This window comes from Adiantum capillus-veneris, chromosome 26, assembly GCF_014529385.1.
Source record: "Adiantum capillus-veneris isolate H3 chromosome 26, ASM1452938v2, whole genome shotgun sequence".
Classification (NCBI taxonomy): domain Eukaryota; kingdom Viridiplantae; phylum Streptophyta; class Polypodiopsida; order Polypodiales; family Pteridaceae; genus Adiantum; species Adiantum capillus-veneris.
In genome coordinates this window covers 24,480,019-24,552,107 of record NC_140956.1, presented here as the reverse complement: position 1 = coordinate 24,552,107, position 72,089 = coordinate 24,480,019, and the positions used below count along the sequence as shown (strand labels likewise).

The 72,089-nt window shown below is 43.5% G+C and overlaps 1 protein-coding gene and 1 pseudogene across 1 annotated transcript; one reads left to right on the top strand and one right to left on the bottom strand.

Moving 5' to 3' along the window:
• Window positions 1–22,067: 22,067 nt before the first annotated feature.
• LOC147423137 (photosystem I subunit O pseudogene) lies at window positions 22,068–23,264 on the bottom strand (annotated as a pseudogene).
• A 212-nt stretch (window positions 23,265–23,476) lies between these two features.
• Window positions 23,477–52,213, top strand: LOC147423136 (putative serine/threonine-protein kinase PBL11). Its single transcript, XM_086501003.1, has 6 exons — window positions 23,477–24,041; window positions 24,505–24,749; window positions 50,548–50,683; window positions 50,977–51,119; window positions 51,213–51,339; window positions 51,440–52,213. The coding sequence occupies exons 1-6, from the start codon at window positions 23,972–23,974 to the stop codon at window positions 51,757–51,759; spliced, it is 1,041 nt and encodes a 346-aa protein (XP_086357129.1). The 5' UTR covers window positions 23,477–23,971; the 3' UTR covers window positions 51,760–52,213.
• Window positions 52,214–72,089: the final 19,876 nt, after the last annotated feature.

The window sequence follows — 72,089 nt, the reverse complement described above, 5'->3', positions numbered from 1 at the left end:
ATCACACATCTCCTTCTGCTCTAACTATGCTTGTGCAGACATTCTCGGTGGCTCCCTTCCCAAAAATCCATCGCGCAACACATGATTCTCTGGAAGATACGCTTGATGACCTTCGTAGATTTGCTTCTTCAATGAGGGCGCCCTACGTGCATTCAGTCTAGGTCCACATGTGACACATGCTCTGTATCCGCTTGTTTGAAGCCCTGCATGTATACACATGATAATAGATCAGCTTGAGAAAAACCAAGATTTACAGTGTCTGAGTGAGGAGTGTAAATAGATCACCTGAGCATTTTGTTAGTCTGGGATAGTCATGCATGGTCCACATTAGAATACCTCTGATCAAAGCATTCCGTCGACCTGTGTGTCGGTTCATATCCACCACTTCTATGCCAATCCACAATTGTTGTAGCTCTTCCAATAGTGGACGAAGATACACATCCATATTCTTCACTTTGTATCGCCCCGGCACAATCAAGCTTAGCCATAGGTGCCCCTTCTTCGTAGTCAACCACAGGGGAATGTTGTAGTTGACGATGACAACGGGCCATGCACGATAAGATGTTGATCTTTGACCAAATGGATTTACGCCATCCATAGCCAGGCCTAAGCACAAATTTCGAGCTTCCCTGGCAAAATCCGACCATGTTCCATCTATATGTTTCCAGGCTGCGCAATCTGCAGGAATCCGTAGCACACCATCCGAAGATTTATTCTCCTCATGCCATGATGCTAGGGCGGCCATGGACTTACATTCAAAGAAATGCTTGATGCGAGGAAGCAGAGGAAAATGTCGCAAAACCTTTTGCGGAATTTTTGTTCCGTGGAGATCTACTCGATATCTCTCGATATCACATTTCAGACACTTCTCCATGTCTATGTATTCCCCTCTAAAAAGAATGCAGTCATTAGGACAACCGTGGATCGAATTGTAATCCATCCCCAAGTTTCGCAAAATCTTTCTTGCTTCCTCTCGGGAATCTGGCATCACATTATCAGCTGGTAGTATGTGCTCTTTGAGCAATCTACACAACATAAAAATATAGTACAATTGTGTAAAAATCTATTAGAGCATTATACATTTAGAGTTTTATTAAAGTAAACTAATTGTAATAGATCACCTGAAAAGTATTGTGACACTAGTGTCACTCCATCCAAACTTTGCTTGCATGTTGAGAAGAACCAGGAGCGCTTTCAATCTAGACACACGTGCTCCATTATACAATGGCGTATCGGCTTCACTTTTCATATCATCATAGATAAGCCTTTCTGAATCCATGATCGTCTCGATCATTTCATCAATCTCGGGCTCAAACATTGCCTCGTTGGGAATGTGGTCTGCATGATCATCCCCCGAGCTTTCAGAGGCTACATCTTGTGGCCTCATGTATGCTGCTTGACCAAAGCGCCTACGAACACGTCTATTGGGTTGCAAGATTGCTACCTGTTGGCCAGTGTCAGAGTCCAACGAGTTATAATTGGCAACAACTCGATCTATAATAGATGGATTGAACTCGCCAAATTCGTGAACGTGCTGCAAAGAAACGCGTCTTGTCAGTCGCACAGCATGCTTGCATTGATTACAAGGACATAAGATCCTCGTTGACGGCCCCATAATGAGGGCAAAAATCTTATAACTTGGACAACAAATCTAATCTTCTATTGGCATTCTTCGTCTTTTATCTCTCTCTCTCTCTCTCTCTCTCTCTCTCTCTCTCTCTCTTTGTTCACACTGTAAACTACCTCACATTCTCTAGTCGTGTCCAATCCCCGCACACCTCGGTCTAGAGGTGCACGGAGATCAGAACCACCGGGTTATAATTTGTCTTTATTGGTCAATGCCTATATTTGTGGGTACAAGAAATCTACACACCCACGGCTACATGATAGTGCATGTAGTGGACAAAACCCCTTTGCCTCTTCTCTAGCTGTAGCATTTCACAGCATCTTAACATCTTTTCATAGTAGATCTTTTCATCATTCGTTTAACTCTAATTTTTTTACCGTAATCTCGAAGTTAGACTCTAATATAAAAACTCAATCCAAAATCTTATCTTAAATCTAACCTAATTGAACATGTGGTGATTCGCTCCATTGAAGGGTAAAAGACATACCAATGGGGCTACTAGCTGTGTAGATGTGAAAAGGAGAGCATGTATTTTGAACGATTTCATCTTCCCCCACACACAATTTAGAGAGAGAGAGAGAGAGAGAAAAGAGATTGTGTGCATTGTGTACACCATTTCAAAGGGCATCAGCCTTCAAGTGTCATTTCCCCTCTCTCTCTCTCTCTCTCTCTCTCTCTCTCTCTCTCTCTCTCTCTCTCTCTCTCTCTCTATGTCCAATCTATATATATGTATGCAATAACAAAAAAGCCACATTTTTCTCCCCTTCAAACCTTCTCCACAAAAAGTGGCCTTTCTCTAAAGAATCTTCCTATAAAAAGTCTTGCAAGAGTGTCTTTTGTCCATTAATTAAAAAGCGTTCTTTTGTGTCCTTGCAAAGCTAGAAAGCCCCCCCTCCTCTTAAAAACTAAAAAATAAACAGAACAGTGTTGCTCCTTTTTGCCTATAATTATCCTCCTTAAAGCATTTCATAGGCCCACTCCTGGAAGATAAGACATTTATGTAGGCAAGAACCTACGTTGAAAATAAGTCTTGTGCTGACCTCTTGTGATTCTCTAGAGGTAGAGTGAGATTTCCCTTATGGGATTTCCAAAGCTACCCATCAAAGCTAGTATTAAACTCTTGCATTGAAGTATTTATATATGTGAGGCCCATTCACATCTACACAACTGTTGTATGTGGCCCATCACTTGCTTCCCCTCAGGGGTCATAATGGTCTCATCGGACATACGATTGATGAGGTAGGCGTATCACTTTGGCATGTCCTTCCCGTGAACTATAGCAACCCTGTCCGATGAATGCTCATCATCCAGGCCTCTAGGTGACCCCGACGCAGTGTTCGAGTCACTCCTAAGCATCTCCGACACAGTGACCGAGACACCGGCTACTCTCAAACGCGTAGGCAATATAATCCTTCGGTGTACTCAAAATAAACATAAATCTAATCTAATCTAACTTAAATAAACCTAAATCTAATCTAACATAAATCTAAATTTAACCTTATCTTAAACGATAAAAAGAGGAAAATGGTATAACCTTTCTATCACCCAAGTGTGGTAGATTGGTTATGCCATTTCCCTCTTCAATAACAGGTAAATAACGTAAATAAACCTAAATCTAATCTAATATAACGTAAATAAACCTAAATCTAATCTAATATAACATAAATCTAAATCTAACGTAAATAAACATAAATCTAATGAAACATAAATCTAACTAAAAATAAACCTAAATTTAATCTAATTTAACTTAAATAAACCTAAATCTAATTTAACGTAAGTTTACATCTAACCTAATCTTTAACGTCTTTTGGGATAGTTTCCTACGACGTTAAAACTCTCTTCTTCTTGTGTGTGTGTGTGTGTGTGTGTGTGTGTGTGTGTGTGTGTGTGTGTGCCAATAAAAAGAGAAAAATGATATAACCTTTCTATCACCCAAGTGTGGTAGATTGGTTATGCCATTTCCCTCTTGAATAACAGTTTTTGAGTTCAACTCCTCGTCGGCTAGATCTTTAGGTCTCTTTAATTAGTTTCCTACGACGTTAAATTAAACTCTCTTCTTCTCAGGTGTGTGTGTGTGTGGGTGTGTGTGCACGCCAATAAAAAAAGGAGAAAAATGGTATAACTTTTTTATCACCGAAGTGTGATAGATTGGTTATGCCATTTCCCACATGAATAACAGGTCTTGAGTTCAACTCCTGTCGACTAGATCTTTAAGGTCTCTTGGGATAGTTTCCTACGATGTTAAGACTCTCTTCTTCTTCTTCTTCTTCTTCTTCTTCTTCTTCTTCTCTCTCTCTCTCTCTCTTTCTCTTTTCCTCTCTCAATGTGTGTGTGCATTCTTTGTTTATGCATGTGTGTGTACGCTTTTGGTTTATGCATGCTCTCTCTCTCTTTTCCTCTCTCAATGTGTGTGTGCATTCTTTGTTTATGCATGTGTGTGTGCGTTTTTTGTTTATGCTTGTGCTCTCTCTCTCTCTCTCTCTCTCTCTCTCTCTCTCTCTCTCTCTCTCTCAAACACAATGTGTGTGTGTGTGTGTGTGTGTGTGTGAGAGAGAGAGAGAGAGGGAGAGAGAAAGAGGGGAAGGGAACATGAGAGTGAGAGAGGGAAGGAGCATACCTGGCTCTCCTTCCTCTCCTCGTGTGTGTGTGTGTGTGTGTGTGTGTGTGTGTGTGTGTGTGTGTGTGTGTGGAGAAGAAAGAGAGAGAGAGGGAGAGCGCGCATTACCTTGTTTGCTTGAGCGTGCGCTGAAAGCTCAGATCCGAGATCTGAGTTTTCGGACGCTCTCGGTTATTTCTTTTAGCCCTGACGGCATCGCTATAGGCGTCGCTATGAGCGTCGCTAAGCTATAAATAACTTAGCGACGCTCATAGCTACGCCTATAGCGACGTCGTGGTTTTTCACATTTGAGCGTCGCACTACGAGCATCGCTACTATTAAGTACCTGTTGTAGTGGAATAGGGAGAAAATCATCTATTCAGAAATGCGTTGTGCTAACGTATGCTCTTAGCAGATCCTTTAGCAAAAGAAATATTTGTAAGTTTCCCATCCAATACGAGATGAATAGCGGCAGTAAGAGTGAGGTGTTGTTCCCCAACCACTTACAGACAGTCTTCCCTGACTGTCGATAAACTAGGACTCAATCATTGAGTATCCAGCCATATATTTTATATGGAGTGAAGACAACCAACTAGGTTGAAAGCTGGTGGATTGGAGTAAGCTCCTAGAGTTTAAACCATCCAACCAGAGACACCCATTCTTAGCCAGTGCCTTGTATGGCAGGGTGTAAACTCATAATAAATCTGCAGGAGAGATTGCACATACAGTGCAAAAAGGTGCAGAGAGAATAAAAGTCCATGAATTGGCATGCCGCTCTAAATAAATCAGTGTTAAACACTAGGGCCCATAACACCTAGTGTGCATGCATTTAACACAAATTTATCCAAACCGCAATTCCATGACGAGACTTTCCAGGATACGTAAGTGAAATCCTTTCAACAAGAGTTGGACCATAACAGAATGTGAAAGATCAGTCACACCTAGGTACCAACCATGAGACATTCTTAGTAACTTAGCATACTTGGCTATATGTAGAAACGACCCTCCGTTAAGGTGGTTTCATAGCACTTGTCATTGCAACAAATCTGTACTGAGTATCCGACAATTTCTGGCCACTGAAATTGTTCCTGATACGGTGTGCTCTAAATGGTGTAATAAACGGATGCGACCAGCACGTAGGGACTTCGTCATGACACATCATTAATAATTAGGCGCCACTGTCAGTCCCAGAGACTCATATTCACCACATGTGGAATATGTCTCAAATAAGGATGGCCGAAAAAGCGACATCCATCAAGTACAAGATGTACTTGTGTGTGGAGGAACTGCAAAACACTCCGCGACAAGAGTGAGAGGGACCCTCATTATCTTGCTCCACACTGGCTAAATCGAACTCCTTGAGTTCCTAGACCATGTTGTATCCCATGTGACAACATGTGCCAAATTGGACCCTACCAGTAGGTTCGTAACAGCATAAGACAGAAAGATAGATTGGACACTTGGCCCAAAATACTTTGTGCCAACATGCCCTTGGCATGGCTCTGTAACATTCAAGCGTACTTAGACATCTTGAAAAACCAAGCAAAGCATACTGAAAATGGAATAACAGCAAATCAATAGATGCGTACCTGGAGATTTGAACGTAATGTACACTTACCTGTATTCAAATGGAGAGGAGCACGTCCCCTACCTGAAAAACAAACAGCATTGCACTAGGAACCCTTGGTGTTGCCTTTGCAATCCAAGCCCTTGGATTAGAATGTACGTAGTCAAACCCCTTGGTAAGACTCTTTGTAAAAACTGCTCAACTAGCAGATAACGGTAACCAACATAGTCAACCGTGTACAGAATGATTGGAATCAACTTGAAAAGTGTGTCCGTCTGCTACTGCATTTGGTAGATTGCGGAATTCTTTCCTTGAAAGTGTAACTGGGAGAGATCAACTGTGATCCTCAATGCAGATCAAATTGTGATCCTTAATACCTATGGGGTGATGTAACAATCACCCGCCGGGTCTTACCCCAAAACAGTGTGTCCATAGACACGTCGTAGTGCTATAGAGAGAGCAGGAAATCCACACAAGTGAATTGCCGAGCTCTTATGGACAGCTATGATGTCGCAACTGATTGCTGCATCGATAATTCCTTGTAAAGCTCAGTTGCTGTGAGTTGAAGAGTATAAAAAACTCAACTTGAGTGTCGCACTGAAAACATGTAGTGGAAAACATGACACCCTAGACATCCATAGTGACAAGACTCTTGCTTGTCTAGTAATGTCGATGTGTACTTCCCTGGGTAGATCTGGTTGATCTTGAAAAGAATTATCCAAAGAATGCCAATAGTTAGGTCTTACCCTTGGCCGAACAATGGCTCTTAGCCAGTGTGGCTCATAGCCATATGCAAATTAGTGTTCAACGGACGAACCGATGAAGACTAATTTGAGTAGCATCTTAGCCATGTTTTAGTTGAGAGTTAGAGCATCTTGGCTCAGGCTGACTTACGGGCAAAACATGTATCAAAAGATTCTGAAAAGGTTTTCATTATTCTTGAGAGAAATCAGAAAAAGAAAGAGAAGAAGAGCATGTTGGGCCAAGGAACTTTCCTTGAATTTCTAGAGTGTGTGGCCAGAATGTGTGCTCTTAGGCATCTTATGCCTGATTTGCAGCTTATCCTATGAACATGCAACCATTTGCCTGTACAACGCTCTCATCGAGAGGGGACAGAAAACATAAGCCACAGCTTGACCCTCTTACCATGTACGGGGTCATGACTTTAGAAAAATGACTTAAAATGGCACTTTGCCTGTGAAATATGTCGTAGATTTAGGTTCCACTTAGTGGTAGTGTGCGTTGATAGCAACCATAAATTTAAACTATCCAGAACTTAGTATGTCTGTGAGACAGAGTGACTGGTGTGATAGCGGAAGTGTAATCTTTGAAGCGGTGGAATTTATGCCACCTAGTTAGCATGCCATGCATACAGATTGTGAAGCCCTTGGCGAGAGTGAGGGCCTCAAACGTGAGAGCCAAAACCATTAGTGCCTTGCACAGTTTAAACTAGTAGGGATTTTGTGAGGTGGTATTCCCTATTTTGCCAGTTTGTCAATCTTGTGTGCCACTGTTCGTGATTCCAAGTCATTGGGCAATACCTTGGCACAAGGGAGAAGCCTTGCTTCATGAAAAATTGTCAAAGAACTTTGCTTTGTACACAAGCATTAGTTTCAAATGTAAATGTATAAACATGGAAAAAATAAACAATATTGAACATGGTCTAACCTGGTCATTCTGCTGTAACCAGTTGTCTTGAGATGTGGGAAGAAAAACTCGCTCAAATGTAGATCTTCATCTCTGTTGCGCGAGAGAAAGTTGACCTGAAATATACTGTAGGCATAGGGAGAACTTCCCCAAGTGCGTGTGCTCATAGCATACCCCAAACGGGAAACAGCTTAATGTAAGAGTCGTAAATTGAAGCCTTGCTTCCTTAAAAAACAGGTGCAGTAAAAGGCCATGCATGTCTGTTTAAAGATTGCAATTTTTCCATGCTTCATTCCAATCTTTAAACAAATCCACGTTTTGGTACTTACAGTAATTTTCACAGGCCATGCTTGTAATGTGCATGCCTAAAGTGTATGCATATTGTATGCACGTCTATTGCATATCGTAGATATCAAACAGATGCTGCATAACCAAAAAAATCAATTGCATACCTTATCCAGTACACTTACTGACGAAGCTTGCTGCCGGAAGAATCAAATGAGTCACCAGCAAGAAGAAAACCAAGAAGTGATTTGTCGGATATTAATGTTTGGTTCAGTAGACACGGTCACTGTGGATTCAACTTCACCATTTCCAATTGCCTACTGCTTAGAATTGAAAGAATAATCGACCTTGCCAATCATCGATGCCTTATAAGGCACAGGCCATGCCTGAGTTAGGTCTATTACTAGACAATCGTGCCTCGTAAAAACTTGTGTAGAGGTTATGTCCATCGGAGCCATGCTCCTTAGTCCAAATCATGGTGATGACTACCAATATTGGATGTAATATGTTGACCTTGGTCATATTAGACCCGTAGATAATTTCTCCGGACACCATGGCCGAGATCAACATAAGAACATAGTCTTGCAATACAATTATATACATAAAACAATGAAAATTTCAAGAACTTGAAATTGCAAACCTGATAATCCGTTTGTGTTTGTGTCCGAGGTCAAGCACTTTCTTCACCATCGACTGATGATCTTTTGCATATATGCACCGTGAATGCGAGTTGCATGTGGCTTGGTCAAGCTCGCATGGCTTAAATGAGCCCGAATACTACCCATCGGCCAAAACCCTTAGCTAGGTAGGGCAAAATAGAGAAAAATAATATATATATATATATATATATATATATTGTTTTGCTGCAGCGGCTATGGCCGACTGCGATGGTGACAAAGCAAGAGGAGACCACCGCTACGATGCCTTCATATCCTTCTGTCCCTTGGGAACCCTTGCATGTGCATTGCGGCCTTTTCATCCGTGGGAATACGGGCTTACAATAAAGTAGGGGGGCCCAAAATAGGGTGCCCTACTCCAAAAAATAGTGGCATGCATCGGCAGCGATGGTGGGCCGACTACGCCGACAGCCTCAAGGCGATGGCGAGCGTTACAGACCTTTTCAGCCCCTGTCGACGTGACGACTTATCATCCGTGGGCCAGGGCGAACCCAACAAGCCCATAGCGGCGCAATTTCCTGCAGGTCGACTTCGACCCCTTCCTGCGTGTAAGGGCTCATGCCCGCGTTGCTTGGCATGTCGAGGCTCCTACTCCATTGCCAGCAATCGCTCCCACAGGCCTGTGCAAGCAATCGCTCCCACAGCTCCGTGCCGACGTCGACTTCGTCCTCTTCAGCTTCGTATCCTCAAGGGGTCATGTCCATGGTTTCCACGAGTTCCAAGACTGCTGAGAGAGAGAGAGAGAGAGAGAGAGAGAGAGAGAGAGAGAGAGAGAGAGAGAGAGAGAGAGAGAGAGAGAGAGAGAAACCATGCCTACGCAATCGATCGAACTCCTTCCCCCTTCCTCCATGGCTTCTCTCCCCTGAGCTCTGATACCAATGTAAGACCTAGGGAACTGAGACATAGGATCCTCCTCCCTACCGCCCTTTATATAGGCCTAGCTCCTGGCTCTTGCCCTAAGCGGATCCCCAGTCCACACTGGTCCAGTCCAGGCCCTTGGCCTAGGTCCCTGACCCCCTAGGTTGGGCCTTGCCCCGTAGGACCCTTGTCTTGACACATACCTTCTTCGTACCCTTCGTTTTCAATGTGCCACAAATTTTTTTCATTGCAATACATGTAAACAAATTTATCTGCACGATCCACAAGAAGTCGATTGCGAGTAGAGCTGTGAATATGTTTGACGTGCTCCAATTTCTTTCTGAAATTGAATTTGAAGAGCATTGGCTTAAAACCTCGCTTAAAACCTTCATCGCAAGATTACGCAACAAAGCATAGTGTTCTCCACCATTCGTCATCCACCATTTCCATGCAGACTTCTCTTTTGCCATTCCTTGAACAAGAAAGTTTGAAAATAGACCTTCTTTCAATTGAAAGGAGGACATTTCTTTTATGCATCTTACATGATCATCAACATTGGCATAGAAAGTGTTTACCACTATGTAAAAATCATGAACCACTTCAACATTGGACATTAAGTCCATATTCTAATATTTGATATCTAGCATGTAAGCAACACTGTGTGTAATGGTGTATGCGCTCCAATCCATTTAGCATGAAAGTACTTCAAGAGGACTTTCCTTTGTCGATGAGAAAATGGAACACGCTAATGATTTTCCACCATCAACTACTCTAATTTTTTAGGACACTCCAAACTCCTTTGGACAATCCATCATTGTATCCATACCTTTTTGAGATTGGACGGCCTTTGGTCAAGATTGTGTATGGCATACATAACAGGCATCATTACATGATATGCATCCATCACACTACTCCACCAAGTTTTTTTCGTAAGCGTTGCGCTTAAAACTTTGATTTTCTCTTTCACATTTTTGTTTTGCTCGCTCTCCCAGTCATGAAATGCCATACATGTAAATGTAGTTATGACTGCATCTTTGTTTCAAAGAAGAGACTCAAAAGTGTAGAAGTGAATGCAAAATCTAGTATGTGCCAGTAGTTTTAACATAACTAACATGCGAGGTCAAAAAATATCTAATACCCTCTGTCTTTTGAGCATAAATCTCATAAGTTGGCGAGCAATATCGACAATAGAGACAAACCACTTGGTATGTCACTTTTATACCAATCTTTTGATACAAGATTCAAACCATGTGTATTGCACCTGGAAGGAAAAACATGTGGGTACCATCGCCGCTTCAAGATTGTGCCGGCATTCTTACAATTCTTTGCATTGTCCATCACAATTTGGACTACATGTTTAGCACCCACTTCCTCTATCACAGAGGCAATTACATCAGCAATATAAACCCCAGATTGAATTGAACCATGTGAATCCACTGCATGAACAAATGTTTCGCCTCTAGGTGAAACGATCATTAAATTAATTAGTGGTTTTCTTTGTACATTGGACCAGCCGTCGCTTACTATGGTACATCTAGAAAGCTCTATATTGCTAAGAATCGCCCTTTGCACACGTGCGTTTACTTGAACATAGCATTTCTCCAATAGATCATTTCGCATAGTATGGTATGTGGGTGGTGAAAACCCTGATTCAAATCACCAATTTTCTTCCATGCTCTCTTCCAATGCTCATTGTCCACCATCATCATAACACTTTCTGAAAAGTAAATCGCTTCAACAAGAGCGAGATGTGCATCATCGAGTAGAAGCTTTCTAGCAATGAAGTTTGATGCATAAACAACTTTCGTCAAAATGATGCTTCGATGAAGATGCACTAGATAGATTGCTTTTTGGTTGCACATTAGGATTCAAAGTGCAAGCCGATGATGCTTTCGGAGTTTGTTGGTTGGAACCAATATGTATTGGCATTCCGAATATATTAGCAGTAGACGTGTAATGTTTCTTTGATTCTTTCTTTTGAATTTCTTCCCTCGAGCGTTTGACCACTGCTGTTGTATTGGGGTGGCTACATGTGCAACCCCATTCCTGGGTCTACCTATAAAATGTTCTCTTTAGTCAAGGTGTCCCACTAGATTTTGTTGTATGACATAGCTTACACTCCCAATTTATGAATCGATCATCAATGTTAATTGTATATTGTCACTCTATCCTAAGTGCCTTTTTCTTCTTGCTAGTTTGATTTTGAGTTCTATCACTAGATCCAACGTTTCCTTCCATCTCAAATAACCTATTCAAGAAAGCATGGAACAATGAATACATAACTAAAATAACTACAAAAATACTCACGTATTACAACAATGTACATCTCTACACAAACATACAACGATTTTGATGATAGAATGTAGCAACACAACACCCCGTTCCAAAATTCAAGTATTGTGTTTATTATTCAACTATTTTACAAACTTACTTTGCATGCATAGTCAAATAAATAGATCTATTTAAATTTTAATCGATAGTTTTGATCTTCTCTAAAATATCCACAAATATTAGTCTTTGTAGATGGACAGATATCAATTTTTAATAAACCTCAAGCATCATAGCATGATAAATGCAAATAATCTCTAGACAATATAAATGTTTGTTTTCAAATAAAGATACAAGAAATTGATGCATTCATACAATGCACATTGCACACCCAATGAAGGATGTCTTTCGTACCCATGAATTAAGGATACTTCACACCAATCAAAAACTAAGGATCTATGTCTACCCAATACTCTAGTTTAAGACAATAGACCCTTGCTTAATGTAGAACATATCAAATATCAAGAACCAATACTCATCCCTAAGGAGGACTCGTGGCTCCATCAAATTGTTTATAAAGCAACATGTAAATTACGTGTGTTGCTCAAATACAAACAAGCTCAAGAGCCTCTAACTTTGTTCCTCAATCTCCACGGGTATTAGCTATGAACCACACTCAACCCACAATTCAAAGAGTTGAAGACTAGTGGCTCAATAGCCTTAGGAGAGCCTATGAGGAAAGAAGATCGTCCCTCAAATAAGGACCTTCTTCCCAAAAGGACCCTCTTAGCCAATCGAGAGTTCTAAACACTCCAAATTTTTCTCAAAAAGCTAAAAATGTGCTTAATCATCCACTCTACATAGTGATGACATAGCTCCCGGGCTTTGAGTTTGCTCAGCGGGCCCGTTGGGTATCAATATTACCCGGTGTGTTGAAGGTGCTACACCTTTTGACCGAGGCCGGACGTCAGCTGCCCGTCCACATGTGTACATACCCCTTATTCTTCATATACATGAGAATAAGAAGCTCCTCACTACTAGCGCCTGAGGCTGCTCCATCCACACACAGTCTCGTGCTCTTCCCCTTCCCCGCACGCACTACACCGCGTGAACATGTGTACTCACAAGTGGTATTAGAGCTTTGGTTTGGCAGCGGCGGCGGCGGCGGTCTCTCAGTGGTGATAGAACTCAGTCAAAGCACGACGCTTCACAGCACCGGATCGGACTGACTCGGGATGGATCCGACACGGATCGGGCGAGATCGATGAGATCTCAGCTTCTCGGCGCGGGCAGCCCCTCTCGGGCGTGTGAAAGCTCTTCAGACAGTGGAGATTTGTGAGCTCAAGAGCTTGGAGCTCTGCAGGGTTAGAGCAGGGGAGCATAAGAAGAAGCTTGGAATGCTTGTGTACACACACACACATCGTGTGTAAGCAGGGCAGCATGAACAGAGCCATAAGCAAGGTCAATCGAGGGCTTGCAGGGAACAGAGCAAGTCCAAGCATTGACAGAATCAAAAGCTTTGGAAAAGTAGTGAGCAAGGCCTTTGAGAAAAGCTTTTGGAAGCTCCAGGCTATGTAAGCAAATCTCGAGCAGCCAAATCGGTCGAACAGGGCTTGACAACTTGAGCAGAGGGGGAATTTTGACAGTGGATAGAGCTAGTCTCGGGCAGCAAGGTTGGGCCAATGGAAATTTGAGGGCAGCACTGCTCAATAGTGCTTCATGGCATTTGGGGAGCAGCAGTAGAGGAAAAGCTTGGAACCGCAGGTCGACATTGCAAGGAAGTCAGGCTTGGCGCATTCGGTTGCAGCTGAGAATCGAGTGCAAGAGATAGAATTGGGGGAGAATTTTGAGCCCGTGAGCAGCCACAACAGGAGTGAGGGTTGCCGGCAATAGCGCTGGTAGAATAACAGAGCAGGGCCTTGAGTTGCAAATCTGAGCAGATAGACAGCACTGCAGGAGGAGTTTTGCAAGCTTGTGTGTGTACACACACTCACACACACTCCCCCTCCCCCAGCTCGTCAGAACCCGTCAAGTTTTTGTCAAAACTTGACAGTGTGCAGGGAACTTGAATTTGTTTTTCGTTTTAAAATTGAGGTTGCCTTAACACAATTTGGTTGTGTGCAAGGGTGGGTGCACACCCTGTACTCGCCCCCCCTCCCCCTTGCCTCAACAACCTCGACAGCCCAGATTATCGGCCCCGTCTTGACTCCTCAATCCCGCTTGAGAGACGGATGCGAGTGAGAGTGAGAGCGAGCGAGTGAGAAGGATTTTGGTTCTTCGACGACCACGACTGTGGAGAGTAAGCCAGGACATCGCCCGACATCGGCCCGTTTCTCGGTGCTCTCCTTGGCATCGGAGACACCCGCCCAGCGGCGGCAGGAGGCGACCTCAGCATCAAATTTTGACACTGATTCGACGATTTTCTGGCATTACTCCTCTAGGGTGTGTAGCCAGACAACACTGTCTAGTTCAGGTTCCTAACCCACAGCAACTCTCTCTCTCTATCGCTCTCAACTCAGCGCAATAGGAGACATTAATGCTAAGTCTTCTATCACAAAAATGTTTTATATCACGTTTCCACCCTCTCTCTCTATTAAGTCTCCTATAGCAAACATTTTCTATCATAAAGATTGTCTTTTATAGTGAAAATTGCATCGGGAATTGAGCGTGCTGGGTAGGGATACTGAGCGCACAAGGCAGGGCTGTTGAACGGACAGGGGCAGCATTGACGGCTCGGCTTCGGCGACACGCTCTATGACTCAACATAGATAGCTCAACCTCGGCTCTCGATATTAGCTCAACGCATTAGTTTTATCACGGACCAAGCAGCTATTCGACTAGCGCGCTTTCGCCCGGTGGGCGGAAGCTGACATAGAGCGTTCTCTCAGCACAGCATTGGCACTTTCGGCCGATGACGGAAGACGGCTCCGACAGCCATCCCCGGCTTTCCAACTTCGACAATTTTCTCCAGTTTCCGACTTTGACAGCACATACCGACACATTCGAGAGCGGATTTTCCCTCGAGCGCACTTAGCTCTTGGACGGTGTTTTTCGATTGATGAGGTAGTAGTTGCTGGTTTTCCAACAGTTTTGCTCCACAGTTTGCAGTGCACCTTGTGTGGAGCACTAGAGAGCAGTTTTTGCATGGTCTTCTGCAGTTTCATGCTATGTATGCTTATGTGGATACAACTTGAGCTAGATGTAGCAGATTTACAGGTTTGCAGTGATTTTTGGACAAGTATACGTCCATAGAGCCACTCAACCAGTAGTGAGCCAGTTTGCTAGGCTTTTGGCATTACATGTAGACCATTTGTGGATTTTGCTACTGAGACACTGAGTGCGATTTGGTGAGACTTTTTTGAGTTTCTACTCAGTTTCCATGGGAAACTCTGCCGAATTTTTCCCAGGATTTCTCGCCATGGTTTATGCGTATCCCCAGTTTGCTCTCTGATGGGTTAGTGGTCGAGCTAGACTCCCATTTTGATAGCGATCGAGTCTTTGCTAGTCACACAGGTTTCACAGGTTTTTGCAGGCAGTTTCTCTTGTGGGATGCGTTTTGAGCTAGTTTGCTCTCTATTTGTGTATATGGTTATGCGCTTTACACTTGGTTAAGCAGCTTATCCCAGTTTATGCTTGCAGAGTTTGTAGATTGTGGAATTGGTTTATGCATATCTGAGCGTCAGTTTTGATGCGTTTGATCATGCTTTTAATCATTGTGTAGTGGTCGAGTTACCTCCCACTTTGTTGCCAGTTTTTTGGCATGGTTTATGGTTGAGATTGTACTTGAGGTTTTGCTCAGTTTACATGGGAGATTTTGCCAGATTTCGTGCCATAGTTTGGTTCTTAGCCATTCACTTATGGTTGCAGATATGTGTGACAATGTAGAGTCCTCTATGGTGACTTTTGAGAGATAGCGGTCTCGTTCTTGCCGATACTTGTGTTGTTGGCATTGCGGTCATTTTTGGCACATTAGACGCCGTTGTTTCAGGCATATGAGACAGCAACAGAGATATATGTGTGGTGCACATGAGGTTTTGACACATACTAGAGCAATGGCTTCATATGCCAGTGACAATGATGTCACATTTGCCTTTAATGTTCCTTCTTATTACATGTCTTTGAGCAATTCCACTTCTCCATGTTGGTTGCTAGATGAGGATGCAATTTTCCATGTCACACCGCATCGTGACTGGTTTAGCAGCTTCTCTAGTGGGAGTTTTGGTTGTCTACACTTGGCCGATGGTTCGACGTTTGACATAGAGGGTGTAATAGACATTTATTTGTCATTGCCCAGCGGTGTGCCATACACGCTACGACATGTGCGCTACATTCCTCAGCTGAGATAGAGCTTGATCTCAGTGAGACATTTGACAGCTTTTGGTTGATAGGTATTGCTTGAAGAGTAGTCTTTCTAGATGCATTCCAATTCATTAGTGATTGCCAGAGAGGCCCGTAGCGGCCTGGTATATCCTATGCACGTGTATAAGGTTCGAGATGGCGTAGTCTTGATTTTGTTGCTGGCATGCTTTGAGCGAGAGACAAGACGTGTCGCTTTCGCAGGTGAGCTCCACCATGGTCATGAGACAGAGCATTTAGTTGTGCAGGACATGCCAGTAGACTCTGTAGAGACAGAGATAGGGTGGCAGTGCTCTAGTGAGACACAGCAGGTGTTGTCAGACTTTGTGTAGACAGAGCTAGAGGAGGTATGTTCCGTAGAGACACAGACAGAGTTGACATATATGGAGGTTTTTAATATGCTCATGGTAGAGGCTGATGAATGCAGTAGAAAGCATTAGTGAGAGAGTACATTGAAACTATACCAACACGCTTTTTTGGTATAGTTCCTTCAAAGCGTGCAAGGAAAAGCAGACCTGCTTTGCAAAGCATCAAAAAAGAATTTGGAAAATTAGAATTCTCATCAAGTTTTTAGCAACGAGGGAAAGCAAGGACAAGAAGTGTGTGTCATGCAAACGTACCATACAATAGTATGGTGGAGAGTCGGCACTGTGTCTCTCTAGAAATAATAAGAAACAGAAGCCGTGCCCTACCCCCTAGATTGTATGTGCCGTCCAAGCAGACGCATAGACATGGAGATTGGGTATTGGATGACAAAACTTTTTGAAAGCATCATGCGGTACTCTTTGGCAGTATCTTGTTTCTGATGACCTTATCGATGATTGTAGATATACGTAGTTTGTATCGCCTGCTGAAGCTGAAAACGTGTAGCGAAAAGTAGACCTGCTCTGCAAAGCATCAAAAAAGCATTTGGAAAATTAGAGTTCTCATCATGTTTTTAGCAAACAAGGGAAATTGAGAGAATAAAGTGCGCGTCATGCAAATGTGCCATATAGTAGTACGGTGGAGAGTCGACACTGTGTCTCCCCAGAAATAATAAGAAACAGAAGTCGTGCCCTGCCTCGCAGATTGTATGTGCCATCCAAGCAGACACATAGACATGGAGATTGGGAACTGGATGACAAACCTTTCTGAAAGCGTCTTGTCATACTCTTTGGCACTATCTGGTTGCTAATGACCTTATCCACTGGCTGTAGATATACGTAGTTTGTATTGCCTACTGAAGCTGGAAGGTGATAAATATCATTAATCTAAACCAATTAAACATCTCATCATTGTTGTATCCTGCTGTCGTATCATAGTTGCTAATTAATGTTGCATACACTAAGGTAGTTAGAGACAGAGAGATAGAAAGAGAACAAGGATAAGAGAATTTTAACGTCCTATGAAAGCAAGGTTATACCCCCGTTGTTGTGTTGATCAATGATGCACGTTTGTTGTTGTTCTAGAAACCACGTTGTCATGCATTTTTTTGATGAGCATAAAGTCACTAAGTCATGCCAAAAAGCTTGTCCACTAGCCTCGTGTATATATGTGTAGATAGCCTTGTAAGTCTTGGAAGTGACCATGTAAAAATTCATGTACAAAGGTTAGATTTTGCCAGGCTTGGGTGCTGATGTTTTGAGTTGTTCAAGTCTCCACAAGATGGTTTTTAATAAGTATTTTCAGCCATGCTTTATAGCTCGTGAATCGGACTTGTACATCTCGAATCGTGAGCATCCGAAGTGAGCGGTCTCAACTTAGAAGGTGATTGCGGGTGCATGCGACAAGGGCAACTGGGCCAACTTCACGATTGGAATTAGCAATGCTGAGGTTTAAGAATTCTAAAAATAGCCGAGGACTCGGGCTCCAAGCCGTGTGTTACGGTGTGTCATTCGGTGACGGAGCAGCAAGTTATGCTTGGGGGAAATTGTCTGAAAAGTTCTCATGCTTTGGGAAAAATCTGGAAATTTTTGGGCATGAGGGAGTTGGGAAGCTTGAGGAGGAAGTGCCATGTGGCGGGGGGATTATCCCACATGGGAAGGGAAAAGTGGAAGGTGGGGGTATATAGCCTAAAGAGGGAGCCCATTATGGGTGTATCACTTGGTGAGAGGCTCTCAAGGCTTGCCATGGAGGGGCTCGTGGGCTCATGGGGAGAGACGTAGCGCATTTTTTGAATACACACTCAGTTGGACAGGCACTTGGCTCCACCTTTTGGTCCCCGGCCAATTTGCCCCCACCCCATTCCTTGGTCAAAGGGTCACAGACACCTCATTTTTTGCCCAAAAAAGGCCTAAAATGAACCAACTAAAAGATGCCTTGATAGAGAGCCTTGTCGGCTAAGAAGAGAGAGAAAATTCTTGGGGATAAAAGATAAGAAAGCCCCCATTTTAATAGCTGTAACACCTGCACAACTTCAAGAGAGCTCATTTTTCAACAAGAACGAGTATACCCCTATGTTCGAGCGGCCATAACTCTTTCATCTTTCATTTGTTTTTTGTCTATGGATACTCTATGGACATCTTCATGAGACGAGCTTCGTCATGATGTCCTCTATTTATCCTAACTTTGAGTTTGTTCCATGCTTGAAGGGTTCTTCAATAAATCTCTACATGTGTTTATCACAAGTATTTTCGGCGGTGCAATAGTTCTTCCTTCCGACGGTGTGACTCATGCAAGGCTATAGAGGCACTCATTTTCCTTCTCGTTTGCACGCTAACTATGTCAACAAGGAGCTTTTCTGTTGAACGTCAATAGAGAGTTTTTTAACAATGGTACTGAAAAGCAAAGTTCGTTTTAGCAGAGCGACTCTTAAGTGGAAAGCTTCCACTTATAGGTAGGGGACAAAATGTCGTAGGTTCATGACTTGTAGAGTTTTCTAACAATGGTACTGAAAAGCAGAGTTCATTGTAGCAAAGTAGCAAAGCGACTCTGAAGCAAAAAGCTTCCACTTGTAGGTAGGGGACAAAAGGGTAGGTTCATGACTTGTAGATTTTTTAAACAATGGTACTGAAAAGCAGAGTTCATTGTAGCAGAGCGACTCTGAAGCAAAAAGCTTCCACTTGTAGGTAGGGGACAACAGGGCAGGTTCGTTACTTGTAGGTCTATAGGTCCGTATTGGCAATGATAAGCTCCAAGTGAATTTTATAGGCTTTGACAAACACCAGCGATGATAAGCGAACACGGTAGTGCGGAGTTGAAAACGCAAGTGATGAAAAATGCCAAGTGATCATGGTCCCCTTCATCTAGTTCTGCTACATGTCAAAGATCATTATCAAGAAGCTTCAATATCTCATTAATTGGCATAGCATTGGCACAAAAGTCTACCCGTTTTCATCAAAACCACCAATAGCTTGGGTGAAGCTGGACCAAGCGAGCTATATTTTGCTTCATTAATTCAACTCTACTTGTCGATGCTGAATGATAATGCTGCAAGTATACTGGCCATTGCAGATGTGTGTGACTATTTGATTGCAAGAGCCTCGCAAGTAATCGCCGCAACCTGATCATAGGTGCTAGCTTTTGGCAAAGCCTCAACTATAAATTGTATGCAAAAAGCTAGAGAGTTGGAAGAGCATGCAACGAAATTGAAAATCGAGCAAACATTGGCATATGAAAGGCTTCTGAGATGCTTATTGACCGTAGGATGAGGTTCAATATCCGACGTAAGATATGTGGGCAGCGGGCAACCCTCAGGACTAAGTAACACCCATATTAAGAGGGGGAGGTAATGGGATCAAAGGCGGAGAAGTTCACGCGCGAAAGCAAAGGAGATCGCAGCCGCAACAATCAACTCAAAAACTAAACCTGGACAGCCTGGAAAATGCATATCACCTCACATTATAAGGCCATAAAAACGACTAGGCATACATGATGCGCGCGTGGGTGAGGTGGTTAGCCCATGCGACCCTCAACTTGGACTGCAAGGCCACCGGTTCAAAACCCAGCAGCGCGCCTCGTTTTTCCTGTTGGCCGAGTTTACTGTGCCTCGTTTTTTGTGCGACCGTGTTTAGTGCGCCTCGAGATCCTGCCCCTCAACCCGGACCGTCGATCCCATTACTCCACCCCAAATTTAATATGGGACTTAGTTCCAAGGGTGGGCAACCAGGAGGAGCGTGAGGCTTTATTGGACAAAGTTGGCTTAGGCTATGGTCACGCGAGGCTTAGTTCTCCGTAGATCAACCGACAGGCCCTTACGCATGGCAGCTTTTCAAAGCTTCTCACCGGCTTAGTACGCCAACTATCTATACTCTCTATTAAGCAGAAAGGAATTCCGGCTTGCCATGTGGTGCAAGGGCACAAGGTTGTGCATGTGATGAAATTCCATGGTTTTTCTAGTGAAGCGTAATCAGAATCAGCGGTTCCTGGAGCACTCACAGAAATGATGACTGGTCGATGCCCATTTTCTTGCCAACGCCCAAGAGGCCAACGGGACCCATCTTTCATGGCTCCTCTCAGGATAGTTTAGGCTGCGTCCAGTCTCTCTCTCTCTCTCTCAAGCAGCATTCCAATGTTACCCATCTTTCTCTCATTAAAGACTGCAAAGTAGCTGCTTTCTAGGGTCTCTCTCTCTCTCTCTCTCTCTCTCTCTCTCTCTCTCTCTCTCTCTCTCTCTCTCTCTCTCTCTCTCTCTCTCTCTCTCTCTCTCTCTCTCTCTCTCTCTCAAGCAGCGTTCCATTGTTATTTCTACTAATCACGTTGTGAAGGACCCCAACCCTTTAGTAGAAAAATCGGCTTGGGGTGGGGAGATGCCATCTTCGGTCTCTCTCTCTCCTGCATCTACCTTCAGGGTATATTTATCTTCTTGAGCATTTCACCGCACCAGCTTGGCCTCTGCGGATATGGCATCCATGGTGCTCACAGCAAGCATAAACACTGGCAGCAACACTGCCTTCTTCTTGGTAGAATGCGTTTGAGTTGGTCCGCCATAACCTCCACTATCGAGAAGACACAAAAAGTCTCCTCTCCACACTTCAGCCTTACGTACCCTTTTCTTGAACACATCATGCAATTATATTGATGTGGACAAGCCTTGCACACAGTGTGCAGAATTTGTGTGTGTGTGTGTGTGTGTGTGTGTGAGAGAGAGAGAGAGAGAGAGAGAGAGAGAGAGAGAGAGAGAGAGAGAGAATAAGTGTAAAGGAAAAGTACCAAAATACCCCTGGTTGTGAGATTATATTTCTCCAAAGATTAAAAAATTTGTAGCTTTTCATAAAAAGACTAATTGTCTATCAATACAAGATGCTAAATCTAGAATTTGATTTGGTTATGTAAGCTTTGGAGATGAATTGCTTCATTTTTTTTTTTTTTGCGAGGGAATTTGTGACAAATTACATGCTAAGCACTCGGAAACAAATCTCGATTGTCAAAAAGAAATAAAGATTAGAAAATCTTGAACAATCCAACCAAAATAGATACGGGAGAGGAGAGTGAAGGGGTTGGAGGATGTGGAATTAAGTAGAAAGGGAGACGACGGGATAAAGAGAGGACATATTTGATCTACAATCTTATCTTATATTCTTATGTATCTCTGTTCTATATTAAAAGGCAAGGGTGGATGTCCATGTGGCTGCAAATGCATGCAACCACACAACATCCACCCTCTTAGCTTATTGCTCTCCATATACAAGCCCTTGGTCCCCGTCATCTTGCGCACCCCCTCGCAGTCAAAGGCCTCCACGTACACAACACCCTCCACGATAGCAAGCATGCCCGCATGCCAAGATGACTGCTTATGCTTCTAGAGGCAGCCCGTTGGTGGCTACCTGCAATTCAATAGGAAGAGATAATTGAGTTGGACCTTTAAGTTGCGGGCTCATAGCAGAAATCAAGTTGTATCTCTAAGCATGCGCACTAAGTGATCATTGATTTGCGGGAGGGAGGTACATAGACCCCACTCTCTACGGTAGTGCTGCTACAAGCCTCCAATGCGCTACTTAGTTCTCCTACTCCTTGGTCTCCTACGACCACTGGCCTTGTGATAAACATCAACAATCTTCTTTAACCTTGCATGTTATGTGAGGTTCTCAACAAGTGAGCATTTAATACTGGGAATGCCTTGCTCAACAAAAAGTTAGGAAGGTAGCCAAGCTTTCAGGTGTAAGTTGCGTAGAGAGAGAGAGAGAGAGAGAGAGAGAGAGAGAGAGAGAGAGAGAGAGAGAGAGAGAGAGAGAGAGAGAGAGAGAGAGAGAGGCAAGACCCCTACGTTCAGAAGTAGCCGTCCTTGCAGCCCTTGAATCCAAGAAGCAGAACAATGAAGAGGCCAATGTGCCAGGTGGCCATCCACAATTAGAAGGGGGATGTGAGAGCAGGGCATGTAAGCAAGTGCGCAAGATCGGGGCCAATGCTATTGAAGAAGAGACCAACTAGGCTCTGGCCATTGATTGTTGGGATGTTGGAGGGTACGAGCCACCCGATCAACCCAAAGCCGATAACTAACAAATGTGTGTGGAGCCAGTCGTGGACGAAGCAAGTAATGTGGGCCTTGCTTCGCATGTTGCTCAAACTCAAGGAGGAGAGTGGGAAAAAACGATCCGCACAGAAATAGGGTTGTGAGGCTGACTAAGGAGGCGGCGGCAACACAGGGACCCAAGGAGTGCAGGTAAGCCTGGGAAGCCCAGCCGCCACGGTGACTTCATCCCTGCAACAATTACCATCTTTCCACTCTTCTTCTTTTTGAGAACTCTGCTCTTTGGTCTGCAGGTTTGCCAAATGTGGTGTATTTGTTTTCATGAGCTTCCTATTTGGGATGTGGTCTCTTGGAATACATTCACCATTGTAAGGTATGCAAACAAGAACAAGGCCACGAAATAGTGGGTTGTTATGTCTTCAACAATTGTATGGTGAGGATTCTTTCCAAGTTGTTGAAGAGCTTCCGAAATGGGTAGGCAAGGAAGCTAATCTATGTTTTTTTCATTGGATGCAAAACGGGGGGCCTCTCTAAATGTGATACCATGCATCTAGAAGGCATGTGGCACTAGGTTTGTTTTGAAATATGATCACCCATGCTCACATCTAGAAGGCATGTGGAAATAGCCAAGGGATTTGACGTAAGTGAATGTATGTTTAGTGAGGTCTCTCTCCAAATATGATGACATGTGCTTACATCTTGAGTCGACACAAGTGTTAAATTTGGGAAACTTTTTCTAGATGAACTACCTATTCAAGATGTGGTCTTCTGGGATGCATTGATCATTGCAAGTACACAAACAAAGCAAGCCCAGAAAGTAGCGGATAAAGGAAAAAATATGTCAACAACTTGCTGGTCATATGTATGCCAAGTGTGGTGTACATATGTTTGTATTCGATAAATATTCAATTTGTTCGCTACCCATCATTCATCAGCATGGCAATCACCCACACCCGCCCTGTATTGAGGATGTCCAATTGTGTCTGAGCTGGCATCCATCGCCAAGTTGCTCAATTGACAGTAGGCAACATTGTACAGTGGTAGAGCATGAATTGGAGATGTATAGAAATAGACATATACACACAATATACATGTACCTGTGGTAAGAGCGAGCGAGACCCGCCGGTAGGCGGGTCGCGCGAGCTAGTGCCTATTTAGGCATAGTCACAAAATTGTGTACTCCCGGTCAATTCTCTCTCTCACCTGCGCCTTGCCCTTTCTCTCTCTAGCTGCTGTGCCGGCGGTGGACGCTCTGCGCTGCTGTCAGTAGCTGTCGAAGCTTAGTGAGAACTAAGCCTCGCGTGACCATGCTCTTAGGCCAACAATGTTCAACCGCCCCTATCGAGTGGCAGGGCCCCATTGCCCTCATGTCTGGACTCTGGACAACAGACTTGTGCGCGTTTTTGTGGCTTCTCAGAAGCAGACCATAAAGATAGTCAAGGGTTCAACCTGGCTTAAAGACGTTGAGATTCTTACACATTGTCTATGGCAATTTCTGTGTCCTACACCGTTCGCCATAGCTACACAGCTTCTTCTCTTCGCCCGCAACTCCGCACTTTGCTCAATTGGTTGTTTCGTAGTTGCCTGTCGTGGTTGCCTGTAATGCAGCATAGCCAGCCGTAATTCAAAGTTTGGATCCCATCATTTGTATAGCTAGTTCTTTAAACATTCTGGCAGACTATTCCCGCAGCTGCTTCTTTGAATGGGGACTTGTCTTGGCACCCAAGCAAATGTGGGGAGCTCTGCCCATGGTGGCGGCAATCGGAGCGCAGGCAAGTGATGAAAGCAATTGCTGATTGTTTGTATTTATGTGTGGACATGCATGTGTAAGTGTGTACGCATGATGTGCTTGTTGTATGTCTTGACATGCAAGTGCGTGAGACATAGATTTTCTTGCTTTCCTAGAGTCTATTGGGTTTAGAGTATGTATACATGATGTGTAGGAGATGCATGTGTGTGTGAAACTGCGTGTATGGTTTACACACATAGGTGCAAAAGAAAATCTTATGCTATAGGTGTAGTCTTTCTCCCATCATGCATTGTTACTATAGGCTAATGAATGCAATCAAAGTGTTGTCCGATGAATTGTTTTGACATCAAGCTTCTTTGCTCAGCAGTGGGCAAAACAACTCTAGCAGTAGAAATGCTAGGACCTAGACCATCATACACAGATGTTGTATCCCCAAACCTTCATTATGGTGTATGGCCGAGCTTTTCTATATTTCTATTTTGCAGTATCGTCACCCAAGCAGAGCAGAAGTCTTTCTGGACAGACAACGCGTACATTTTCCTTCACCGATTTGAAATCATGCACCTCAAATTTTTCCCCCAGTAATTTTGTTGGTGAGGGAGGCTTAAATTCTGTATTCAAGGGTTACATTGATGAAAAAACGTTTCGGCCCACTCGACATGGCCAGGGGATGATGATCGCAGTCAAAAAGCTCAATCTGGATGGTTTTCAAGGGCATAAAGAGTGGCTGGTGAGCTTTTTCAAATTCTTTTGCGTGGATTTAAGAATATCAGGAATGGTGAATGGCAAGCTCTTGCTTTGCTCATCTAGATGGGCAATAGGGGTTCTATGTGGGTTGCATGCGGGGTTATGGTACCCATGAGAATCCCGTCCGCCGAGGCAAAAAATCTTAATGATTGGAATTATTTGCGCCATTGTCGCCCAGAGACAAGCCGTGCAGTTGACGTGATGCCTTGCCAATGTGGTCTCTTGTTGATGTCACAGTGCAACCTGTCACACAAATCTGACACACTCCACTTACACTTCGTCTATCTTCGCCTCATGAGCACACACTCAGTGCCAAGTTCAGGTGAGGCAAAGTGGATGACATCATCTTACTTAGCAAAGGTACTTTCATTGTTATATTCTCATTAAAGGACCTTGCCTCTAAGGTCGTTAGCTGCACTTCTCTTGGCTTCAATGGCAGATTGGTTTTTCTGCATCTGTGGTACGAGGATTTGACACTAACTACATTTGAGAATAGATGTTAAGTCCCGAAGTATTGTGTAAAAATAGCTTTTCCAGAGTTACCTGCACAATTTTGGCTGCCAGACATGTTGAGGCAGATGGGTTCTATCTTTGGCATACCATTCATGTGTTCAGTACAGCTCTAGACATCCGTGCCATCTATAAGGGGGGCTACCATCCTTTCCATAGTGTTTCTGTAACGGGAGGGCAACACGGGCCATGTTTAGTACTTCAAATAACAGCGAGTTGAAAGAGATACACGACACACGAGAAGGGAGTAGCGGAGTTCTAGCATTGGTTTCAAACCTTGATGTCCCATTCGGTATTTCTTTATATTGGTTGAACTTAGTACAACAGAGATAATGAGCTTTGTTCTGCTCTTCTCTTGCTCGTGCAAGGTAACCAGAGACCCTTCCATTTAAAGGCCCAAGGCCTTGAAAAGCAGTTCACAATGAAAAGCTTTAAGTCAAAAAGCATCTGGTCTTCAACAGCTATCAGCGCGTAAAATGCGGAAATCCGTATTGATGCCATGTCAGCAGCCTGCAACGCAAAACGCGGACGATCGGACAGCTTGTCAATGCAGATTACAAGAAGTTCGTATAGCTGGCGCCATGTCAACAATTCCCTACGCAGGGTTATTTATGTGTGTATGTGTGGATTCTGCTTTGTTTTATTAGTCCTAGGCACTTGGGCCTTATCGAACGGGGTCTGAGAGAGGAGAGACAACAAATTTTCTACGGAAAGAAGTTTGTTGAATTGTAAATAACACACAAAGACACTCTTGCGTGATGAGAGAGTTTATACCACAAAGCCAGAGACCTCAAGAGGTGATTTCTGACTAATCTCTAGGCGGACTCTCAACAAGAGAGGGATTGATCACATCATGCATACTACCTGGGTCAAACAGTATGACAAAACGCTACCCCGTCATATGACCATAACATATAACCATAACATTTAATGAGAGAATCATCAATGGGAGGGTCATGAGAAACTTGGGGTATACTCGTATTATTACTAATTGCATTGAGAGAGGAAGTGGGTTCTGTGGATTATTTGATTCATTCGATTCAAGCTTAGGACATGTTCTTTTTATGTGACCCTTAATGTGACAATGAAAACAACGACCTTCCTTAGAATAAGTGCTTTGCTCTTCCGACGTGATGTATCCTCCTAAAATTCCTTGTGCTACCTTTTCATCTGGAGTAAGCTTAGGTTTAGCAATTGTGTTAGCCTTACCCTTAGTTTCATTGGAAGAATTTTTTTCTGAGAGATTGTTGGAAGATTGGTTAGAAGAGTTATCATTCTTACCATTCTTACCGTTCTTACCGTTCTGAGAAGTCTGCGAGGTACTTGTGGAAGTCTTGTTCCCCTTAGGCTTTCCCTTGTTGTGCTTCATCTCCTGTGCGAGAGCAATTGCTACCGTCTTGTTGAGATTGATTGGGTCGAAGACTTCTACATCAAACTTGATATAGTTGTTTAATCCAAAAAGGAATGCCTCTTTGCGTTCATCATCCGACTTGCGTAATTGGGTACCTAGCTGCAAAACACGATTAGAAAAAGACATAACTGGCATACCATTTTGCTTGAGAGCGCACCAATCGTCCTTCGATCGTGCGAGGTACTGAGGTGGCATAAACCGCGCCTTGAGCTTGTCTTGGAAATCCGCCCACTTGAAGGAAAGGGGTGTGAATTTATCGGCTTCCTCTAGGTGCGCTGCTAAGTGTGCCTCTTGCCATGCGTGGTACCAATTGATGGCATCACCGGCAAGGTACATAGCTGCCGTCAAAACCTTGCTATTTCCTGTTTTCTTAGTTGTCGCAAAATAAGTATTAAATTGATGCAACCAAGAATGAATAACCGTAGCATCCATCTTAACATCATACTTACTGAAAGTCAACTTCTCTGTGACTGGGTTGTTGGAGTCTGCATCGTGGCTTGCGCCACTTGAGGAACTCCCACGATCTTTGGTTGGTTCGGACTTCGAGGCAAGTACTTGTCGAACCAATTCTTGAGTGCGGAGATCTCTTTGAGCCTCACGCTCGACCTCCAAGGCCGCTCGCCTTGCTTCAGCTTCTTCCTGTCTTTGTGCTTTTCTTTCTTCTCGTTCATCGCGCTCGCGTTCCAAGGCAATGCGAGTCGCTTCTTGTTATGGCAATTCTTTCGTTGCGTGCTTCGCGCTCGCTGTCCTTGGATTTCTGTCGTTCTGCTTTTCTTTCTAGTTGTGCCAACGCAACTTGATTCGTTTCTTGTTGTTGTGCCATCGTCTCCATCATCGACTTGACTATCACCTCCATAAAATTTGGTACAACTCATGGCGTAGATGGGGAAGGGGGAGGGTCGGGAAAGCCTCCTGGTGTGGAAAGCTCTTTGTCGCCACTCCCATGCTCATCACCTGTATGCGAAGTATCCATTCCGCTTCGGGTGAGGACCATGCACTATGATCTTTGGTTCTTAAGTTTACGAGGAACTTGGGTGCTTGTGGGTCTTGGGTTCTTGGGTTCTTGGGTTCTTGAGGATCTTGAGGTTCTTGAGGTTCTTGAGGTTTTTGAGGTTTTCTTTCGCTTGCACACCGTGTTTGAGAAGGATCTTCTCTTCATCCGAGTTCTTCTCTTTTCCGCGGGCGCACCCCTTGGCGGCCTTGCGCTCACACCAAGGTTGCTTTTTCCAACCCACGGCAGGTTTAGTGCCAGACATGGTGGGTGACAGGCCCAGCACAGATGCCAGTGAGTTATGCAGGGCATGGGGTAAAGTTAGGGATCAGACGGCACTCATCTTCTTTGATCCAGGTGCCAAAGTCAACTTTATCTCACCAGAGTTAGCTATGAAGCTCGGCATCAGAGCTGAAGAGATGGGGTACACCGCAGAGGCAGGGTTGGCATGTCCTGGCCACTCAGAGTGTGTTACTCCCATCATTGGAAAACTACGTCTGCATATTCAGTCGTATGTGGACACTGAAGAGTTTTACATCATGCCGTTGGAAGGTTGTGACGCCTTGTTGGGGATCCTGTGGATGTTCCGAATGCATGGAGTCTTGGATGCCTACAACAAAAAGATCACTGTACAGCATAGGGGCAAAACTCACATCTTGGATGTAAAGCTTAAAGGAGAGTCAGTCCCTATTGTATTTGCTTCTGCAATAAAGAATCATCTTTTTGTGTACTTTATTTTTGCACGTGATGTCTCAGATAGGGATCAGTCAAATTTATTTGTGTTAGATAAAGGAAGGTCAGCATTTTTGCAAAAGTTTAGTGACTGTTTTTCTGATTCATTACCGTCGCAATTGCCGCCAGAGAGACCTGAGGACCATCGGATAGATTTGGTGCCAGGGTGTAGGCTACCAAATAGACCTCCCTACAGGGTTAGTGCGGCGCAGCAGAAAGAGATTATGGGCCAAATTGAGGAGTTATTAGAGAAGGGGCTTATCCAGCCTAGTTCTTCACCTTTTTGCTCCCTAGTGCTCCTAGTGCAGAAGAAGGATGGCTCATGGCGCATGTGTATTGATTACCGTGCGTTGAATAAGAATACCATCAAGAATAGGTTTCCTATTCCTCGCATTGATGATATTCTCGATCGTTTAGAGGGTGCTGCAATTTTCAGCAGGATAGACCTTAAGAGTGGGTACCATCAGATTCGTATAAGGCCAGAGGATGTGCACAAGACTGCGTTTAGAACGACATTTGGTCTTTATGAGTTTCTAGTGATGCCGTTTGGGCTAACAAATGCTCCTGCCACGTTCAACAGAATGATGGACCGGATTTTCCGCTCGCATCAACAGTTTGTTGGAACATTCTTCGATGACATGATTGTGTATTCGAAGAATGAAGAGGAGCATAGGCGTCACTTGACCATTGTGTTCGAAGAGCTGCGCAGTCACAGGTTACTTGTCAATCCTAAGAAAAGTGAATTCTTCCTCGAAGAGATCCACTTTCTGGGCCACATAGTCTCAAAGGATGGTGTTAGAATGGATCCCGCAAAGGTCGAAGCTATCAAGACATGGCCAGACTTGAAAACTGTGCATGATGTCAGAAGCTTCTTGGGATTGTGTTCCTACTATAGAAGGTTTATCAGAAATTTTGCAGAGATAGCATCGCCTCTTCACGCATTGCAAAAGAAAGAGGTCACTTTCAGATGGACCCAAAAAGAGATTTCAGCTTTTAGTCTCTTAAAGGAAAAGTTGACTTCTGATCCAGTTATTGTTTTGCCAGATCTCAGGAAGTCATTTGTGGTCCAGTGTGACGCGTGTGGCAGTAGCATCGGAGCAGTGCTAATGCAAGATGGACGGGTAGTAGCTTATGAAAGCCGAATTTTGCAAGGGCCAGAGAGGACTATGCAAGTCTATGAGAAAGAGCTCTTGGCCGTGATTCATGCGCTTTCTAGCTGGAAGCACTACCTCTTAGGTGTTGATTTTGTTGTCCAAACAGATCATCAGACCTTGCGATACTTCTTGACACAGTCAAAGTTATCCGAAAAGCATATGCGATGGGCAAACATTCTTTCCATGTTCCACTTCCAGATTATGCATGTGGAAGGCAAGAAGAATGTTGTGGCTGATGCGTTATCAAGAAAGCCACAAATTTCAGCTGTGTCAATTCCTTATCATCATGAGTTAGATGACATGAAGGAAGGAAAAGTTGACTTCTGATCCAGTTATTGTTTTGCCAGATCTCAGGAAGTCATTTGTGGTCCAGTGTGACGCGTGTGGCAGTAGCATCGGAGCAGTGCTAATGCAAGATGGACGGGTAGTAGCTTATGAAAGCCGAATTTTGCAAGGGCCAGAGAGGACTATGCAAGTCTATGAGAAAGAGCTCTTGGCCGTGATTCATGCGCTTTCTAGCTGGAAGCACTACCTCTTAGGTGTTGATTTTGTTGTCCAAACAGATCATCAGACCTTGCGATACTTCTTGACACAGTCAAAGTTATCCGAAAAGCATATGCGATGGGCAAACATTCTTTCCATGTTCCACTTCCAGATTATGCATGTGGAAGGCAAGAAGAATGTTGTGGCTGATGCGTTATCAAGAAAGCCACAAATTTCAGCTGTGTCAATTCCTTATCATCATGAGTTAGATGACATGAAGGAAGGAAAAGTTGACTTCTGATCCAGTTATTGTTTTGCCAGATCTCAGGAAGTCATTTGTGGTCCAGTGTGACGCGTGTGGCAGTAGCATCGGAGCAGTGCTAATGCAAGATGGACGGGTAGTAGCTTATGAAAGCCGAATTTTGCAAGGGCCAGAGAGGACTATGCAAGTCTATGAGAAAGAGCTCTTGGCCGTGATTCATGCGCTTTCTAGCTGGAAGCACTACCTCTTAGGTGTTGATTTTGTTGTCCAAACAGATCATCAGACCTTGCGATACTTCTTGACACAGTCAAAGTTATCCGAAAAGCATATGCGATGGGCAAACATTCTTTCCATGTTCCACTTCCAGATTATGCATGTGGAAGGCAAGAAGAATGTTGTGGCTGATGCGTTATCAAGAAAGCCACAAATTTCAGCTGTGTCAATTCCTTATCATCATGAGTTAGATGACATGAAGGAAGGAAAAGTTGACTTCTGATCCAGTTATTGTTTTGCCAGATCTCAGGAAGTCATTTGTGGTCCAGTGTGACGCGTGTGGCAGTAGCATCGGAGCAGTGCTAATGCAAGATGGACGGGTAGTAGCTTATGAAAGCCGAATTTTGCAAGGGCCAGAGAGGACTATGCAAGTCTATGAGAAAGAGCTCTTGGCCGTGATTCATGCGCTTTCTAGCTGGAAGCACTACCTCTTAGGTGTTGATTTTGTTGTCCAAACAGATCATCAGACCTTGCGATACTTCTTGACACAGTCAAAGTTATCCGAAAAGCATATGCGATGGGCAAACATTCTTTCCATGTTCCACTTCCAGATTATGCATGTGGAAGGCAAGAAGAATGTTGTGGCTGATGCGTTATCAAGAAAGCCACAAATTTCAGCTGTGTCAATTCCTTATCATCATGAGTTAGATGACATGAAGGAACAGTATACTGCTGATGAAGATTTTGCAAGGATCTTTGAACAGTTACAAGAGGGGCAACATCACGAGCACTACCTCCTCAGAGATGGTTTTATGATGATGCATGGCAGACTTTGTGTCACTAGGCCACTGCGACATAAGGTCATGGAAGAGAGTCATGTCCCACCGTATGCAGGGCATCGTGGCATTGATGCAACAGTTAAAGCGGTAGAGACGTTCTTCTATTGGCCTACCTTGAGGAGAGATGTGGGTGCCTTTGTGCGAGCATGCATAGTTTGCCAAAAGGTCAAGTTTGACAGGCAAAAGGCACCAGGGTTGTTACAACCACTCCCGATTCCGGATAAGCCATGGGAAAGCATTGCTATGGACTTTATCTTTGATCTTCCAAGAACGCCAACAGGGAATGATGGTATATGGACCATTATCTGCAGGTTCAGCAAGCAGGCCCATTTTATCCCTGTCAGGAAGAAGATAAAATCTGATCAGATGGCACGCTTGTTCATGTACAATGTGTTTAAGTACCATGGTATGCCACAATCGATTATCAGTGATCGTGATCCTCGCATGACCAGTTTGTTCTGGAGAGGATTGTTTGAGAACATGGGTACTACGCTCAAGTTCTCGTCTTCGTTTCATCCACGAACTGATGGACAGTCAGAAGAGGCCAATTCTACTGTCTTAGATCTGCTGAAATGCTATGTGTCAGATAATAAGGGCAAGTGGGAACAGTATTTGCCTATGCTTGAGTATGCGTACAATAATACGGTGCATTCGTCTACTGGCAAAGCACCTTTTGAAATTGTTGAAGGCGGCAAAAAGGTTCCTCCCATTTTGCACACAAAGGACAAGATCTTTGAGGTAGATCGATATGTTGAGAACATGGATGAGATGTATAAGAAGATTAAAGTTGCCTTGGAGAAGACTCAGGCAAAACAGAAAAAGGCTGCTGATCGTCACCGTCGTGAATTGTTACTATCACTTGGTGATTGGGTTCTCTTAAGGTTCGAAAAGGCAAGGTTAAAGAAGATGAAGGGCAAGGAACGACTGTTTCCTAAGCTCAGCATGCGATACTATGGGCCTTTTCAAGTGCTTGACAAGATTAGCGATGTGGCTTACAGGCTGAAATTGCCTGATGCGTGGAAGATTCATAATGCGTTTCACGTGAGTCTTCTAAGACCCTTCGTGGGTGATGTGCCAGAAGATATGCCAGTTGAGGATCAGCTAGAAGTTGAGGAACTTGATGAGATCCTGGTACCTGAGCAAGTTTTGGCACATAAGGACAGAAAAGTTAAAGGACAAGTTGCAAGACGTTATTTGGTGAAGTTCAAGAACTATCCACCTATGGATGCAAAGTGGATGGAAGAGCATGAACTGTCAGAGTCGCCAAATGTATTGCAGCTTTACCTTGAAGCCTTTGGGTTACAGCCTACTTATGCCCCAACCCAACGTGTGCAAAGGAGGGGTAATGATAGAGCTAGTACATCAAATGTACATATGAATTCAGTGCCATAGATGGAAATGGCAAAAGTATGAAGGCCTCATTAAGTCATTTGTATCTATGTATGTTACGACCTTTCTTGCGGATACATGCGATGAAAAAAGAGTGTTAATAGCACAAGATCATCAGTGGCGTGTATTGGGGGTATGTCACGAGGACGTGGCAGTTATTAACCATGTCACAGTGATGTGACAACTGCTAACCTTGGTTGTTGGTTTCTTTCCAATGGGGTTTATTTTATTTGTTTTGAGACCCTCTTTTTGAAGTAGCAAACGGTCGGACATTGTATGGCCAATGTGAACGGTAGATTCACCCGCAGACGGGAAGTGGTCGGCACTGGAATTCGTATGGTAAGAGGATGTCTAGGCTCAGAGCAAGATCATATAGGTCCCCCCGTCGCACTTAGCAAGTTGGTGGATACTAGGAAGTGAACTCAATTAAGGTGTAAAGTCAAGGTGGGACTACTAACAAAAAGTATCCGACAGTTGGGCCACATTGCATTTTTGGATGCAGTCCCAATGAGGATAGATGGTCAGAAGACCAGTGGGAGCCCAACGGAAGCATCTCCTAAAATTTAGGGAACTGCTATTTTGGGCCGTGAAATGTGTTCGCGTCATTACCTCCGGTATGACTATGGGAACATTTTATAACTCTGCCGCGAAGTCAACTGGGCAACCGGTCAGGATATTTTTAAGCGGCAAACCCGAAACGGGAAAATGCTTGAAAATGCGCCAAGTGTCAACTTTTCGTGAACTTTCCTCTTGCAGAAAAATGGGCGCTGATTTTTAAGCTGGGAGAGGCCTCATTTGCAACCTGTCACAGGTTAAGAGCTATGGAGTGCTTCCTTTCCCTCTCATGTACAGTGTGGTGCTAGGAGTGATGCCCTGCACACTACACACTGCTCTCTCTCTCCCCTACGTGCAGTTATGTGATGCCCCACAAGAGGGCTCCTCATTTGACTGATGTACAGTTGTGTGGGTTCATGCTTTTGTGCTGAGGCAAGAGCCTCCTTGAGCAGGAACAGGGGTAGCTAGCTGCTGCTCCAAAGCAGGCACTGGTGAGGGTCATAACCTCACCGTACAGGTGCAAAATCAGCGCTGTGTATGTGCTGTAAATTCACTGTTTTTCAGCCATACGGACGCCAAGACCATTGGGAATCGTGCCCCACTGGCAGAGGACAGTTAGGGGACTGTTTGGGGCTGAAAACAGAGCAAAAACCAGTAAATACAGCGTGCTGAATTTACTGTTTTTGGACAGGAATCAGAGGGTATACGACAGTGCAAGCGAGTTCCAGCAGGGGAATTGGTTTCGCGCAAGTTTTGGGGTTGTTATGCTGCCGAAATTTGGCCAAATCAAATGGTATCTAGGTGGATACACGTGAAGGATTCCCAGGACCTTACCTTGTAATTTACCCTCCTAAAGAATAAAGAAATACCGAAAGGGACGCCAATTTTGGGGCCTACAGGTTGTCGGCGTCTGCTCGGAGCATTCTAGCTTCGGAGCCGTGTGTGTATTCAAGTGTTAACTCCCGTCGCAAGTTCTCTTTGCAAAGTGCTCTGTGTGTGTGTATAAAGTAAAGAATTTCGGGTGAAAGCCAACGCCTACCGCCCTACGGGCCGGTTTCAAGTAAAATCACCAGTCATTGAAACTAGTATCAAACCAGAGTCAAACAATTCAAATCGGCACCAAAACAGGTTCAAAACAGATACCATCCATTTCAAACAGATTCCAAACAGGATCACCAAACAAGATCAAACAAAACTCAAACTTAAAAAGCAATCTCGACATCAGTCGAGCTCGAAAAGTCGACTGACTTTCCATCTTGAAACCTGCATTAAAAAAAGGGTTAGGTTCCTTCCATGAGGTCGTAGCCGAGCACAGCATGGTCCATCAGCTCTTGGACAAACAGTGTTTCTTTAGCGGCGATGGTAGTCCCAAGAGATAGCAATCAGACCGAACCTCCAAGGTCATCTGATCGTGAAGAGACATATATTGGGAGATGTTGAGAAATTTCAAGATATAATGTGCTAGGATTTCCATGGCAAGCATTTCAGGATACCCCACTCTGCCAGAAGTTGCACTCCGAAGGAAGATGTCAGAAACCATATAACTTCGGGCAAAAATTTTCTTGAAAGCTTGCCAAGTACTTGGAGTATGCTGCTTGGTAGCTGTAGACATCAACATCTGCATGGCACTGCTTCCGAGAAAAAAAAAACAGTGACTTTAAACAAATCTGGATCCTTCTCTTGCAAGTGATCTTAATTGGCTTATGCCCTGTAAGACACTGCGGTGAAGACGGGAGCGCGCCCGATGTGTGATGAAGTTAGGGTGGGAGTGGCTAATAAGTCCGGGTTGGAGGGCGAAGATCCCTCAAATCAAATTCCAATAGCTCTGTCTCCTCTTTTGTAGGACCGGTATGCTTTCAGAAAAGCACATGCCTGATGCTCTGATACCACTGTCACAAGACGGGCACTACGTGCCAATAGAAAAGAACAGACTGAGCAGACCTTTAGCACTTCATTAACAACTGAACTGAGAGAGAGAGAGAGAGAGAGAGAGAGAGAGAGAGAGAGAGAGAGAGAGAGAGAGAGAGAGAGAGATGACACGCGACACAGAGCGGCGGAATTCCACCCCAGAGAGTATTGGCCCCAAACCTTGGCGCCCCTTTCGGTATTTCTTTATATTGCATCAACACAGTACAAGCCGGTACTCCAGACTCTGCACCTTCTCCTGGAAGCATGCCAGAGAATGAGCCCTAGCCTCATATTTAAAGGCCCTCGGCCTTTAAAGCAATTTACATGAAAAGCTTTCAAAATCAAAAGCTTCTGGTCCAAAAAGCAGTTTACATGAAAAGCTTTCAAACTCAAAAGCTTCTGGCCAAAAAGCAACGCCAAAAGCTGCCAGCGTAAATCACGGAAATCTGTACAGCCTGCCATGTCATCATGCCAGCGCAATTTTCGGAAATCAGCCATGCCGTTGCAGTTGTAGGGTTAGGGTTTCCAGAATTAGGGTTTGCAGGTTTTAGGGTTAGGGTTTTCAGAATTAGGGTTTGCAGGTTTAGGGTTAGGGTTTTCAGAATTAGGGTTTCAGCAGTTAGGGTTTTTTCGAATTAGGGTTTCCAGAATTAGGGTTTCAGCAATTAGGGTTTCAGCAATTAGGGTTTTTGGCAGAAATTAGGGTTAGGGTTTTCTGCACTCGGGCAACCACGTCATTACTTTGTGACACTTCTTCTGTTGCTTGTTCTTCTTAGGGTTTAGGCCCCTCGGCCGGCATCTGTAAGTTGGCTCCATTCTTTAGGCTTTGACACGTCAGCAGTTTGTTACAGTATGCAACGTAGGTAAACATATAGACGGAGTGACAAACCGTTCACCAAACATATGCAAACAATGAGATCGAATCTTTGTCTTTTGATCTAGAGTAATCAACTATGGCAATTCACAACGGAAATGCGCATGCTTGGTGCTCACACTTTCATGTGCTCTTTCGGGTACTGTGTCATGCCAAGGAAGAGACATGGAATGTGACTTCCTTACATACAAACTTTTTAGCTTTTCATGAAAAATCCGCATACATTCGTGCTCATTCATGAATGAAACGTGCTCAACATACAATATGTCATGCCTAGGAAAAGGGATCACATAAAGACGTTGACTAAAATACAGGAAACGATCACGAATGAAACACTCGAACAATGCGTGCGTATCAATCATGCGAACACATAATACTTCCTGTGAGGGTTCTTTGGACCTAGGCTCGAGAGCCAAGATCGCTTCTTCCTGAATGATCGACTCGTCTTGTGGGGTTCTTTGGACCTCGACTCGAAAGCCAAGATCTGTTCTTCGTGATTGATCGAATCTACAACGAGGTTAGCTTCGCTAGAAAAAGCATCAACTAACACCTCATCCTTGTGAACAATCACATCATCTTCATGCAACTCATCATGCTTGTGAGAAATCACATCTTGATCATGTAAATCATCATGCTCGTGAGAAATCACATCTTGATCATGCAAATCATCATGCTTGTCATTGGCATCCAAATCATCATGCTTAGCAATATCATTCAAATCATCATGCTTATCTTTGTCATCCAAATCATCATGCTTGTCATTCAAATCATCAAGCAAATCATTGTGCTTATCATTGTCAATCAAAACATCATGCAAGGCATTGTCAATCCAATCATCATCATGCTTCACACAATCATGCAAATCCTGTGTGTCATGCTTTGGAGAAGAAGAGACTGAGAGAGTCTCCTTTTCCCGATCTTGTTGAATCTGTGCCTGCATTTGAGAAAAGAGTCGCAACATCTCTTGCATTCTTGCTTTGGTCTCGCGGTCATACTCTGCTTGTCTTGCTTTGTTCTCTGCTTGTCTTTCTCCAATTTGACTTGTCGTTCTTTGGCTTCCAAGCGTGCTTGCTCGCGCTCACGCATTATGGGTGCCATTCTTGCGGCATTTCTTGCTTCGCGTTGTAAATTCTGTTCCATAAACAACAACTCCAACTCCTCCATAGGAGTTAGTGCAATCGTTGACGTAGATGGGGAAGGGTCAGAAAAACCTTCTAGTGGGGAAAATTCTTCTTCGCCTCTCTCATGCTCATCACCTCCAAGCGAAGTATCCATTCCGCTTCGAGTGATGATCATTCTGCAATCTTGGGTTCTTGTGGTCTTGGGTTCTTAAGTTCACAAGGAACTTGGGTTCTTAAGTTCACAAGGAACTTGGGTTCTTGGGGGTCTTAGTTCTTGAGGTTCTTGAGGTTTTCTTTCACTTGCAAATCGCGTTTGAGAAGGATCTTCTCTTCACCCGAGTTCTACTCTTTTCCGCGGGCGCACCCCTTGGCAGCCTTGCGCTCACACTAAGGTTGCTTTTTCCCATCTCACGTCGATTGGCCGGCTGCTAAGTGCACGGTCCACTCTCAATGAGTGAAAAGAGACACAAGGGGAGGCTGGACAAGCCCTTCTTTCCTGGGATTCCTGTCACTCTTCAAAACACGATTAGGAATCGACACGCCCAAGCGAACTTGGGTTCGTGCGACCGCAACAAGCAAAAAAAATCTTGTGGTTCTTGTGGTTCTTTCCTTGAGTGATATAGAACAGTGCCAAAGCTCTGATACCAATGTTAGGTGCAGCGGAATGATTGTTTGCGCTTTGCTCAAGATGAGTGCTCCGAACTATGCTCAAGGTTCCTTTTGTTCTTATGGAAGGGAGAGCCTTCCGTTCTTAGAGAGAGAACACAAACAAAGTGAATGGACACTGTGCGTGCAAGTGTATGAGACTGAGAGATAGAGAGAGAAGAGAGGTACGACACCAGAGACGTTGTAAAACCCTCCTCCGAAGGCCCCACTCTCGTCAGCGAGAGTGGTCTACTTATGATTGCACAAAGTGGTACAATGCGGATGCAATGGACTGATGCAACTTGGGACTATGCCGATGACGACGACGACTTTAGGGCTGAAATCTGTGATCTTCTAACTGCTGAATTTCGGGACTGTTTTGATGGCTGAAAATGACTGTTTTGGCTGCGTTTTCGAGGGCTGAAAATGGGGGTCTTCTGCAACCAGCTAGGGCTGTATTGTCTGCTGTCCAATAGGGCTGGAAATGCTGCTGTTCTGCTGTCGCTATGGCTGAAAACCAAAAACACAGGCTGCCTCTCTAGCGTTAGTGAAAAACACTGCCTATCCGGGATCTGCTGGCGATCATGGCTGAAAACGCCAGGGCATTGAGAAGGTGCTGAAGGGATGCAAAAACGCCAGGGATCTGGAGTTCTGCAAACGCTAGATGATCTGCTACAAAATCGCCAAGGGCTGTCTGCTGCAAAAAACGCCAGCTTGGTCTTGATGAGGAAACGCTAGGTCCTCCTGATGGGTTTTGCTAAGAAGTTGCCTGTTGAGCAAGGTGCTCCTGCTGCCTCTTTTGCCATTTAGTGCTAACTTGGGTTTGCTTATATATTAACTTAGCAAAATTGCCCTACCTACTTTTGTTGGGAAGTCACTTAAAAATAATAAGTGAAAACTACCAAAAATAGGGAAAATAGATTAAATGCACTGGAAAATTCCCTTGACTGAATCTGATGGATTCTGAAGGAAATACTGATGATCATGCTGTGTGCAACCAGAGGATATGCATCTATAAAGTGACTGGGTATGCACGGTCTACGAATAGACTCACAAAAGTGCCAGATCACTTCTAATCTAGACTTGACTGGACTGATTGAACCCTGATCATGCTGTAGCTTGTCCATGGACACATAGGGTTGGATGTGTCACGTGACAAATGTAGATGAACCAATGGACGGAGTGCTAAGCCGTTCACCACACACTTGCAAACAATGAGGTCGAATCTTTCTCTTATGCAATTCACAACGGAAATGCCCATGCTTGGTGCTCATACTTTCATGTGCTCTATCTACAACTGTGTCATGCCAAGGGAAAGACATGGAATGTGACTTCCTTGAATGCATACTTTTCAGCTTTTCATGAACAATCCGCATACATTCGTGCTCATTCATGAGTGAAACGTGCTCAACGTACAATATGCCATGCCTAGGAAAAGAGATCACATAAAGACGCTGACTAAAATACAGGAAACGATCACGAATGAAACACTCGTACAATGCGTGCGTATGAATCATGCGAACACATAGTACTTCCTGTAATGGTTCTTTGGACCTAGGCTCCAGAGCCAAGATCGGTTCTTCTTGAGGGGGTTCTTTGGACCTAGGCTCGAGAGCCAAGATCGGTTCTTCGTGACTGATCGAATCTGCAATGAGGTTAGCTTCACTAGAGAAAGTATCAACTAACACATCATCCTTGTGAATAATCACGTCATCTTCATGCAAATCATCATGCTTGGGAGAAATCACATCTTGATCATGCAAATCATCATGCTTGTCAGTGTCATCCAAATCATCATGCAAATCATTGGCATTCAAATCATCATGCTTATCATCATGTAAATCCTGTGTGTCATGCTTTGGAGAAGAAGAGATTGAGAGTCTCCTTTTTCCGAATCTCTTGCATCTGTGCCTGAACTTGAGAAAAGAGTCGCAAGAACTCTTGCATGTGTCGGTCGCTCTGTTCTTGTCTTGCTTTGGCTGCCTATCTTTCTGCTTTTCTTTCTACGTGTCTGCGTTCCATTTCTCTCATTCTTTCTGCATTTCTTGCTACGCGTTCTAACTTCCTTTTCATAAACATATGCTCCAACTCCTCCATAGGAGTCAGTGCAATCCATGGCGTAGATGGGGAAGGGGGAGGGTCGGAAAAACCTCATGGTGGGGAAAATTCTTCTTCGCCTCTCTCATGCGCATCACCTCCAAGCGAAGTATCCATTCCGCTTCGAGTGATGACCATTCTGAAGTCGTGGGTTCTTAAGTTCACGAGGAACTTGGGTTCTTGGTGGTCTTGGTTTCTTGAGGTGCTTGAGGTTCTTCTTTCGCTTGCAATCTGTGTTAGAGAAGGATCTTCTCTTTACCCGAGTTCTGCTCTTTTCCGCGGGTGCACCCCTTGGCGGCCTTGCGCTCACACCAAGGTTGCTTTTTCCCACCTCACGTTGATTGGCCGGCCGCTAAGTGCACGGTGCGCTCTCAATGAGTGAAAAGAGGCACAAGGGGAGGCTGGACAAGCCCTTCTTTCTTGGGTTGCCTGTCACTCTTCAAAAACATGATTAGGAATTGACACGCCCAAGTGGTCTTGGGTTGCGTGCAACCGAAACAAGCAAAAAAAATTATGTGGTTCTTGTGGTTCTTTCCTTGAGTGATACAAAACACTGCCAAAGCTTTGATACCAATGTTAGGTGCAGCGGAATGAATGTTTGAACTTTGCTCAAGACGAGTGCTCCGAACTGTGCTCAAGGTTCCTTTTGTTCTTATGGAAGGGAGAACCTTCCGTTCTTAATGAGAGAGTGCAAGATCACAAACAAAGTGAATGGACACTGTGCGTGCAAGTGTATGAGACTAAGAGATAGAGAGAGAAGAATACGACACTAGAAGTTGTCAAACCCTCCTCCGAAGGCCCCACTCTCTATGGCGAGAGCAGTCTACTTATGATTGCACAAATCTCTACAATGCTCGGACTTGCCGACGCTGTCGACGATGATGAGGACGATGACGAGACGAGCTAAAAACTGAAAACGCTAAGGGCTGAAATCTGCAAATCTTTATCTGCTGAATTCTGACACTTTTGTCGGGGATGATGTCGATGACGACGATGCGATGACGACGCGCTGAAAATGTAGATGCTGAAATCTGCATTTTCTGGGCTGAATCTCTTGCGGAATCTGATCGTGTGGCGAGGATTTGCTGCGGGAAGGTGAGAGTCTGCGAGGTTAGGGGGTTCTTCTGTGATGTCTAAAGTCTGAAAACTGAAAATGTTGGTGTTGCTTGAGGTTCCGTCGCGGTAATCTGCAAAATGTGAGGTTGGTCTGCAAATCAAAAACGCTAGGGCTGAATTCTGTGCTTCTGCAAAAATGCTAGGCTTCTGCTGTGTTTTGCTATCGCCGGGTTGGTCTGCAATGCAAAATGCTGGGGTTGATCTGCAATGGAGAAAAACGCTGGCTGTCCTTGGCTGAAAACGGTAAGTCTTCTGCCCGGGGGGGGGGGTCTTGCCGAGAAGTTGCCTGTTGAGCAAGGTGCTTCTGCTGCCTCTTTTGCCAATTAGTGCTAGTCTAGGTTTGCTTATATACAAACTTACTCAATTTGCCCTACCTACTTTCCAACAAAAATCACTTAAAAATAATAAGTGAAAAATGTCAAAAATAGGTAAAATAGGCTAAATGCACTGGAAAATTCCCCTGAAGGATTCTAATGGGTTCTGATGGGAATGCTTATGATCATACTGTGTGCAACCAGAGGATATGCATCTACACTAAGTGTTTGGGCATGCACGGTTTGCGAACAGACTCACAAAAGTGCCAAATCACTTCTAAATCTAGATTGACTGGACTGATTGAACCCTGATCATGCTATAGCTTGTCCACGGACACATAGGGTTGGATGTGTCACGTGACAAGGGCTGCAGAGCATTATTGGAGGAAAAACGCCAAAGGCAGGGACTGTATGGCGATGAGGCTTGATGAAAACCCTAGGGTTGATGTGAAGGGAAAACGCTAGCATGGGGGATCTCTTCTTGGAGGGAAAGTCGCCACCAAGGGGTTCTTGCTTGAGAAGTTGCCTGTTGAGCGGTAGAGCTCCTGCTGCCTCTTCTGCCAATTAGTGCTAGTCTAGGTTTGCTTATATACAAACTTAGTCAATTTGCCCTACCTACTTTCCAACCAAAGTCACTTAAAATAATAAGTGAAAAATGTCAAAAATAGGTAAAATAGGCTAAATGCACTGGAAAATTCCCCTGGAGGATTTTGATGGATTCTGATGTGGATGCTTATGATCATGCTATGTGCAACCAGAGGATATGCATCTACACTAAGTGACTGGGCATGCACGGTCTACGAATAGACTCACAAAAGTGTCAGATCACTTCTAATCTAGATTGACTGGACTGATTGAACCCTTGTCGTGCTGTAGCTTGTCCACAGACACATAGGGTTGGATGTGTCACGTGACATTCGAGTATCTTTATTTCTAGATGTATCCTGTGGTTTATTATGGGATTTTTTCCCATGATCTCATTGTATATGTCTTAGGATTTTTCCTATATTTCTTGTATATTAACCTATGGTCGAATTTATGTAATGCAAAGGGCAAAGCCCCATTTGCAAAAAAAAAAACAAAGAGAGAGAGAGAGAGAGAGAGAGAGAGAGAGAGAGAGAGAGAGAGAGAGGTGAGAGTGCGCTTGTGCGGAAGCGTAAGAGAGGAAGAGAGAGACAGTAGACCACAAACGCAAGATATGGTGAAGAGGAGGCGATCAACCCCCCATGACTATCATGAGCAAAAGACATAGTATACAATGACCAGATAGTGAGGAAGTGGGTACCCCTTGGCCCCATAAATAGGTGCCCAAGGGAAGGTAGGGCAATGCCAGATAAAATCTTCCACAACCCAACAAGAAATGAAAGAAATATGAGGGCGCCCGGACAAGGTGGACGGTCAACCCAAAAGTGGACGGCCGGACAGTGCAGTCTAAATGCATATGCAAAGGGTGGCTAGCCCGGAGGCACACTAGCCGTACATGTATGCCCTAGACCTCTGTGTGAAGCAACAGAGTGGTGTTAGATTAACACCCCCTCTCAGCACTAAATGCTGAACAAACCGCATGAAGCCAAAGATGTGAGGCAAATGATGAAGACGTCTGCTGCGATGTCCACTAAAGGACAATACTCTGGTGTACTCCGCGAGTGTATTAGCAGTCTGAGGTGTCCCGACCGCCAAGAAGTCTCCAAGGTAAGGTGCCATCACGAGCAGTGCAGCAAACTGCTGTACTCCGTCGATACAAGGTGAATATATTGCGTGAAGGTCCCGAAATGAGTGAAAACAACTCCTTGTCGTAAAAGAAGTGCCAATCGGCCTACTAGTGTCGTGCTCAATAGGATCTGTGGTGTCTGTAGTCAAACCGTCTGGAGAAAATGGGGAAGCCTAGGAACCGTCAGGAGAATGATCGGAAGCTTGCAATGGATGGACCTGTAACCCAAGGTCGCCAAGTGGCTAAGCTGTGTAAAACTCCAGGAAGGCGAGATGTAGCAATCTGCGCTGTAAACTCCTTCAAATCAAGGAAAGCCAGACTAAACAGTCTGCACTGTAGAATCTACCATAACCTGCAACAGTCACCAGGAGACCGCACGGACCACCACCGAATGGTGTTTTGTCTGTAGGTAGGGTAATCAAAGATGAGGGGAAAGCCAGACTCTAACCGTCTGCGTTGTAAGGGTCTCTGAGAAGAGGGGTGGTCATGTTAAAGTTGAGGCATCTCAAGTGAACTGCCCAATGTGATCCCATTATTTAGTTTGGCTTTTAGGTATTTATTTTACTTGTCAAAGTCTTGGGTAGGGCAATTTACTAGGATTGCTATATAAGCAACCCCTTGCCTCCATTGTATACACATTCAATTACTCATTGCCAAGGTTGATTGGTTCAAGAGACTCTCTCTCTCTCTCTCTCTCTCTCTCTCTCTCTCTCTCTCTCTCTCTCTCTCTCTCTCTCGTGCTCACTCCCCTGGGTCTCTACGCTTCCGCATTGTCGACTTTGACATGGTATCAGAGCGGTGTTGACATCTTGGCGTGGAGGAGCATCCCAGAGAAGAGAAGCCCGGGTGAGTTCCCCCCCCCTCGCTGGTCGTCGGCATCCCTTGTAGCCCATATCGGATCTCTTCCCTCCCTCCCTCTAGCAGAGTTCTAAAATGCTGGTGGAAACTGGTCACTGACTGGCGTTTTGAAGCTGCGTTTTAAAATGCTATCAGCAGAGCCTCTTCTCCCGGCACCGCTTGTGAAACCCCCCCCCCCCCCCCCCCCCCCCCCCCCCCCCCCTCCTCCCCCTCCCCCCCTCCCCCGCGCTGAGTGTTTTGAGACGTTCTGTGTCTCTTGGCGGCTCCAACAGTACCCTACCCAGCGACTGCATTCTAAAATGCTTCCCCCAGCGCTACCGGAAATGCCCTCTCCCCTTGCGTTTTGAGACGCCTCAGGCAATTGGCGCTGCTGCTTGGCGTGACCGGCGACGGCGAGGCTCCCAGCCCCGATAGCGTTTTGTAACGCTACGACGACGTCTCCCTCCTCTCCACGATGGCTCCATCATGAAAATGCTACAACGTTTTAAAACGCTAGTGGCAGCCTTGCTTTGAGCAACAGCTTTGGCCTGGGGGAGAGGGTGTGGAGCGACTTGGACGAGAACTTTGTGGAGCGGTTTTTGAAAATGCAATAGAAGCAGAGGGTGCGACAAGCATTGTACATGGGAGTGGCTTCGTGCCAATCTTGCGGCTCGGGAGAGGCGACCAGTTTGGAGCTTGAGGGGCGGGAAATTGGATTGCAAAGGAGTGGATCGGCATCAGCCTGGAGTGCTTGCGGCTTGGAATTTGGAGCAGCGAGGAGATTTATTGTGGCCTATTGGAGTGCGAGAAGGTAAGAAATACCAAGTTTTGCAACTTCAAGAAGGCACCCCCTTGCTTGAGCGCTTGCGACGACATCGACCAAAGACAACCAAAAGCTATGGATAACGGATCGTCAACCATCCATTTAGCGGCCTGTGCACCGGCACAGTTCTCAAGGAACCCGGCAATTTGTTTGGCTCGAGTTAGTGAACTCAAAAGCAAATGGAGGAGTTTGCTAGAGGACAACGGCAAAGGTTAGTTGGACACGGATTGCAGTACTAGTACTCAGTTAGCTACCTCGGTACTTGAGAGGTATGATCACAATTGTCAAGAATGTGACTCGACGCTTTGTTTGGCTCGGGAGTTTGAAGCCAAAGGCAAAAGCAAGAACTCACAGGAAGACAAGGATAAAGGCAAGGTGGACAGAGATTACGGTAATAAAGATTTGACAGAGGAGATCGGCATGGCACTCGTGACGGTGGCCACAGTGGCCTTGACGTCAGATTTCTAGTCAAATGACAGGTGTCACCACTAGCTTCAGCTAGAGAGAGGCTTGTGAGTGGCAGAGAGGGGCAAGCAATGCTCCCTATAATTAATTTGGACCCTTGTGTTGGAGTTCAAATTATTGGTGTTTGGACCCGTAGGTCGGAGTTCAATGCACATGCATCTGGTAGGGAACCAATCAGAATGTCTAAAACACTATGGATGGGCTAGCCAATTCATTGTTGTGGGTCAGATTATGGATAGGATGTGTTCCAACAGTTCATTATCTTGGAGTTTTATATTTTGGATGTGATGTGTTTACAGTTCACGAATGGGGATTATTGGACGTAGTATGGTCTACAGTTCAAAGTTTCTACAAAGGCAACCGATGCTCAAGATGGCATTACTTTCAGGCACAAAGTTGAGGAGAGCAACACCGAGGTGTATCCAGTTGGTGGCCACTTTCTGGGGTGTCCATGGTAGCTTCTTCATCGACTTGGTCTCACTATCGATGTCCACTATGAGCTGCAAAGAGGGTGTTAAAGTTTAGGCATCTCAAGTGAACTGCCCAATGTGATCCCATTATTTAGTTTGGCTTTTAGGTATTTATTTTACTTATTGGTCAAAGTCTTGGGTAGGGCAATTTACTAGAATTGCTATATATGCAATCCCTTGCCTCCATTGTATACACGTTAATTTATTCATTGCCAAGGTTGATTGGTTCAGGAGACTCTCTCTCTCTCTCTCTCTCTCTCTCTCTCTCTCTCTCTCTCTCATGCTCACTCCCCTTGGTCTCTACGCTTCCGCATCGTCGACTTTGACAAGTCAGACCAAGCTGTCTGCACCGTAATCATCCTGCATGAAGTAGGGAAGCCAGACTGAGAAGTCCACGCTGTGAAGAACCTCTGAGAAGAGGAAAGGCCAGACCAATCTGTCTGCGCCGTCTTGCTTGTATCTCCTGCCTTCAATCCTCCGGTGTCTAACCAAAACAAAATCCATGCCAACAACGCCATCAAACCACATTTCGGTGTGGCTCTCAATGTGAATGAGTTGGGAGTGTCCTACTACCCAGGTCGGGGGATAAGTCTGCTGTAAGTTTACCGAGGTCGAGTGTAAGCAACTCTGAAGGTAGCAATCCAAATGATTAGGAGTGTAGAAGAGCAACTGCACTACCATCCAAGCCAAGCTCCGGGTGACTGAGGATGTGGTTGCGGGATGCTTGATGTCACGCATCTCGCGGGTGAAGTCTCCAAGAGAGTCCAAGCACTGAGTCCCACTCCAGTTTGTAGATCCAAGCAATGAACTTGTCCAAGAAGAGATCCAAGATCCTCTCCCTAAGTCCATGTAGACGCTCCTGTGTTGCGGTCAAGTGGTAAATGTCTGTCCACCAAAGATGGTGGTGTCTTCTCTGGGGAATGTCGGAATCCTATCTGCCATGAGCATGGCCATATCTCGTGTGAACTCCTTTGATGAGTGCATAGGTGTGTCCAAAGCAAACCACAAGTCACCACCCCCTCTAGAGTGCGCAACCGCCGAATGATGGTTGGAATGAATGGATCTCCCAAGGATCGTACGCCGGTAGATGATCAAGCCGATGTCGAAGATACCGTGTACTGTAGCAATCATTGAGAGACCGCATGGACCACTATTGGACGGTGTCCTGGCAGAGGTAACTTCATCATTTGTAAAAAAACGCAAACCATGTGTCTGTTGTCCACCCAAAAACGCAACTGCGAGGTAATGAAAACGCTGCCGTCCAGTGATTTTCAGCATGCTCGTACACTCCCGACATGGTCCGGAGCGGTGCAGAGGGTGTAGGGAGGTCACAACCCTTGGTGGGCTGAAAACAGAGAAAACAGCAGGTGTTGATGGCTGAAATCTGTAGCAGATGAAGAGGATTCTCGTCGGCAATGCACCGGATGCAAGGCCGGGTGGGAAGGCAAGATCTGTAGTGTCCAGAAGCTGGGCGCTGCCCCTCCATGCTGAAAACGCTGATGCTCCCAAAAACGCACATGGGCTGCAAAATTGCAACTGAAAAAGGGGCATTTTCGGCGAGGATAAGGGTCCTAGACCCTAGCACTAGAAGGGAAAACGGCACATCCATTGGTTTCTTGCAAAAATGTAGATGGCAAAGCATTCCTTTGCGATGGAAGCTGTCCAAAAGTTGGCGCCACCCCCTCTTGCAGGCAAATTTGCAGAAATGCTGCTATTGAAGAAAATGCTGGCTGGTCTGATCTTCTTGGGATAGAACGTGATGCTGAAGCACTAGTCCCATGGAGAGCCTAAAGCTGCTGATACCATGTGAGACTGCGTGTGCACGGAAGAGAGAGAGAGAGAGAGAGAGAGAGAGAGAGAGTAGACCACAAACGCAAGGTATGGTGAAGAGTGGGCGATCAGCCCCCCATGAGAGAGAGAGTAGATCACAAACGCAAGGTATGGTGAAGAGGGGGCGATCAGCACCCCATGATTACCATGAGCAGAAGACCCAATACACAATGACCAGATAAGTCTGGAAGTGGGTACCCCTTGGCCCCCCATAAATAGGTGCCCAAGGGGAGGTAGGGTAGTGCCAAATAAAATCCCCCACGACCCAACAAGGACTGAATGAAGTAGGAGGGCGCCTGGACAAGGTGGACGGCCGGCCCAAAAGTGGGCAGCCGGACAGTGCAGTCTAAATGCATATACAAAGGGTGGTCAGCCCGGAGGCACACTAGCCGTACATGTATGCCCTAGACCTGTGTGTGAAGCAACAGAGTGGTGTAAATCTAACGAGAGAGAGAGAGAGAGAGAGAGAGAGAGAGAGAAGAAGAAGAAGAAGAAGAAGAAGAAGAAGAAGAAGAAGAAGAGAATTTTCAATGTCGTACGAAACTATCCCAAGAGACCTTAAAGATCTGTCCGGCGAGGAGAGTTGAACTCAAGACTTGTTATTTGAGAGGGAAATGGCATAACCAATCCACCACACTTGGGTGATAGAAAGGTTATACCATTTTCCTCTTTCTTATTAGCACACACCCACACACACACCCGAGAAGCTTTAACGTCATAGAAAAAATCTCAAAGACCTTAAAATCTGTCTGCCGAGAGAGAAGCTTTAACGTCATAGAAAAAATCCCAAAGACCTCAAAAATCTGTTACTAACTGGAATTAACATTCTACCACCCTTGGGAGATAAAAAGGTTATTCTGATATCCTCTTCTCTCTCTCTCTCTCTCTCTCTCTCTCTCTCTCTCACACACACACACACACACACACACACACACACACACACACACACACGAAGAGTAAGTTTTAACGTCTTAGGAACAATCCCAAGAGACCTCAAAGATCTATCCGACGCGTCTTGAACTCGAGACCTATTACTCTGAGAGGGATAATCAATCTCTCAAACTTGGGGTGATAGAAAGGTTATTCGAGGATCCTCTCTCTCTCTCTCTCTCTCTCTCTCTCTCTGAGAAAATCTTCTATTAAATAAACATCTCAAGGGGACAACCTCAAGATAAAATGTACAAAAGCCGATCACCACAGAGGTGTGATCCCAAAATGTCCATAAATATACAACGAATAGCCAAGACTATTTCATTGTCTACTTGGAGTTCCCTTCCCAGTTCTAGTTTTCGGGAGCTACCTTCAGCAAGTGGACTGATCTCTGACAATTTCTTGTCTGCTCCAGTGCAACACTCCACTACTCACCTTGTGGCCTCCTCTTGCAATCTCTTTGTGATGTCAACTGTATCTTCTCCCTCATCTTTGTCATCGGCTGTTCTTTCCCTTCTGTTTACTTATCACCTTTTGCTATCGGATGATCCTAGTTGGCAGGCCTTAGTATGATGTCGAACTCTTAGATGTTCATTGTCCTTTTCACCGCTCGTGGCCTTCGGTGGTTCAGGTTTTGATCTACGATTGTAGAGTGAGCTTGTGGTGGAAGTTCCTATCTTTCGGAAGCTGTTGTCATTCTCTCTCCACTTGGCTTGCCAGAGCATTTTTACTCTCTTTAGGAGAGGCTTTTCCCTTGGCTCTTAAATTCTACAGTTTGCCCCTGTGGCTAGTTGTATCCAGTTTTACAATTTCCACTTTGTTGCCTTTGGGCCTGCTTTGTAAACGTTTATGTACTTGCCCTCAAAATGAGCACCAAGAGGGCGGTCTGAGGGTTTTTTCAAGTAATAGAAATCAGCCTCTTTTCTTTGCACAAAAATATAAATAAGTAAATGACCAGAGAATGTCGTTTGTGAGCGCCTAATAATTGTGCCTTACAGTCCCCCCTTGAGGGTTTTTGTGTAGGCACAAGGCACATTCCCCGCCAAAGTGAAAAATCGCCCATCTTTACTTTGTGCAGAAGAGCTTCTGTGACCTGGTCCTATTGGGGCTCATCCATAGGAATGAACACTCCAAAAATCACAATGAGGAGTCGACCAACTTTTGCCGCAGTCGTAGCAGCACCAAGCAAGAGCGATCGAACCGGCCAGCTTGAAAGAGCTTTTGATCAGCTTATGGAAGAGAACCGTGAACTCAAAGCTCGCATTAGCAAGCTTGTTGCATGCTTCGACTCCATGGTCAACCTCGCCAACAAAAAAGCAAAAGAAGTTGAAGCAAAAGTCACTCAAGCTCACTTTTCATCCATTGCCAAAGTGAAGACCAGTGTGACATTGGAGCTTTGCGAACAAAACCTCCAAGAAGAGAACGCCCTCAAAGTGCGCATTGGTGGACTTCCCTCACCGTGGTGCACCATCGAGGACACCCTCGAAGAAGCAATCACTAAGCTCAACGACATCCTTCAGTCAATTAATATAAAGCCGGAAGCCATCTCTTGGATCAATGACGCACATAGGCAAGTGTCACCCGAGCAGTGTCTTCTCACTTTCAAGGATAAGGAGGAGCGGATGAGGTTGCTATGCCAGTCCCACCTCCTCAAGGGAACGAAGATTTGGTTTGCTAAGGAGCTCACCCCGACTCAACTTAAGTCTAAAAAATGCGAGCTTAAAAAGGTGTATGAAGCCCGAAAGCAAGGAAAATGGGCAGTATATCGTGGGGGTAAAGCCATCATCCAGGAGTTTCGATCTCCCAAAGGGGCTCCCCCTTTGCGAGCTGACCCCCTTAGGTCCTATCTCTTTTTTTTTCCCTACCCTCTTGGTGGACTCTCAGTCCTTAACTGATATGTATCCAATGCTTTAATTAGGACACGTTGTAATGTTGTTTTTGTATCCGGTCCCATGGGTCATATTTGACCTCTGTGGATGATAATGCAATCTCTCTCTCTCTCTCTCATGCTTGATCGTATAATTGTAGCCCTTGCAAGCATAACTCACTTATGCTTGAGTTTGGTGACACATGTTTGAGTGGTTTGTGCTTGTGTATGCAGGCTGAAGTGCGTTTTCTTGGGGGACTTCGTCACCACAACCTTGTCAAGTTGATTGGCTTTTGTGCTGAGGTCGACCATCGACTCCTCGTGTATGAGTTCATGTCTCGGGGAAGCTTAGAAAATCATCTTTTTCGAAGTAAGATATTTGAAATAAGTTTTTCTTTTCTGTATGCTGCATTCTAGCCTTAATTTTCTTGTTTTTTAGCAAAGTCATTATGCCTCACATTCTAAATTCACAGCTGCATGTTTCTAGCAAATTATGCAAATTGCCTCACCCTCCATGATGTCTCAATGATTCTTTCTTATTGCAAGTGAAAAATTCAGCATTGCAAACAAGTGAACGTCGATGCTGATTCTCCAAGCAGCTTGTCCCTTCTATATACTTTGAAACTTTTTTGAATTTTTCATTTTTGTTATGAGCATTTTCAGAGGGCAATCACCATCAAACTTTGTCATGGGCCACTAGGTTGAAGATTGCAATTGGTGTGGCAAGCGGGTTAACTTTCTTACATGATGGGCAAAGACCTGTCATTTATAGAGACTTAAAGGCTTCAAATATCTTACTAGATTCAGTAAGTTCTCATTATTTCTTTGAAATTTTCAGGCTTATTTCATGAATGCAAATTTGCTTTGATATTGATTAAGGTTTGTCTATTCAATAACAGCAATTTAATGCCAAGCTTTCGGGCTTCGGTCTTGCCAAGGATGGACCGACCGGGGATAAGACTCATGTTTCCACTCGCGTGATGGGAGCTTTATCGGGCTATGTAGCTCCGGAATACGCTGCCACAGGTGGCGCTTGTATCAAGATTTTTGGTTTTGTACCTATATTTTACGCCTAGCTACGGTCTGGTTTGATAACATTTACTTCTGCTTATGTCATTTTTCACAGGACATTTAACAGCCAAAAGTGATGTTTATAGTTTTGGAGTGGTGCTGCTAGAGATATTAACTGGATTCAAGGCTGTCGACAAAACCCGACCAATTGATGAGCAAAACCTTGTTGATTGGGCAAGGCCGTACCTCAATGATCAGAACAAAACATTGCTCATCATGGACAAAAGGCTTGAAGACGAGTACCTCCCTATTGGAGCTCAAAAGGCAGCACACATAGCCCTTTGCTGTTTAAACACAGAAGCTAAATCTCGACCGACAATGGGGAGAATACTCGAAAGTCTTGAACCCCTCCTTAATGCTACAGACATATCATAGTATGCAGCTTTTAGATCAATTTTTTGAGCAAAGTAGTAGGGAGGAAGAGTGTGGCTTATCGGTTTCGCAATCTCCCTAGGCCTGAAAATCAGATGGTTGCATTTAGTTTTTTATACTTTCAGATCCACTTGAAGGACACATGTCCAACGCGGGACCTTTGAGGTTTCATCAGGAAGGCTTGTTTTAGCTTGCAAGGGGATGTTCACTATGCATGTCACTCACGAACGTCGTATATTTGACAGATCGGTAATCAAAATGTCTATACTTGGGTGTGTGGAGAGGTGGTCCAGCAAACTCTTTTGATAAGATAGTGGCTACCATTTAGCTTGCTAACTCAGTTGCGGTTATTCATCATGCACAACATTGCCAGAGTTGTTTGGTCCTTAAGTTGTGGCAAATGCAAACAACATTCCTACAAGGATATATATAATTTACATTATCAATTTATGCAGTTTGTAAACAATGTACTCAGCAGTCTGCTTTCTGGGAGACAATGTGGAGCATTTTCTTGCAAAAAAAAGTAAAGGGAGATGCCCTGCACGGGATACACCGCATGGTACTAGGTTCACATGTATCGTGCTTACATGGCAACATCAAACAAAAGATGTCTCCTTGATGACTACCACATGTATTGCATATCAAACACCGCTAGCATAATTTGGGTTGAGCCAAGCAATGCATATGGAGGAGAATATAAAGTACCATTGTCAAGGCTCACTCTTTACTATGGCACTCAAAAGACTTGATGAACAATTTGGCCCGAACTTATCTGCCGAGCGACAAAACATTTGAATCCAAAGAGCTTTCTCATGACATCACTATTTTGGCACTCATACATGCGTGAGAATTGGCCATAAGTCTATGGAGTCTCAAGCATTCAGCAACCATGAGATTTACAGCTGAATTAGGGCTTGCGATCATGATAGAAAAAATATGGTAGTGGATAGCTTATTAGTAGAGACCCATCTAACTATATTCGAGGAAATTTTGGACTTTCAAAGGGGCCCTATAAGAGTATATTGACTCTCTTTTTCAAAATGGGTGCATCAAATGAACTCTAAACTCGTCGATTTTTGTGGAATTAGATTTAGTTTTGTCAAATGGATCTTGAAGGTGTAAAGCTAATTACAACTCTTGGATATGAGCATGGACTACCAAGGCACTCGTATATGTTTGAAAGCAAGGAGGACATAGCCCTATCTTTGAGATGTGCTAGTTGAAGATTAAGTTGCATCTTGAGGTCTCCTCTCTACTTGTCTTAACCTGATCAAACAAAGCTTAAATGCTAGCAAGTGGGCCTCAAACATGGAGATTGTTGCGTCACGCTCAGGTTACCATCGGTCGTTCCAAACGCTGAGTTGTCAGCAACAGAACTGATCTCAACCTATTCCATGTGCTGACACGTCAGAAGAAGGGTGAATTTAGGGCTTTGTTGATTGGACAAGGTATGAGGTGTCAAGCATCAAGCGGTGGATTACGATAGGGAATGGTGTCCAGATGGGACGGCCAAGATCGTCAGCCCCTGTCCTTGGACTGTGACAGAATGGTATTCTTCTCTTGATTCTTATCTTCGAGGATTTTGGAGTTGCCAAGAGTTGGCTATTCCTGGCTCTCTCTCTTTTATGACATGCTATATAGTGGAAGGGCTTTCAATCTATATTAAGATCAACACAAACATTGGAGAAAAGAGGGCCTATCAATCTCTGGAGCCCACCATTCTCTAACTAGCACCATTGCTCTTTGTAGCTCCCTTTCTCACACACATAGTTTGCCACCCCAAATACAAACCTGCTCTTGGATATCTTGATCACCCGCATTGGCCAAGTTCTGAGTATCTTGTACCTTGTTTCAAGTTAGCATTTTTATGTTCGAAGAGAAGGGAAATTTAATAACTGTATGATGTATCGTATGATCTGCCGATCAATGTCGACGATCAGGGGGTCACAAGTCAAATTGACTCTCATTATACATTGCAGCTGATGAATTCTTGCCATGTCAGTTACTGGAGTGCAATTCATGGCCACAACTCAAAGGACAACACCTCAGCACTACTGGGAAAGCCATCAACGTTCGACACATCAACACGTGGAGTGAAGCAAAAGTAGTGTTGGCAACTCAGAGGACAACACCTCTCCTCACCTCAACATCGGGAAAGCCATCAGTGTTTCACGTCAACACTTGGATGGAAGCAAGAACAATGTTGGCAAAAGAAAATCAATCTAGAAGTGACACCTCAACATCGGGAATTTTTTCATATATGAAGCTCTTATATGGTGTAGAACTATTGCTGCTTTGTAGCACTATGATGATGTTGAGTGGGTTCCCTCTCCCCTTGATGCTTGATAGTCGAGAGTGGTCTGTAGCTCCCACATGCCTCTGTCGATCACCATGCAATCACCTCCATTAGAGGTCATGGTCACCAACTAACCATTCCCTACACCATGATGCCACACTACTTGAACCTCGTCAGTTTATGTTGTAATTTTTTGTTCTAGCACAAAACTAGCATTATAAAATATTTGGACCTTGGAATGGCCTTTTGTATTAAGGGAAGGCTAAGAATTGGTCAATGAGAGGAGGGTGATGATATCGCCAATTGCCTACCCTCGGGACTAAGTGACACAACGGGCATGGGAGGGTGGGATCTACAGTGGGGGGATTGTGGGTTGTAGATATGAAATGCGGGTACCCTAGATTCCTTTTTGTAATCTAGGGTACCATAGATTACAAAAGTAATCTAGGGTACTCGCGTTCCGAAAGTAATATAGGGTACCTCATTTTGCGGACGTGGGGTTTGAACCCATGACCTCACCCATGATAGGCAGATGCCCTAACCGCTTCGCCTTGTGTGCGTTTTTGAAGCATGGAGGCCCTAATTTACTTAAAACACGTATGCAAGGTGACGACAACCAAAAGTAATCTAGGACACCCTAGATTACTTTCGACGCCGCCGCTCATATCTACGCCCACCTATGAAATGGTAAAGGTATGAGGCGTATGGTTAGGCATGCCCCAGTGGGGAACCAACATGGGGGCCTTGTCTATAAGAATAGACAGGGAGGGTGGAGCATGGGGTTCCGTGGCCCTATGCCTCTCATTGGTATCACAATTTGAGTTTGAAGATCTTTTCTGGGAGGCGTTGTTGCATGCATGCTATAGTGGTAGTGGAGAGGAAGGTAAAGCTCCCCAACACACATACACGTGCGAAGGGAAAGTGTATGAAATCTCTTTCACTCTCTCCTAGAAGACTTGCGCTGTCCTTGGGGGTAATTTTTTTGTCTTCGTGCGCTGCACGAGGACCTTCGCATTGCTCTCTCTCTCTCTCTCTCTCTCTCTCTCTCTAGCACTTATGGCACTGCAGACATAGGTGTGTGTGAGGGCCTTGAGTTCATACTCAAGGAGCCACCCTCCTCATTAACTTTAAATTTTTGGCCCAAGAGTAGGTTCCCCCATAGAACTCGGCATTGGATACATCATCGAAGATATCTCTGCTCAACAAGTAGAGATTAAAGGAATTTACATAATTTTTTTTGCATAACCCAATTTCCCTTTATATGGCCTAGTTTGATTCAACTTTGCCATATTGGATTCTTTGTGACAACTTTGATTGATCCCTATCGCTAGACCGAGTTGAATTTTGAACTTTTGATGATTAAAAGTTGAAGTTTATCCCCAAGACCAACTACCTGTCCCTAGAGCACTTTTGCCTTGTTTGACCACTCTAGCTCGGCTAACAAATTTTCCCCAATTGATAAGCATTTTTGTATTACTTTGTGATCTTTTTAAGCATACCACACTTTTCAATCTTTAGCTTTACAAAACTCTTTGCTCTAGCACTTGGTACTCTGAAATTACCCAATACTAGAATTTTGAAACAATTTTGCATGAAGCCCTTGAGAACGTGCTATATCCTACCATCATTAGCCTTTATAAACACTATCTATCCAACTTCTACCAAAATTGTCCTTCAAATGCATGGATCACGATCCATGTTTTTTGGCCAAATTACACCAAACTTGATGGGAAGGTTCTTGATAGGTACCCAAAGTTATTGGTCATAATATTTTGGAGTTTGGATTACATTTTCATTCCTTGGGTCAAAATGACCATTTACAGACTGACTTTTTGATTTGCTAGGATTTTGGGGTCAATTTGTGTCCATTTCCACCCAAATTTCCTAGCTGATATCTAAATGTGGGCCAAATTTTACAGAGTCCTAGCACTGTTGGGTACATGGATCGCGATCCATGTTGGGAAGCATCTTCAATCTATGATTACACCAATCTTTAGGCATTGTTGATGTGAGTCTTCTCTCCAATTATCTTTAAAATTAGGGATTGAGGAACATGGATTGCGATCCATGTTCCACTCCCTTTTTGCACTGTGATTGCATGGCTAGATTTTGCCCAATTTGATGAGTTCATTGGCGAAACCTTTTTGAATTTGGAGCGGTTTTGGTGCCCCTATGAACCCTCAATAGTTTACAAAAAATCCTTCTTGGATTTGATCCATGCAGTTGTTTCAATGTTTTTTGTGTTGTGTGGGATATATACATTTTCTCTTGATCAATTAAGGACCATACTTATCAAATTTGGTGCAGTATGACGTCCCTAGGTGTCCGTAGAAGGCAAAAATTTGGCAAATCACTCTAGATCACAAAGGTCTCTCTCTCTCTCTCTCTCTCTCTCTCTCTCTCTCTCTCTCTTTCTGTGGCTCTATCTAATGCAAATGAGCTCCACCTTGCCCCAATTGGCCTATATGTGCCCGGCCTACCCGGAGTGACATGTACATACTTACCTTGTTTGCCCCGGTTTCTCAGAGCATACCACCTGCGGCTCAGACGGTTCATCATTTGGATACTTGGCAACTAATTTCCTTCGGTTTCATTTTGGTCCGTCGTAAGTTGGCCCAAAATTTGACTTTGTGCCAAATCCTTCCAAACTTGACATGCTCGAAGCTCTTGCGTTGTAGATTTGGTGTTTTCTTTCAGGACTTGATTCCAAATTTCTTGGACCAGTTTATTAATTTTTAGTCCTTATTATAATTAAAAAGAAATACAATTACTAAAAATTGTTATTATTTGGCCAAAACTTAGCCAAAATCATTCCATATACTCATATATACATACTCTCACTCTAGGTGTCATGTCTGTCAAAAATTGTCGCTATCACTCATGATTATGTCTGATAAGGGTTAAGTCCTAATAAAAAGCAGCAAACCTTACAATAAGTTTTCAAACCTTACCATAAGTTTACAAACCTACTGTTACTCCCCTTTTCCCATTCCGAGTCATCTTGGATGAAGGTTTGTGCAATGTCCATGGGCACGAACAAAATGTCTATGCAAGGCCGTGTAATATGTCCCTATAATGCCAATAAAAGAGATGCATTGGGTAACAATATGCTATGCAAGATGCGGGTACTAAATTGATTGTTCAATGGATTTCATTGGTGAGGTTCCATCTAAACTGCATATTCCAAATGAAAACTTTTGAAGATAGCGCATTCTTTTCTTGATTGCTGGTTTTGTGAGTATCGTTGATTGGATGGGTTTTGTGGTCTGTTTCCGGTGGGATACCCACTTATATTTTAGTTGTTGAGAATGCACATGTGATTGTCGTGGTGGTTTCTTGGGTCTCCATTGCCAAGTTGATTTTTTGATTGTTGGTGGAAGCTCTGGTTTGCTCTTTGGGAGCCATTTATACATGGTTTGGTTGGATACATACTTGGTACACTGTTTAGGCTTTCCCTTCGAAGTATAACTACTTTGAAGGTTGCGGGTTGTCACTATATGGTGCTTGATTGATTTGAAGGGCATGTAAGAAGCTCGAGTCTTGATTAACCATAACTCTTTTGGTTTATTCTCTATGATTGATTTTTTTACACAAACCTGCTTGATTTGTTTTCCATGGGATTGTTGAGTAGATTTAGGCTACAATTCAGGCTGTTGTTTGGTTTGAACTAGCTATACATTCCAAATATGATCCATCGGTGCCACATGAGTTACATAAGAGGTGTCCTTAAGGTTTCTTCTTGCTAATCTAGGAGTGCTTTTACATTCTCAATCACGAGATTTCCAAAATGATCGCCTCATTAAGATCAATGTCTTCCATTGCATGGAATTGGTGTGAGTAGTGATGACTATCAATGTTGATTATTACATTGGCCTCACTTAAGTTGACCATCGTCCCTTTATTTGCTGCTCTGAGCTCGATCTGAATTGGCATCAATATCTCATTTCATAGCTTATGTATATTGAATACTTCATGGCATTAAATCGTGCTTTAGTATCTACAAGTTCTCTTTCTGTTGATCCATCTACCAGTCGTATACGGATACGTACATCCATACCTCTAAGAGAATTCGGCTCTACGTGAATTGATTTCATAGGAGGAGATGTGGTTTCTAGTTGTTGAATTTGGGATGTGGTTTTTCTTTCGTTACACTTTAAAATCCATAACTTGGCTTCCTCCTTAGCGTGCGTGTGAACAGCTTGAGCAATCTGCTTTTGTTCTGTTGCTTTTTGAATCTTATGTCTGCAAGTTTTATAGAGCCACTAGGTGATATGTCTTTAATCACAAATGGAAAATTACCTTGCTTTTGCAACTTTTTGGAGTGCTATTTTAAGGTGTAGACTAATACATAGTCCTCCTTTTGAAATTCCTTGTTGATCATGGAACTCCTTCATGTGGAATTTTTGTGCATAGATAGACACAATTTCTTTGATACACAATTCATCTAGCTTTTCCAGCTGGTCGATCCTGCCAGACAGTTCATGTCCTGTCCAAGCTTTTGTCTACTCTCAGTGTAGGAATGAAGAATTCTATGGGAAATATGGAATTAATCCCAAACACCATATTAAAAGCTGTTGTCCCAATTCTTTTTTTGTATGAAACTCGATACACCAAAAGAGCTAAATGTAACTTCTGGTCCTCGTCTAGTCTTGATTCATCCACTATTTTTGTGAACACTGTGCATTGGATTTTGTTTCTGCTCTCCACTTGTTCATTTCTTGAGGGGGATATGGTGCTGATTTTCCATGAAGCACCATGAGATTCTTTCAACAAGAATTCAATCATGTTGTTTAGGAAATGATTTTGTCAATCACTTACTATCTCAATCAATAGCCCGTATCTTGTGAACATTGTCATAAAATCTAATATCTAACCAACCCAAATGATTTTCTCATATTAAATTGATCACTTAATGTGGGAGAATAAACGGGAACAAGTGTTAAGATATAGATATGTGCTTATAGATCTATCTCAACACGGGGCCAATGGTAAAGGGGCCCAAAAGGGAGATGGTCTATCAAAGAGCAAGGCTAACCGATGGAGCATAAGACCTTAGGGTTAGCTTCATTGAAGACCTCCAATAAATGTGTGTAAAAGTCCTTTGACCTTAGGTAAGCTAGGGTTGAGCTTGAGGTGGGAACCCGGCCCAAGCTCGAGGTGCTTGTCCTGCTTGAGGTGCTTGTCGTGCTTGAGGTGTTTGTCATGCTTGAGGTGCTTGATTAAGATGCTTGAGGTGCTTGAATTGCTGCATGATTAAGGTATTTGAGGTGCCTTGAGAAGCTTGCCTGAGATGCTTGTGGGAACACCCCCTAGTTCAAGTGCTTTGTCATGCTTGGTGAGTAAGGTGCTTGATCACCTAAAGTCAAAAGCATTCCTACAAGAGGGGGGGCGAGCCCTTTTCCTAGGGGCTAGAGAGAGAACACCCACTCACACACACAAGGGAAGCCCCAACTTGAAGAGGCAGCAAGGACACATGTCAGGCCCCTACCCATGTTACCTTCATGTGTTGCTTGAAGCCTATTGGCTAAGCTTCAAAGGGGTCCAATGATAAATTACATGAATTATCTAATTGTTTTAGCATTTATCTAGCCCTCTCTCTCAAAAAGGAAAAGGGGACACTTGTCTCAAGGCTACCCCTACTGCTTGTAATGCCTCCTGCTCATGATTGGCTAGGCTTGGGAGGGTCCAATGAGCTTCAAGCATGAGCTACAAGGGGGGGTCGACCCAAGCTAGCTAGGGGCTTTCTTAAGGGGTATACTCACCCACACACACTCACAATCACTCTCATTGTGTGCTATGCAAAGTGCAAGAGCTCCCTCTCCTTCTCCAAGCAAGTAGAGGTGGAGATCCTACACCAACACTCTTGGCTATGGAGTGCAAATCCAACCAAGAGCCATGCTTCAATGCTTAAGCTTGCCATCTCCTTCTTCTTCATTACTATGCTATTATGTATGCTAGCAACAAGAGTATGATAAGTGAGAAACTAGTTCTTTCTCCTATGAAATGTTTCTTCTTCCTCTTCCCTACCCTCATTCCCTGCTAGCTCTCTCCACCTTCGAAGGTGTTTGAGGTCTTGGGACTGAGGCTTGGGACAATTAAAGCTTTCTTCAAGTTCATGTTATGCTATGATTGTGATGCATGAAGCTTTCCATCTTCATTGCATCACCTAGGTCACAAGGAACACAAAGAATGTATTGTAACAAGTCTCTCTTAATGGGAGAAATCATAATACAAATGCCTATTGGAGGGGGGACCGGCTCCACATAAATCCGGTCCTCAACTGTTGTCATGTTCTCTAAATTCTCTCTCTTGCAAAAGTATTGTTCATGCCAAGTTAACTAATTGCTATGATTATGTTTCTATCTTCAATTATGTCTACCCGCTATGCTCACAAAGTTATTTCTCGAAAGTATTCTCATTAATTTCTGCTATTCTCAAGTTGAATAGGCTAATTCCATTACATTGGTATGAAAGCATTTGGTTTCTCTTTTCTTGCTTAAGAAGAGAGGTCCTTAAGTAGCCTATAAATGGTTGATGTTGTTAATTATAATAGGGTAAGTGGAACTGGGATCTAATATCGGTTTTGTTAAGCCCACTATGTGGGGGATGGTGCACACCTCGGGAGCTTTGGACTTGATAATGGAGTCTTTTTAGACTTGCCTACGGCTTTACCATTATTGAGCCATAAGAAGTCCGAAAGGAGCTAGCCCTTGGCAACTCTGCTATGTTAGACCTACTCCTCTACTCTCTATAATTAACCACTTTGAGCCGTGGGTGTAGATACTTAAGAGCCAATTTTCAAAGGCTAAGAGGAGTGGCAACTAAGGTTTTGAATTGCCAAAGCATACACTAAGTACATACATAAAATTTTGTTAACATGGCTGACAATAATCAAGAGAGTAGAATGAACATTGATAGCTTTGATTTTGCACATGAAGGTGCTAATGATGATGCTCCCATGTTTGTGAATTATTTTGTGACTAGGTTGCAACAAGCTATGGGCAACCCTACTTTGCAAGCCGAAGTTACTCAACAACTTCGTGCCTATGGAATTTCCCTTCCTCTCCAAGAGGAGAGAGAGCTTAGGAGGCCTCTTGAAGCGACCCCCAAAAGAAGACTCTCTCCCATTCGAGAGGAGGAATCCAAAGAGAAAGAAAGCAATGAAAGTCTAAGTTCTTCTGAAGATGAGGCTCCACGAAGAAGGTGGTCTAAACGATCGCCTACTCCTCCCAAGAGGAAAAGAGCAACCCATAATCCTTCTCCTCATCACTCTGAAAGGCAAGAGAGGAAACAAAGGAAGAAAAGGGCTCGGAAGAGGTCACCCTCTTCTCCTTCTTCTTCACCTTCCTCCTCTTCCGATGAAAGTTATGGCTATTCTCCTAGAGAATACAAGAGGGGAGGACATCGCAAATCATTTCCTGCATGGAGAAGGTCACAAAAGCTAAAGAAGTTCAAGGAGGGAGGAAAGAGTATATCTTTTCTCACCTACGATGGCACCTTTGGTGCTACCGACAAAGTCTTGGCCTTCATCCAACAATTTGACGCGGCCTTTGGGGACGAGGGCTTCACAGAGTCCTCCAAGCTACGTCATGTAGCTACGCACTTCCAAAAATCAGCTCGTCAATGGTGGGCTAGCCTTCGTGGCAATGGAGAAGCCCCAAAGACATGGAAAACTCTACGAGTTTTCATCATGAAGCAATTTCTGCCAAGCGATACTAAAGATAAAGTTCTTACCGAATGGCGCGGCTTGAAGCTTCTCTCTCATGAGTCTATCAACAAGTATGTAGACAAGTTTTGGGATTTACATCTCAAAGCTACTGTCTTTCAAAAGATAGACTTTGCCGAGCAAAGACAACAATTCTGTGCGGGATTACCTGAAGAGATGGCCGAATACATCAACTCTCAACGGCCCGGTACTATTACCAAAGTAATCCACCACACCATGGTTGCTTCACGCATCAATTTCCATCAAGGGGCTAGACGTAATGTCAAGCCCATGGAAAACAAAAATAAAAATGATGCAAAGGGAAAATCCAATGCTCAAAATAATTCCCAAGGCACTTCCAACAACAACAACAACAACAACAACAATCGGTCCAAGGAGAAGGGGGTTTACAAAGGTAAAAATAAACTCTCTCCTGAAGAGCTTGAAGCTTTTCGCAAGGACCATAAGTGTTTCAAGTGTGGAGAGCAAGGACATGGCTATCGTTCTTGCCCCAAGAAGAATACTCGCAATGAGACTCCTAGAGCTTCCACCATCGAAGCTCCAAAAGAGGATGCTCATTGCAAAGGATCATCACTCTCCTATGCTTGGGGAAAGGTAAGAGAGCATGATGCCATCATCTTGTTTGACCCTGGCTCTACTCTTAACTTCATATAAATAGAGTTGGCCACCAAGTTGGGCATTCAAGCTTTTGAGATGGGAGATATAGTAGTCGCTGATGCAGCTTTCAAGGGACAACAAGACTCCGTTACTCCCTTGATTGGGAAGTTGAGGCTTCATGTCCAAAGCTATGTCGACAAAGAAGACTTCTTCATCTCTCCTCTCCAACATCAGGATGTTATCCTGGGGGCACCATGGTTTGATCGCATGGCTGCCAACATGAAGTTCCCTGAAAGGAGAATTTACTTCACTTACAGGGGAAAGAACATGTATATAGATGCTAGTGAGCGTGGACGCACTATTCCACTTGTAAATCCTCTTTCTTTTGATAAGTCAATGAAGAGCTCAGTTTCTGCGTACATGATTTTTGTCAAAGAGTCTCCAAAAGATACTAATGTTTCATCAAATGTAAATGATAGGAATCAAGAAGAGTTAGACTTGTCTAATTTTCTAAAAGGATTCCAAGATGTGTTCATCGATGATATCCCTATGGACTTACCTCCAAAACGAGGGGATGATGACCATCGTATTGAGCTCCTTCCTGGAAGCTCACCACCTAACAAGCCTCCTTATCGAGTCTCACAAGCTCAACAAGAGGAGATCATGAGGCAAGTACAAGAGCTGGTAGACAAAGGGATGGTGAGGCCTAGTTCCTCTCCCTTTTGTTCTCCAGTCCTTTTAGTGCAAAAGAAAGATGGTATATACCGTATGTGTGTGGACTATCGAGCACTAAACCATATCACTATCAAAAACAGATTTCCCGTACCTCGGGTAGAAGATCTGTTTGATAAGCTACAAGGCTCTACCTACTTCAGTAGGATTGACCTAAAGAGTGGCTATCATCAAATAAGGATAGTGGATGAAGATATCTTAAAGACCGCGTTTCGCACAACGTTTGGTCTTTATGAATATCTAGTCATGCCTTTTGGCTTGACTAATGCACCATCTACGTTCAATCGTTTGATGGAGAAAATTTTTAGACCATATCGAAAATTCACTGGAGTGTTCTTTGATGATATCATCATCTACTCCAAGTCTTTGGAGGAACATAAGCACCATCTCCAAGTGATTTTTCAAGCATTGAGGGAGAACAAGCTTTATCTCAACCAAAAGAAAAGCGAATTCTTCCTTCAAGAGATTCAATACTTAGGTCATATTATCTCTAAAGATGGTATCCAAATGGATCCATCAAAGTTAGAGGTAATAAAAGTATGGCCTAACCCAAGAAATCTACATGAGCTAAGAAGCTTTATTGGTATGTGTGCATACTATAGACGCTTCATAGCAAAATTCTCTCAAGTAGCAGGACCACTACACGACTTAACTAAGAAGAACGTTAAGTTTGTATGGACTGCTAAGGAGCAAAATGCTTTTGAAAAACTCAAAGAGAAGCTTACTTCCCAACCAGTCCTCGTGCTTCCGGATCTCTCAAAGCCATTTGAGGTCCAATGTGATGCTTGTGGTGATTGCCTTGGAGCGGTTTTGCTTCAAGAAGGGCATGCCATAGCATATGAGAGCCGAAGGCTCAATGGTGATGAACGAGTCTTGGGCATTTATGAGAAAGAGCTTTTAGCTGTTCTACATGCCCTAGACACATGCAAGCACTACCTATTGGGGACTCCATTTATCCTACGAACCAACCACCAAAGTCTCAAGTATTTCATGACGCAAACCAAGCTTTCCGACAAACAAATGAGGTGGGCAAATTTTCTTTCGCAATTTAATTTCTATATTGCTCACATAGCTGTTAAGCACAATCAAGTTGCCGATGCACTTTCACGACGACCAAAAGTTAATGCGGTGTCTATAGCTACTCACAATGATCTATCCTCTATGATAAATGAGTATGCTACTGACCCTGACTTTAGAGACATAATGTCAGCCCTTGCTTTGGGGAAGAAAGAGGAACCATTCACCTTGCAGGATAGTTATCTTCTCCACGGAAATAGGCTATGTGTTACCCATTCCCTTCGTGAGAAGGTTATGTATGAATCCCATGCTCCTCCATATGCGGGGCATAGAGGTATTCAACCTACTCTCTGAGGAGTAGAGACGTACTTCTATTGGCCTACCATGAAAGTGGACATACAAGAGTATGTATCAAAATGTGTAGTATGCCAAAAGACCAAGTATGATAGAGGGAAGCAACCTGGATTACTCCAGCCATTGCCTATTCCAAATTCACCATGGGAGAGTATATCCATGGATTTCATCTTTGGATTACCCAAGTCTATCCATGGGAATACAGGAATATGGACAATAGTCGACATGTTTAGCAAGCAAGCACATTTCATTCCTGTCAAAAAGACTATTAAGGCACACCAAATGGCAACTCTCTTCATATCTCAGATTTTCAAGCACCATGGATTACCCACATCCATCGTGTCAGATAGAGATCCTAGAATGACCAGTATTTTCTGGAAAGGTCTCTTTGAAAATCTAGGAACAAGATTGAATTTCTCTTCGGCCTATCACCCACAAATGGATGGCCAAAGTGAGATAGCCAATCTTACGATACTTGATCTACTCAAGACTTATGTTACCGAAGTATATCAACGTCCACAATGGGAAAAGTACTTACCTCTTGTAGAGTATGCCTACAATAATACTGTACATACTTCTACGGGAAAAGCACCTTTTGAGATCATTGAGGGAAGACCTAAAAGTCCCTTGCTACTCAAAGTACATGGGAAGATCTTCGTCGCCGATGAGTATAGCCGTGACCTACAAGAATCTTTTCAAAAGATTAGGGAGGCTATATCCATCTCTCAACAAAGGCAAAAAGCTGCTGCTGATAAGCACATAAGAGCCTTAATGTTCAAAGAAAATGATTGGGTCTTACTCAAGTTTCCTAAGGCTTGATTAAGGCAAACGACGGGCAACAATCCTACGGGCCATCAAAAGTATTATGCTAAACAAGCAAAAAGATACTATGGTCCTTTCCAAATCTTGAAGCCCATCAACAAAATGGCTTATCAACTCAAGTTGCCCAACCATTGGCTTATACACAATGCCTTTCATGTAAGCCTGCTTAAGCCCTACAAAGGAGAGCCACCAACTGAACCAATTATTGAAGACCCTCCCGAAGTTGAAGACCAAGAAGAGGTGCTACAACCCGAAGCTATCCTTCGGCATGAAGACAAGGTACTACGACATGGTAAGATTATCCGACGGTATCTTATTAAGTTCAAAAATTATCCTTTTGAAGATGCTAGATGGATGCAAGGAATACAACTTAAGGATAGTATGAACCTTGTCAATGCTTACAATGCTACATTAGAGTAAGCACATGTACAAATTTCTTTTAAATCACTCATGTTTTTGTCTTATAAGACTATTCCTCTTTTTAAGTGTGCACAAATTTAACTAATATGCATGCTTAAAATCATGTTTGTGATGACGACATCTCTCAAACACCAAGTAGAATTTGTCACTCTACTTTGGGAGAATGAAATGGACTAAAGAGCAGACATGCTTGCGGCAGCTATGTCTCCCTAGCACCAAATGGATTAGTCATCCATCTTGGAAAGATGTCGTAGGGTAAAAAGGGATCCTTTACCCGCTAAGTACGATTGACTAATGACTAAGACTTTATCTCTTCTACCTCATAGTCGAGGACGACTATGATTTCAAGAGAGAGGTAATGTCATAAAATCTAATATCTAACCAACCCAAATGATTTTCTCATATTAAATTGATCACTTAATGTGGGAGAATAAACGGGAACAAGTGTTAAGATATAGATATGTGCTTATAGATCTATCTCAACACGGGGCCAATGGTAAAGGGGCCCAAAAGGGAGATGGTCTATCAAAGAGCAAGGCTAACCGATGGAGCATAAGACCTTAGGGTTAGCTTCATTGAAGACCTCCAATAAATGTGTGTAAAAGTCCTTTGACCTTAGGTAAGCTAGGGTTGAGCTTGAGGTGGGAACCCGGCCCAAGCTCGAGGTGCTTGTCCTGCTTGAGGTGCTTGTCATGCTTGAGGTGTTTGTCATGCTTGAGGTTCTTGATTAAGATGCTTGAGGTGCTTGAATGGCTCCATGCTTGAGGTGCTTGACTTGCTGCATGATTAAGGTACTTGAGGTGCCTTGAGAAGCTTGCCTGAGATGCTTGTGGGAACACCCCCTAGTTCAAGTGCTTTGTCATGCTTGGTGAGTAAGGTGCTTGATCACCTAAAGTCAAAAGCATTCCTACAAGAGGGGGGGCGAGCCCTTTTCCTAGGGGCTAGAGAGAGAACACCCACTCACACACACAAGGGAAGCCCCAACTTGAAGAGGCAGCAAGGACACATGTCAGGCCCCTACCCATGTTACCTTCATGTGTTGCTTGAAGCCTATTGGCTAAGCTTCAAAGGGGTCCAATGATAAATTACATGAATTATCTAATTGTTTTAGCATTTATCTAGCCCTCTCTCTCAAAAAGGAAAAGGGGACACTTGTCTCAAGGCTACCCCTACTGCTTGTAATGCCTCCTGCTCATGATTGGCTAGGCCTGGGAGGGTCCAATGAGCTTCAAGCATGAGCTACAAGGGGGGGTCGACCCAAGCTAGCTAGGGGCTTGCTTAAGGGGTATACTCACCCACACACACTCACAATCACTCTCATTGTGTGCTATGCAAAGTGCAAGAGCTCCCTCTCCTTCTCCAAGCAAGTAGAGGTGGAGATCCTACACCAACACTCTTGGCTATGGAGTGCAAATCCAACCAAGAGCCATGCTTCAATGCTTAAGCTTGCCATCTCCTTCTTCTTCATTACTATGCTATTATGTATGCTAGCAACAAAAGTATGATAAGTGAGAAACTAGTTCTTTCTCCTATGAAATGTTTCTTCTTCCTCTTCCCTACCCTCATTCCCTGCTAGCTCTCTCCACCTTCGAAGGTGTTTGAGGTCTTGGGACTGAGGCTTGGGACAATTAAAGCTTTCTTCAAGTTCATGTTATGCTATGATTGTGATGCATGAAGCTTTCCATCTTCATTGCATCACCTAGGTCACAAGGAACACAAAGAATGTATTGTAACAAGTCTCTCTTAATGGGAGAAATCATAATACAAATGCCTATTGGAGGGGGGACCGGCTCCACATAAATCCGGTCCTCAACTGTTGTCATGTTCTCTAAATTCTCTCTCTTGCAAAAGTATTGTTCATGCCAAGTTAACTAATTGCTATGATTATGTTGCTATCTTCAATTATGTCTACCCGCTATGCTCACAAAGTTATTTCTCGAAAGTATTCTCATTAATTTCCGCTATTCTCAAGTTGAATAGGCTAATTGCATTACAAATATATTCTTGTACAAGAACTACGTTGTTGTTCGTGCATCCTTTCATTGTGTTACTTTGGCTTCTACCCACTTGGTTAGATAATCTGTGGCCACTATGATATATTGAGCATAAGTTTTATATGCAGAAGGGGTGATAGGTCCACACCTCATAGGTGCTTTGGTACATTGGTATTCATCACAAGGCTGGCCACCAAATTTCCATCAGAATTATTGCTTTCACAATATTATCTACAAAAAATGACCGCATGCCTGTCCGACATGAGCTTGCTCAAGAATTGGAATGTACTCACTTTCCATGGTACAAATTTGCAGGTTGTTCACTTCCTCGCTTGTAGAGATGGTTCTCAATTATCATGTAGCTTTCAACTTTAGTTTGGATTGACTTCTATCTAAATCTACTCACTTTTTTTGGCAAGACACCTTTGTTAAGGTAATCCACAATGTACTTACTCCACTTGGATTAAACTAATACTTCTGGATTGACTTCTATCTAAATCTACTCACTTTTTTTGGCAAGACACCTTTGTTAAGGTAATCCACAATGTACTTACTCCACTTGGGTTAAACTGATACTTTAAATAGTGTTGCATGTTTGATAGGTAGATGGATTTCACAAACGTCACATGAACTAATATAGTCATAAACACTTCGTTGCATATTAGGCCAATACACTCCAAGTCTCATCAATCGTTGAAATGTTTTGAGTTTTCTCATTGTCAATCCCAATTGTTTGCACACGAACTTGGCTCAAGTACACGTTCTTTTTTGTTGACTCTATACATAGTTTCAGTAGTCCATCATTCTCATGCTTGAATAGCCTTCTTGCTATCAACACAAGTGTGCACATATGCTCAATGATTGATGGTTACCTTTCCTTTGCAATCAGCTAATGGTGAGAAAAGGTATTACATATTCACTCCACCTTGGTGCCATCTCATATTGAATAGCTAAGAGTTAGGCAGGCCGTTTTCAACTCCTTGAGGTGCTTTTGCATGAGTGAGTCTAGACAAATGGTCAGCCCTCTAATGTGTGGTCCCCTTCTTGACTACTACGTTGAAATCAAGATCAAGAAATATGATAAACCATCAAACATTACGTCCTATATTGCATGATTTATTTATCAAGTATGACAATGCTTGATGATCTAGAAAGAATAAAAAATTATTCATGAGAAGGTAGTGTCTAAAATTTCACGGTGTAGACCATTCCTTGTCCTTCTCTTTCTATGGTTGCGTAATTTATTCACGAGAAGGTAGTGTCTAAACTTTTTCATAGCGTAGACCATTCCTAGTCCTTCTCTTTTTGTGGTTGTGTAATTTCTTTCTGCACTCTTAGGTTGTTTGTTGGAGTAATAGATGAAAAAATCTATGTTATTTTCTCCAAGCTGTGCTAAGATACATCCAATTTTATATGCCGATGCATCAACGTGGACATAAAATATCTTCTTCCATTCAAGAGATTTTAGAATTGGAGTATAAGTCCATCTTTGCTTCAACTGCTGGAATGCCATTTTTCACTCTTCAATCCACGCAAACTTTGTGATGAGAGCATAGAGAGGTTTTGCTAATATGACTTTGCATCAATGTGGACATGAAATATCTTATTTCAATCAAGAGCTTTTAGAATTGGTATAGAAATCAATCTATGCTTCAACTTCTAGAATTACATTTTACACTCTTCAGTCCACTCAAACTTTGTGATGGGAGCATAGAGAGGTTTTGCCATGACCACGTACATATAACTAAACCTTATGTAGTAACCATAATGGCTCGTAAAGGTTTGTACCTCTCTAACTTTTGTGGATCTTGGAAGAGAAAAATGATTTGTATCTTCCTGAAATCTATTGAAATGCCATTTTTTGGACACAATATACTCTAGATAGAATCTTCCTTTGTCTTACCATGAAGATACATTTCTCTGGATTCAAGCAGATATGATAAGTCTCGTACTTTTGAAAGATATTTTTTAGATGTTCTATATATTTGTTTCTTAGGAAGAATGCACGCATAGGTCAACCATGTAAATTTCTAAGAATTATCTTTGCTACTCTTTGAACGCATGAATAATCAGACTTTGGAATGTGGTAGGTGCATTGGTGGCATTACTCTATAAGCAAATATGCCCCATTCTATTGCAAAGGCCATCTTGTGCTGATCCTTTGGCTTTATGGCAAGCTGATTGTAGCCTAAAAATCCATCAAGAAATTTGGAAGCTTTCTTGCTTGCAACTCTCACTAACACATTGGTCTATAATTGATAAGAACAATTATCTCTGATGGTGGTAGCAATAACCTGTTTGATCTTTACACAGACTTGTAATTTGTCGTTATTTTTAGGCACTACCACAATCACTAACACACAATCTATGTGTTCAATCTCATAAATAAACTTTGCTTCCTTAATCTTGTCTATCTTCTCTTTGATCTTTTTGGTGAATGTTTCATTATACGTATAGGGATGCTTCCTGTGAGGTCTGGCGTCACTCTTCAGGGGTATTATATGGTTGGAAAATGCTCAAATCAACTCCCTTAAGATCCTAGCATGACCAACAAACACATCTTTATACTATTTAATAATTGCTCTTCTTCCTCGATGAGGTTCGTGGCTATATATGTTGGCTTTGGTTCTTCTCTCGATTCAGCTAGGTAAAGTTCTTGGCATTCTTTGGTCCATCATAGGACGTTCCTGGTGTTTTGAGTTTCCTCATTGGCTGTTGAACCACAATTCTTTTTTCTTGTATCATGTATTTTTTATATTAAGAGGGTGCATTAAATTTGTCGATGTTTGATCCCTTGTTTCTCTGCATTTTTGCTGTCCAAACTTCCTTCAGGGTTTGCTTCAGCTTTTGATATTCACATTTTAGCTTAGTTTTGTAGCTTAGTTTTGGACATTTTTGATGATGTTCTTTCTTTGCTTGCTGCTCTAGTTTCAAATTTCTTTGCACCAGATCTTTGAATTTCTTTGTTGGTGTTGGTACTTCCTGCTCTCTCAATTTCTTGCTTCTAAAGCCGTTCAAGAACCAAGATCTCATTCTTTTCTTAAAAGTGGGTTCCTATAACTGTTTGGTTAATTCTTTCTTTTTTTCAATATGACTTTTGACAGACAACTTCCCTTGCTTGATTTTGTGAAGCTCACAGTAAATATCCTCATCTCCCCTATTGTCAGAGTATTCCAGTTTAAAAGCCTTAATAAGCTTGCTATAAGATCTCAATCGCAAAGCTAGATAATGGTAATACCATTTTGGTGCTACCTCCTTCAATGTTTGTGGAAAATAATCCCCCCATTCATCTTCATCAATGTCTTTAAGTTCTACATATTGTTCAAAGGCTTGAATATGCACATCAAGATTATCTCTTTTTCCACCTTTGAACATTGGGAAGGAAATCTTGAGGTTATTGTAGTGTTCAACAACATGACTGGTTCTAGCTTTATGCGCTAGCTTCTTGTCTATAGGTTTTCTCTTGTTGTATTGATCAATGTTAGCATTTTAGTCCCTATTTATTTCTATTTCCAATACAGTGTCCTCTTAGCTGGCTTTTTTGCTGATTTGTGACTTCTTTCGGTAGGTCCCCAAAATGAACACTTGGTCCTATTTATAGTCCTTGGATTGATGTCTGACTGACTATGTACCCGTGTCAGTTACTGTGGTAACTATCTATAGATTACTGGTTCTGGAAGCTTCCAGTCTTGCCGTCTATGAGTCACCTTTGCTAGAGACTATTCCCGCCTTCTACACATGCCATTCCACTCTTTGAAGAAAGCGAAGTTACAAATTATATATTGAGATCTTTATGTGTGTGTTTTTTTAAAAAAAAGGATATGTTCATACACATTAAAAAAAAAAAAAAACATCCATTCATTAGTGAAAAAAAACTAACAAATTATAACGATTATTTACATAATACCCAACGTACCCCTTGATATATCTTTGTGGCATGCCATTTTCAATGCCTTTGTGGCCCTCTAGACATATGCCATTGTTGCAAATTGGTGGTCTGGCCAATTATTTGGATCTTCTTAGCAATGGATCAATTTTGAGGACACTCCTTTGCTCAAGTTTAAATAAAGGTTGTGCAAGAAAACCAGCCGATCATTTTTGTAAGATAATTTGATAATACGTGACAACTTGCAATCATGGTGCATATTCTTAAAGTAGACTCTCTTTGCATGGGAATGTGATTTTTCTATTTCTTGACTGTGTTCCACATAATTAATGATCCATATGTGTACTAAAGTATGTGCCATGGACAAATAGTAGGTGCTGCATGCATGCAAGCAACATAACATCAACCAAAATTTAATTTAGCCAATCCTTTAAACAAAATGATGAATACATTAAGTTTACACTATGCTCTATTATCAATCATTGAAAT

Coding starts and splice junctions, on each gene's coding strand:
- LOC147423136 (XM_086501003.1), top strand. CDS start 23,972: ATGGGGACTTGTCTTGGCACCCAAGCAAATGTGGGGAGCTCTGCCCAT. Junction 50,684..50,976: donor AGAAAATCATCTTTTTCGAA/GTAAGATATTTG, acceptor GAGCATTTTCAG/AGGGCAATCACCATCAAACT. Junction 51,120..51,212: donor CAAATATCTTACTAGATTCA/GTAAGTTCTCAT, acceptor ATTCAATAACAG/CAATTTAATGCCAAGCTTTC.